The sequence below is a fragment of the Perca fluviatilis genome, chromosome 22, assembly GCF_010015445.1.
Source record: "Perca fluviatilis chromosome 22, GENO_Pfluv_1.0, whole genome shotgun sequence".
Lineage (NCBI taxonomy): Eukaryota > Metazoa > Chordata > Actinopteri > Perciformes > Percidae > Perca > Perca fluviatilis.
The window spans coordinates 17848558-17920646 of NC_053133.1; the positions used below are offsets into that span (position 1 = coordinate 17848558).

General features: G+C 39.5%; 3 protein-coding genes across 4 annotated transcripts; all 3 read left to right on the forward strand.

Annotated features, from left to right (window-relative positions):
* Nucleotides 1-6383: 6383 nt before the first annotated feature.
* LOC120552674 lies at nt 6384-9516 on the forward strand. Its single transcript, XM_039790879.1, has 8 exons — nt 6384-6456; nt 6547-6661; nt 6751-6895; nt 7208-7321; nt 7560-7704; nt 8772-8920; nt 9041-9174; nt 9294-9516. Exons 2-8 carry the CDS (start codon nt 6556-6558, stop codon nt 9440-9442), a joined length of 942 nt encoding a protein of 313 aa, XP_039646813.1. The 5' UTR covers nt 6384-6456; nt 6547-6555; the 3' UTR covers nt 9443-9516.
* A 446-nt stretch (nt 9517-9962) lies between these two features.
* On the forward strand, nt 9963-17005 carry LOC120551966. Of its 2 annotated transcripts, none has more exons than XM_039789567.1 (7): nt 9963-10111; nt 10865-11009; nt 11419-11517; nt 11624-11768; nt 11937-12085; nt 12193-12332; nt 12424-17005. In XM_039789567.1, exons 1-7 carry the CDS (start codon nt 9982-9984, stop codon nt 12603-12605), a joined length of 990 nt encoding a protein of 329 aa, XP_039645501.1. In that variant the 5' UTR covers nt 9963-9981; the 3' UTR covers nt 12606-17005. The 2 variants fall into 2 exon arrangements, with proteins under 2 accessions (XP_039645501.1, XP_039645502.1); XM_039789568.1 differs by having other exon boundaries at nt 10865-10914.
* A 10257-nt stretch (nt 17006-27262) lies between these two features.
* htr5ab (5-hydroxytryptamine (serotonin) receptor 5A, genome duplicate b) lies at nt 27263-40636 on the forward strand. Its single transcript, XM_039789588.1, has 3 exons — nt 27263-27381; nt 30807-31587; nt 38605-40636. Exons 2-3 carry the CDS (start codon nt 30880-30882, stop codon nt 38935-38937), a joined length of 1041 nt encoding a protein of 346 aa, XP_039645522.1. The 5' UTR covers nt 27263-27381; nt 30807-30879; the 3' UTR covers nt 38938-40636.
* The last annotated feature ends 31453 nt before the right edge of the window (nt 40637-72089 follow it).

A 72089-nucleotide genomic window follows, 5' to 3' on the forward strand; every position in this document is an offset into this window, starting at 1 on the left:
CTCTTTGGCTTTATGACACAATCAGTACATGAAAATACAAACATTCTCTTCAGATCATCTGATTTTCCTAATTGTAAATGATCAGCAACACTTGTAAGGAGAAATTCATCTTACTAGGGCTGCAATTATCTCCACTATACAATGATCTGTCAATTATTATTTTTTCTTCACTTAATCAGTAAATCACTTCCTGAAGCCTAAGGTAATGTCTTCAACTGGTTTGTTTGGTCAGACCAAAGATATTCAGTTTTAAGTGATAGAAAACAGAGAGAAGCAGGATATTCTCACACTTGAGAAACTGGGACCAAAAAATGTTTGGCATTATTGCTTGATAAATTACTTAAAGAATACTAAAAATTAACTGTTGTTATAGATCAATTTTCAGTTGAATGAAGCAATAGTTGAAATTTTGGGAAATACGTTAATTTGCTTTCTTGCCCAGATCTAAATGAGAAGATTGATACCACTCTTATATGAATGTGGTATCGATCTTCTCACCTAACTCTCAACAAGAAAGCAAAATGTAGGCTATGTTTCCCAAAAAGTCACACTATTTTTTATTTATTTTTTTATTTTCTTTTAATATAATAAGCTGTCATTAAGTAAAACATGTCTATTGTTTAGCAGTAAGCAACTTATAATACTATGACAGGACACACAGCTGCAGATCAACACATAGCTGCTGCACCATTTGAAGCTGTGACCCTCCAGTTAGGCTATATGGACGGTCTTACTAATAAGCAATGTGCAACCTTGACTATGCATGCTTTTTATATTCCGGCCTTTATAACACCAGAATCTTGAATGTCTGTGAGAGAAATCACGTCCCTGGGAAAGAGCCGTTTATATTGGCACTATAGCAATGTGTTGTTACTTGCCATCACTGTGTTGTCATTCTGCACTGTAGCTGCCATGTCCTTTTGGTAGAGACAGGCAGGAGCAATTCCTGCTTGAACTGTTCACTGGCAGGTAGAAGGTGCTGAGAGAACCGAACAGTGATTGCATTATCTTTGCTTCACTGCACTGCTTTTTCTTTGCTTTTCTTGCTCTTTGCCCTCTCTCTTTCTCTCTCCTTTATTTTTCTCTTACTTTCTTTTTTTCTGGACCCTTAATTCACTATGCCCCAACTGTAGTGACAGGAGTCAGAAGGGCTTCGCTCATATTCACTAAAGAGTGTCACCATGGAAGAGAGTCAACTCGTGTCATATTTATCATGACTTCTACTCTCAAAACCAGTCCAAGAAAAGGCAGAACTGGTAGTCTTTACCATTTCAATACAAGTGTAGCTGTTAAACTGTGTAGGTTTAAGAGAAATATAATAAGGTAATGAAGTGATTCAGTTACTGAAGGCTGTCACACTATTCTAGCTGCCCGCCAGTCTCAACTAATTTTATTAAAGCTGAATAAATTAAAAAGAATATATATATCTGAAAACCATTGTGTAAGAGGGAGCACTGCTTATTTCTTTACTGGCAGTGGCTTCATTATGCACTGCAGCCACATTATTACTGGAAAAAAAAATATTTTGACTATTGTCATTGTTATTGCTCTCCACAGCAACGAATTGCAACAAGTGCAGCAATATTTCTAGCGGATATCACAATTGTAATGTGGTGAATCACTAATTGTAGTATAATTAAACATGACTTATTCATTACAAAATAAAACAAATTCATTATAGAATATAAGAAGACCTGAGATTGGAATTTTCCTAAAGGTAGTTTCAGAAAAAGTGAAAAATGTCTTTGTGAGAAACAAAATCATGCAAACCTTCCCTGGAATCAAGCAATTCCACATTTGAGAAACTCTAACAATGCCTCTAAATCACCGTGTATTCTGCTGCTGGGAGTTTATAGCTCTGACACTATTGCATTCAGAGATGAAAGAGCAAGGGTGGGGGGGATATGAAAATAAATCATGAAGGTTGGAAAGAAAGAAAGCTGAGTGAATGAGAGACATGCTGCTGCGGGCAGACGTGTGCTGTTAAATGTTAGTTTGCTGAAGGAAAGCTTTGTGGCTGGATGTCATGGGAGGGGTCATTATAATCCATATCCACCACCAACAGTAACCACAGTTACAGCATGTGTACCTTAATGAGATACATCCTCTAATAATAGTAGAGGTAATCATTTCACAGACTAGAGGGGCCAAGCTACAGCAAGGCACGCCTTTTGTTTCATCTGACATCAGCTACTGCTTGTGATACGCTTGTCATATTTGTGAGGCCACCATTTTGTCTCATACATATTAAACATTCAGTTTACCTCCATTTAACTTTTTGTTTGGTTCAATTTTGCATCATTTGTATTGCAGGCTTGGTAATTTAAGAAGATACAGTTTGTGCTCCCCATACCAAGCTGAACATGATGGATGATGATGTGTGAGTTTCAAATGGACAACATGTGAGAACTAAGAGTGGAACTGCGTGACAGGAATGGAATTTTAAAATCAGCTGGGAAATCGCTATGTATGTGAACAGAAGTGCATATGACTGCATACATATAGAATGGTGACAAATTAAAGGAAAAACCAACATAAAGTGTCTAAGTAAGGTCACGGCGTCAGTGCTCCTTGGCAGAGATCTGAGTATCTATTTGAGGGATGAACACCGCAAGCATCTCATGCTTATACATCATTTAGTACATTCATGTGGATTTTTTATTTAGTATTTTTTCTTTTATTGTCCATATTATTAATGTGGATTTGTTTGTTTGTTTGTTATTTTATCATCCTGTTTATGATGTATGTGTATGTTGTGTGTGATGTCTTTAAGCTACTGGGACCTTGAATTTCCCCTTAGGGATCAATAAAGTATCTATCTATCTATCTATTACCGTTCTTCTGAAAGTTATTCCCTATTTTGGTGTGTTGATGATAGCGGTGGAGAATGCTGTCTAACAAAGCAATTCTGAAATTTCTTGGCTTGTGACCCCTAAAAGTAAAGTCTACTTGCAAGTTGCAACCCCTAACATTATAAGCAAACAAGACTTTTTAAGAGTTATTGAGAGTTAGTTTGGCTGGACCAGACTGTGCTGAGCCACACTAGTGCTATATGTTTACCATGTTCACCATTGTTTAGTACGTTTAGCATGTTAGCATGCTAACATTTGCAAACTGGCACTAAACGCACAACTGCAGGTAATGGAAATGTCATTAATTTAGCAAGTATTGAGCCGATAAAATTGTTAGAAAAATAAAACATTTGACCTAATGATGGGGCTCAATGTAAGGTCAAGGGCTCACTCAAGTGATTAAAATACATCCTGGCAGGGAAATGAATGTCTGTATCAAATTTAATGGTGATCCATCCAACAGTTGTTGAGATATTTCAGTCTGGACCAAAAGACTGACCAACATGGCTAGTAAAAAAATGTAAAGATTAGAGGAATGTCTGGAGGGGAAATAAGCGTAACTTTTTGTTTTTCTACTTCTCAGCCCCTCAAATTTATCTCATGCAATTCAAGGTCTACTTGAGAAGATGTGACTTTGGACCTCCAAATCCCCAAAATCTGATTTAGTCCAACATTACTTGGTTTGTCTGTGATCCCCCACCTCCAGCCTTCACATTCCCCTAGCAGCACCCAGGGTTTGAGTGACAGGAAAGCAGTGGCATTAAGAAAGGTTGTACAGTCTGTACACAACGTAAGTTAAAAAAAACAAAAATCTTATGTGCTGTGTCCAAACTTGATGTTCAGCGATAACACAGCACAGCAGGTAGACAGTAGTGGTTACCAGGGTCGTTTGGAGGAATAAAAATATTATTTTGACAGCCTTTTACAGACCAAAGTGGTTACATATGTGGAGATTTATCTCTTGTGATGGCTTGTCTGAGGCGAAGAGGTGGGGTTAGAAAGGAGTAAGATCGGATGTGATCCCTGTGAAACTTCCATCAAATCTGAAAATATGGTTTCTACTACTACTGCTGGTCAAAGGAGATGATTTATTTTTATTTTCTTAATAACCTGTCGTTGTAACTCGCAATTTCTGTTCAGTAATGCTTCAGGAAGAACATTTTCAGAGCTTAAATCACGTCTATAGTTTAGTTCTGGGACTCAAAGTAAGATGTGAGGCTAATCATCCACTCACCTTTGCTGTCCTTCGCCATCCTCATTTGTAATCTAGTTGGCACAGGCGCCACTATTGGTCATGGCAGTGTTATTGTGACATTAGGAGTTGGTTCAGGAGGGATCCACAAATGTCGCCCACAAATAGAGCGTGAAAGTCACATAGCCCGGGCTATGAAGAGATAAACACTCCAAATACACAGAGCTTGTTAGTCATGGTCCCTAATTACCAGACGGTTCATGTAGGAATATCCCAATTGTCCAATCTACTCTGCACAGAAACGATGCCAGGGAAGCTTCTGGCACGCAGAACAATTTGAAGATCTTTTCAAATTATATATTTTTTTTCTTCTGATCAAGATTTCAAGCCACAAACCATTTCCTGTTTATCCGGATCCCTGTCAGTTATGGTAATTGCTTTTCTTGCTGGCATCCCGTGAAAAAAGCGATGACAAAATTTCGACAATATTTAACAGTGGTTGGATATCATCGCTGTGCAATGCAGAAAGTCCATGAGAATTCACTGTCGCCAAGACCTACATGACTCATAAAGTGAATCATAATTTGTTACCAAAGTGACAGTGATCCTGTATAATACCCATTATGCACATATCTCTCATAATGTAAGTGATCAAAGATGGCGGGCGTGTAATTGGATATGATTTTAGTTATTAGATGATGAGCAGCCGACAAATTGGGCCTTGTCCTCTGCCAGCAGTACGGGTCACAGCAATCAGTCAGTGAACTTGAAAGAGTCATCTAGACACAATGTGGGATTACAACATCAGAAATAAAGCCAAATACTGTTCTGTAACTCACTGTGAAGTCAACAGCAATGTCAAGTGTTCTTTTGGTAAATTTAGCCTCACACACTAAGAGCATGTTGACTTGATGGTCACGAATAACTGTTGCTCACAAGCATCAATACAGAGCTGTTATTTTCTCCCACATGTATCAGGAGTTATGACTCAACTCGTATAAAATGTGTGTGTGTTTGTGCTTTTTGAGTGTATACCTGTGTATATGATTGCATATTTGTGTGCAAGACTCCATAAAACCTTTAATCCAGGTGATATGCATTAATTATTGCAGAGCTTTAAATACAATACACCATAAGGCAACATCTGGTGCCGGGTGAGGGAACCAGCAGGGGAGGTTTCCGGGGGTTGAGTGCTCCCTTTAGAAAGGTTGACCTTCAGCTGTGTGTCACGGCCTGCCTGACACACAAACTCAGTCCTCAGTAGCAGAATAATTGGATCATATGGATAATGGCACACATGGACACAAAATACCTGTTTTTATGTCCTACTGGAGCTGGAAAAAACTGACTGACTAAAGCAAACTGATTTCACCTTAGTTTAAATAGCTAAAATGCATGAGACTGAAGTTACACAGTGGTGAAAAATGAAATAAGATCTTTCACTTGAGTAAAAGTAGCGAAACCACAGTGTAGCAACACTCTGTTACAAGTAAAAGTCCTGCTATACTTATATACATAACTACCAAAAGTAAAAGTTGAAATTATTTACACGTAAAAAGTATAGTAAGCTGATACCATTACATTCTCACATTCCCACACTGCCACACTATCATGCAATGGTGCCCCTGTGTGGAAGAGAGCTACACACACAAGATCTGCAGTGAGTGACCCTATGTAAGTTTATTAATATACAGTAAAAGAATCAACATAAAATCATCCAGCCTTGACACTTTCACCTCACCCTATCGATATGTACATTTAATTCTGAGAGAAAATAATATTTTAGAAAAAAAGCTATAGTTATAAATTGTACTCATTACAAATTATATAACTTAATATTATTATATATTACTTATAATTTCCAGGTCAGCTAATACTTTAACTCACTCATTATTCTTGATTTGACTCATTAAACAATGGTCATATTAAATTACATTAGTAAAATAGATTTGTAAAGACTTGTGGCCTGAACTCTTGCCATCCTCACACCTAATCTTTTAGCTCCAACTAAATGCCAGCAAGGAGGGCACGTTTTCAAATGTTTTAGCTTGAAAGATTAAGTTACAGTCCAATGCATCTATATTTAAGCATTAGCTGGGACTATCCAGGCCACTCTGCTGATTTAGAAAACTTTTAGTTTTATTCTCAAATCTCTTATTATGTCTTGATTTTCTTCTCACAAGCTGGTGTTTACTCTTTACCACCCACTTTTCACAGCGGATTATTTATGACAGAGTAAATATTACAGATGATCAGAGCAGGACAATATAAAACAGATGACAAAATGTATAGTATATCATGCCAAGACAGGTTATGATACTGCCATTCCCTGTTTCAGACCTGCAGATACCGGACTACATGCTGGGGAAGAACTATAAAGACTGTACATAAGCGGATACTGTATATCAAGAGGTGGGTTTAAGTGTAGATTCAGATGTTTATATATAGATTTTTCTTTTGTCTAAAGTGTCAGTTTTATCCTCTGTGGACTTTCACCCTCAGACCATCACCATGGTAACCCACAACCCAGCCCGCATTGTGCTCATGTTTGTTGGATTGTTTGCCTTTTTAGCTGCAATTACGTTCAACTCTCTCTCAGGATTCGGAGCTAAATCAGGTGAATATTTGTCAGATAAATCAAATTAGTCGAAGGTTTCTTAAAATATGTTATTGCATAAATAATAAACTGTGTTTATCTCAATACAGGTGTTTTCAAGCACAGCACAGAGGATGTGACACTCAAGTATACAACACCCATAACTCCTGCTCAGTGGGCTCTGTTTGTTTGGGATTTCATATATTTTTGTTTTTCTGCCATGTTTATATACTTTTTAGTGGGACTCTGTAGAAGGTAGCACCATTTTTATCACATTTTCAAAATAATTAACAAAAAAGAAAATTCTTAATGGCCGCACCACAAAGCATTACTGGGCCTGTTTCTTAATACTTTCATCTCATCCTGTTGTATTATTGCATGCAGCAAATCACTCCACCTAGTCCAGAGGCAATTAGGTTTCCCCTGTGTAGTCATTTTCTCTTTTATATGTTGCAATTTGCTCTGACTATATATGAAATAGTCTGATTATTTCCCCACAGACACAGTTTGTTTGCTGTGGTGTGTTTTCTCTACCGAATTAAACAATATTATCCTTTCTCCCTGCAGGAGTGCTTATGACTGGATGTACACCACGCCTGCAGTGCTGCCCTATGGATTTCATGTCTCTATCATCATCAATATTTGCTTGAACATTGCATGGTTGTTTCTGTTTGACAGAGAGTGAGTGTGAGAGTTTAGGTTGTCCACGTAAACACGGTCCTCTATTTAAAAAACAAACAAACATGATGAACAGCTGTAATTGCTTTGCTGTCGTTTCTGACAGTTTAAACGTCTGCTTTTCTGTGTGTGTGTGTGTGTGTGTGTGTGTGTGTGTGTGTGTGTGTGTGTGTGTGTGTGTGTGTGTGTGTGTGTGTGTGTGTGTGTGTGTGTGTGTGTGTGTGTGTGTGTGTGTGCATAGGTTGTTGCTGCCTATGCTGATAGTCTCAACACTAATGATGCTCACCAATTACATGATCCTATTTTTCTCCTGTCACGGACTGAAGATCTATGGAGCCTGGTTGAACAAACATCACAACACAGACCTCTGGCTGATCAGAATATTGGTAAAATTATATAATTTTTTTCTTTGCTTGGACTTTAAAATAGATGGGTTGTTTTACAATCCCACTTGGCTTCAAAGAGAATAACATGTTAAAAAGGAAAAAAGGAAGTCTTTGGTTTACCGACACTAATAAAAAACAGTAATACATTTACACATTCATCAAACAAAGATGCCCTTTGGAGTGAAGAGCTGCGCATATGCAAAATGATGGAAATCCAAGGTGAGTTTGAGTTTAGCAAAAGCCATTTCATGTGTACACAGTATATGTTTTAGAAGTGGCCTTCATCAGGGTACATTTTAACCTTGACTATACTTGAACATGGATTGCCCTTCATTTCCCTCTTGTTGCACACTGGAACATGGTGCTATTTTTATTGCCTTGGCAACATATTTAAATCCATATTTGCAAGCATAAAATCTATGTGTGATGCATAAGCAACTTTCTGTTAAACAAACAATATATAATGTGTCAATTAGTGAGCTTTAGAGGTGCTAGTAGATGTATTTTGTTACTTCCGGACGGAGCCAGGCTAACACTTTCCCCGTTTCTAGTCTTTATGCTAAGCTAAACTGGCTCAAGATTCATATACTGTACAAACATGAAAGTGGTAAGTATTCTCTCATCTAACTCTCTGCAAAAAAAGCGAATATGCATTTTTCTCAAAATGTAAAAATATTCCTTAAAGTGACATTTTATCACTCAGTCCCACTGCACACTGCTGACACACTATAAGGTTAAAGAAGCCAGCCAAGTGCTCCATCACCCATATCTAAAGAGTGAATTCTCACCAAAATGTTGATTCCTACTTGCTGTGCAATTATAAGGTTAGAAGCAGACAAGTTAGGCCATAGCAAAAGCCTTCAGATTGGTTTCCCTCTTTGTCTTGCACTTGACATTAAAGAATAAGTAGATAAGTTCACATGACAGACCAGCATCCTATACAGTAAACTGTATTTAAAGCAGTCAGACAATCTGCCAAATACTTCAGGATTAGGATATTGCCGGCTGCCATAGAAGCTGGTCGTAGCTTTCCTAGCTTTGAAGTCTTCTTTCATTGGTTGAATCAGGTGCAAAATGGAGTAGCAGTATATACAACATGGGGGACTCTCTCCACTCTACTGAACCTGACGATATACTTGCAGCATCAAACAGAAACCTCGAAATGTGACTGTGGAATGCTGTCACTGCTGCTTCTTCTGATGGAGTTGTTAGCCTGGTGAGTCTGACTGCTTGCTACGTTCTGTCATTTAGCTGTCGGTCATTTTTTCTTTCCCTGAGAGATGACACATGAGCAAAGGAAACCAAATCTTTCGTCATTGTCTCCGTTTGCTCACAGGTTTCTGTTAGAGAACTTCTACCTTGATAAGCATGTGCGTTACATTTTGACTGTCTACCCTGTGGTAATCCTGTGGTTGACAGGCACCCTGAGCAATTCTGGCACTCCTGAATGTCACGTTAATATATTTACAGGTTTGACACTTAAATTCTGAGATATTAACACCACACACCTTTTCCAATAGACATGTTTCATTTCTCTGTGCACTGTTCATTGATTCATATTGATATTTAATCTCCTCTTCCCTCTTCAGCTTCGATCCTGGCTATTTCCTGCATCATGTTTGGGGCACGCATTGCCCTGGTCACATGGAAGCATCGCAAACGGCCGCTTTACAATGACAGTGGACCCAATATGTCACCAGTGGAAATAGCCTTGACACAAACACAACTCTTTCTCTGAATATTAGCTCAGCGTGATACAGAGCAGGTGATCTCAGTCTGTCGCTTTAAAATGTATTATGGATGTATACCAAAAAATACTACAGCTAATGTGTAAATACTGCACAAATGAAAACCTGAAAATTAAAACTAAAATACTTGTGCATTCTATACCTAACATAAAGCAATGGATCTTCAGCTTTTTTAACAAATAAATGGAAGGAAAAAGAAATTTGTTTTGTTGTTTGATTTTTTTTAAATCATATTTTTTTCACAGTAAAAAGTAATAAAGTTACTCTAAAGACACTAAGAAAGAAGAGTGATTTCAACAGTGGTAAAATAAAATAAATTGAGGCACAAGGATATCAAAACTGGGATGAATAATTGTAAAACCAAATAACAACAAAAGAGGGAAAACAGAAAAAAGATTAGAGGAGATTGGAGGTGTAATCAAGGAGATACCATAAAATGTAATCGTGGTCCAAAGTCCAAAACATTAGATTGTGTTGACAGATATTTGCCTCACAGTCTTCTGAGCTGTATTGGACATTAGGGTTCCAGATGTCTCCTCTCTCAGTGAAAAACTGTGGCCATGTAGTAATACATGCTGGGACTGTTGCCCTGGCTGTCATTGCTCAGTCCATCTCAGATATCTTCTGTTACCTGGCAAAGGACATCAACGTGCCCAATGGTGAGTGACTCCACATCTACTCTATATTAATTTGACCATACCAGAAGGTCGCATTCAGAGCTTAAAATACTTTTTATGAGTAAATTTTAAGTTTTAAGTAAGTTTTAACGGTTTTGGTTATTTCACATGAGAGATTTCTGTATTTTGTTTTCTCTGAGCTCTTCTCACTGGTTTGAAGTGTGGTGGCGTTAGTAATGTAAATGGTGATCTCATATACTTTAGTGCACCAATCACCCTGATGATGATTTCTTGTGTTTAATTCATTATAAATAATGTTGTTTTTTCAACTTTGATACATATATAGTCATGCATATTTAATGTTATCAAGAAATGCTAAGTATTCAGCGGCTTTAAGCCAGCATGTGAACTTTCCACTGAAAGGCCTTTGCCCTTACAGTCATTTCATGCAATTTTTGCAACCTATTGACCCTCATGGAGGGCAATAAACCTATCTAGAGCATATACACACACAAACACACACACACACACACACACACACACACACACACACACACACACACACACACACACACACACACACACACACACACACACACACACACACAATCTAGTCTGTAACATAAACTAGATCGTTTTTTTGACAATGCTTTTATGAGAGTGTATAACTACTGTAAGTGAGCAAATCAACACTGATCTTATTAATGCCTCAGCTACAATATGTCACAGTCTGGAAATGTCTCATATATCCCAATGAAGGATCAGTGATTTTTTTCTTTCTTTCATGTCCTTCAGCTGTGTTTCAGACCTCATCCAGGAATGTGTCTGAGACCTTCCCCCTGGAGGTGACTATGGACTGGTGGTCTGAGAGTTTCTGGATTATGGTTGACTTGTGGTCTAAAGCCTGGCTCTTGTATGCAGTGGTCAGCCTCTTTAAACGGTACCATGGATGGTGTCTTTAAAGCTTTATCTAATGCCAGAATAAAGTGCGGTTTAATAGAACTTCTGTTATAGTCCTTAAGGTTCTAGTCCTGTTTGATTTAATGACACCTGTGTGATTTAATACTACATAAATACAACAGAATGGTAAATGGTGTGTCTGTGCATATGTGTATAGGCAATTTGAATTCAAAGCAAGAATGGTGGCCTCTAATGATGAAAACTACTTTAAAGATAATTACAGAATGTAAATACCAAACACATTTGAATGGCTATTGCTGAAAAAAATGTGGACTGCAAATAGAATCAACACTGGTGTTTGATGTAATGAAAATCTCAAGCATTATAACATTAAAAAGGGATGTATGTGATCAAAGTAAAGATCACACATGTTATTGATCCATCTGCAGAAATGTCCTCGGTCCAGAAATCCACCCCCCAGTATTTTATCTGATGTGGACCATGATTAACATTGCAAGGATGTTCAGCATGACTCTGTGGGACAGACAGTAAGTAGAGCCAGTGCTCTTATACTGCGGCACACACAACTACTGCAACACTCACAAAGAAATATGTCTGTGCACAAGTAATCAATGCTGCTGTTGCTTTCTACAGCAATATACTCGGAGCTGTCCTAGTCTGGTGGAATCTCCCAGTCATCAGCTTCTACATGCTTTACATGTCCTACTCTAACCTCAACAAGCACAAAGCCTGGCTAGCCATCAACAACCCTCATGTGATCTCATGGACACGTTACCTGGTGAAGCCGCTCAATTACCAAAAGTTGTCTAATTGTAGTAAAAAAATAAAGTTGTATTCTGTAAAAAATAATTCTGAATTCTGAAAAATAAATGAATAGCCATGTTAATTTCCCGCATATTTGATTACTATCTGTACATAATTTCATATTCTTTATCATTTGTGGCAGACCCAGAATGGTTTGGCAGTGTTTGCATGGTGGTCTCTCTTGAATGCTGTTGTGGGTCTTGGCATCGTGCTCAAGTACAAACATGATGTGCCGGACCCACTGATCAGCACCATTGTCCTCACCATAGTCTCCGTGTGCACAATAATCTGGTAAGGACAAAAGTACTGGAGTTTAAAGGGATATTATATTTTGCAGTTTGTGTGTGAAGTTATGGAAAAATTTGATTTTAAAGAAATCCCTGACAATGTCTCCTCAGGTTCATTCTGCAGAGCTTCCTGTTAACAAAGTACATGCGCTACACATTCAGCGTTTATGCCATTCTCATTCTGGGCCTGGGTGCTATGTTCACCAGAAGCTATCGTGTCCATGACCTTGCTGCAAACACAGCCTATTGTGGTAAGATGTCTCTTCAGAGCACAGATGCACATTAAACCATCAAATTTGTCTATGTATTGTGGAAATTTACCCCATCTTCTCTTTTTTGTAGGGTTCCTTATGCTCCTGATGACCATCATGAGCTTGATCCATTTGATCTCTTCATGTTTGCACACAAAGAAGTCCAGCAAACCTGATCCCACGGAGCCCTACATGCCATTTGAGGGCTGTGAGACAGTGTGGCACACAAACATCAAAAGTGATGACATCAAGAAAGATTTCTGCAAAATCTGAGTTAATGTGGTAAAAGAAAACAAATGAATCAACGCATGTATCATGAAAGTGTGCACTATACATTAATCACCAAAGGGGGGCAGCACATACTCACTTCACACTGAGAATGTGCTAGGATAAATACAGCTCTGTTGTACCAGAAGATGGCACAGTGGTTCAAGCTTTTATAGGGAAAATATATATATTGAGCAAATGATTCTAATCTAAATTCCATTCACTGAAAAAAATGCAAAACATCCAAAACAAATAAAAAGAATATTACCCAGTGAGGTTTATACTATTTTGTGTTTTTGAGGCCACATTTGGTACATGTCTCTGTTTAAATCATGAACTCTTAATGCACACTTTATTTAAGCTGAAACAGGGTAATACAGCAATAATAGCTTGGGTTTTTTAATCATGATGATGATGACATTTCCCAGATTGGTGAACAAACTAAGTTAATTTAAAAACCTCTATACCCTCTCCCACTCTCCATATCTCACTGTGTCTGTGACGTGATACAGCAGAGATAATCACACACGCTCAAGTTTATAAGTGCCCTCTTTGTTGATGCTGCTTAAAGAACAGAATATCAAACATGCCCAATGGCTGTGAGCAGGACCTTTGATGAGGATGCAGAGTTGAATAGGACACAATGTCAGATGAAAGCAGCGGAGAGAAAAAGAAAGACAATAGGGATACAAAGAATGTGTCTATGGATGGACATGCTGACCGCACAGCTGAGCAAATTGGTCTCCATCTACAGCACAGTCTTGTTCACTGGGACAAAGAAATGTATTGCAACATGGTCTTTTCCCCCTTATTTCCACATATTCACATTGGTTCAGAGTAAGATACAGGCACAATATGTCCTTTTTTATCATTTGGTTTTTACAACAAACTACATAAGCCATAATGTTGATTTCCCCTGCTGTTGGTGAAGTGTTATTTTGGTGTTTACAGACAGACATTAGATAGCAAAAGTGCCTTTTCTTGTGGGTGGATGTCAGTGACCCGGATCATAAACACACATTGGCAATTTATTTGACTGCCTCTATTACCTCCAGCTTCATAATGCAAAACTGGTTCACTCTTAGGGAAGGAGTTTGCGGGAGTGGAGAATCCCTAATTACAAATCAGATCACAGTAATTTAGTTTTGTATACATTTGTGGCTAAGTAATTCTGCTTTCAGAAACATTGATTTTGAAGGAATATTGCACTCAGCAACAGTACGTTTGGAAATGCAGGAATTACAGAGCTGCCTATAGTGATGATATTGTGGCTCAATAAGGAGGATTTTCCATTTAATTTTGAGGAAATCTGTTGGAAAGTTAAGTTGAAATGAATAATTGATCAATTGATTGATTGATTGATTGATTGATTGATTGATTGATTGATTGATTGATTGATTTTAAATGTGAATATTTTCTGGTTTTAGTAAACTGAATGTGTTTGGGGTTTGGACTGTATTTTGATAATCAATTAACCATTCAAGTAATTTTTAAGCAAAATGGTAAAAGTTAACTGGTTCCAGCTTCTTAAATTAGACTATTTTCTGGTTTCCTTGGTCTTTTATGATAGTATAAAGTGAATTTCTATATTACTGTATTAAAAGGGAAGAGGGATAAATTGGAAGTGCGCACTCACACTCAAATTATTACAGTCAAACAGCTGCATTAGCCCTTTGTGGTCAAATATAATAACTTTATATAACTTTAACATTATTCAGAGTGAACTTCAGAAGGTTTTTCCTGAACTTCCAGCAGTAAGCAACTTCCAGTTGAGTCGGATAGTCTAGTATTTCCTCCCCTAACAGCATAATGCATCAGCTTAGTTGATTAAAAATAGCTATGGCTTCATACCACATTGGCTCAGTATTAATACGATACAGCAGTGAAAGATTCTTAGGCAAGAGCAGAAAATTAGATTCCCCCCATACCATTTACCACCCAGTATCAGATTAAACGGGTCCAATCAAATTTCCTTTAGAACTTAATTCCAACTATTCCATCCCTGGCAAAACAAATATAAAATTTTTTCTAAATACCATGTTCAAAGTAATTTAAAGATACCAGGTGATAGTGTGTCCTTCAGGTGTCTGCAAAGTCCATTAAATTGCTTCATGGATGTGACTCCTGCACTGTGGTGTTATCACGTTTTTCCTCCCGAGTACTGAGACCAAATCCTCCCTGGAGTAAAACACTGGGGGGAGGCGGGGGTTTACTGTCTGGCAGGCTTGGAATTGTTTCTATACTCTCCAAAGACCTTTTTCTCCATAAGAGAAATAACCTAGATATGTAAATGTGCATTCCCAATTAATTTAATTCAAATAATTACGCAGAGAAAAGAAATGGGGTTGAGAAAAAGAAGTCTTACCTTGTGCCAAGTTGTCTTCCTATTCAAGCTCTCTCACTCAGCAGTGTACAGCTACATTAGCTTGGTATATTGAAGCGTGCTCTGCTACACGGATGAGCTTTAATTATCTGTGACATTTTTGTGAGTGGTCCTAAGCCTTTTGGAATCAACAAACAGTGAGTCGGTGGAAGTAATCAATACAAGTAGAGGTTCAAATGTAGTGACTAAATGCATAAACATGACCTTATGACCCCATTTTCAGTGAATTTTAATGCTTTAATTTAAAATACAGCTTAACGCTGGCCTTTTTGTTTCAGCAGATTTCACTGTACTTGTGAAATATGGTTATGTTCGAAGTCTCTCTAAGCACAATTTATGCTTCATCAGCTGTACTAAAGTATGTTTAATTAAATGCTCACTAAAATAATTTATTGACTTACTAGAGAAGTGTTTGTTTTTAACAGCTACTCAAAAAACGAATCATTTGAATTAATGATTCTCTATTTACATATTACATGTCAAGAGTCCCATTCTGCATGATTTATAAAATGACAAAAAAGGGAAATTATTAAAAGGATCATAATATTTTGAAAATCTGAACTGCCACCTGAAATAATGAAAATTGTAACCTTTGTAATCTTTGGTTTACATGACTTGTTTCTCGTTAACTTCACTTAAGAGCGTTTCATTCTTAAACTAACTATAGTCTGAAAATGTGTGCATTAATGACAAAATATACAGCATAAAAACGGGATTTAAAACAGGGTTAAAAATGGGGTTTAATGACTCGTTAAATAACTTTAAGCAGGTCAAGCTTTAAGAGATCCAACAGTTTATTATATCTGTTATGTATAATTTATGCAAGTATTATGATTCCAGGCTGGTACGGAACCCTTTAACTGATTGTGTTTTATCTGAGATACAGCGCAGGCTGTGCCATTCCATGCTGCAAATTGGATTTGACAACTTTCATTACATTAAGTACAATATGCCTTGGACCTAAACCAAGACTGTGATGAAGGAGTTTTGAATAATTGCATTTCTATTGGTATTCAGTAAGTGTTCAACATGGTGCATTTCAAAAAAGCTGAATCGGGCATCAACAACATGCACAAGGTTGACATTGTGGCTTTCGCTGGAAGCAAACAAAGATCAACAATCCTTTTTATTACAACTGTGGCAGAGTGATGCCATCAGCTTGGTAAAACAATTAGAATATATGTAAATGCTTTGAATTAATTAATCCCATGACACAGTTACACTAATTAGGTGGTAATCCCTGACTCCTGTTGCTCCATATTTAAGACAAACCCACTCAGTCCAGATATGAGGACAGCAGACACCAAAGAATGTTAACTGTAGGACTAATTATTGCTTTAAATTGATAATTTTTTATCTGACTAATTAATGGTGATGCTTTTCTGTGAGTGGATGAGCATTGATGTAGTCTTCTAGGACACAGGCAAACCAACAAGGAACTTGTTGATGTTAATCAAAAGATTTAGACTTTAATTTACACTTGTAATTAAAGGGAGTAATAATTATAGAGAATATGGTTCTCTAGTGGTCTGTAAATTACTATAAAAGATAGGAACATAATTCAGTGACGCATGTTTAGAACAAAGAGCCGAACAGCTAACAATTGATCAAAACATAACTGTGATTTCTGCATCAATTGCATTGCTGGATCATTCTTGGAATACACTTGTAGCATGTTTATGTTAATTGGACTGGGTCAGTCTTTTCTGTATTTAATGTGACTTGTGTGCACTAAGTTTGTCAATCCTGTATTGTTTTAACTGTCTCATAATGTGTCAACAAAAATTAACGAAGCCGGTTTTCTTTTACTGCCATTGTACATGGGGAACAAAGTCTTTCTGATTTTGAAACACAGACACACACAGACACACACACACACACACACACACACACACACACACACACACACACACACGAGGGGTATGCCAACAAGATACATAAACAAAAGTGCCTGCAGAAAAGGCACTGATGATGGCTTGTGCTTGAAATGCTCCAAAATAAAATAACACACGGAGAATTCTGAGAGTGCAGCATAGTTTTATACTTTAAGTATTTGAATTATGTCAAAAACACAAGGACTCTTCATGCACAACACGAACAAGTGTTTTCACTTATTTGTGTGAGACTGTTTATAATAAACAAACAGACCTACAAATGCTGATAATGTGGAAGCTGCCATGATGATTGAATGCTAATATAGGGAAGATAATCTTAACAGCTTCTGTAACTGTTATCATACTGTATTTGTCTGGCATAAAGTTCCAAGTCTATGACCAAAATTATAGTCTGGCAACTGCACGGTGATGCCAAGCCAAGAAATAGTCCAGCAAATAACCTCCCATAAAATCACAGTTTGATATTTTTACACACAAACGAGTGTTATTGTAATAATTGTAATGTCACAATTAGTGAGCTTCGGTTGGCGGATTTATTTATTTTCTGACCAAGCTAGGCTAGCTGTTTCCCCTATTCCTAGTCTTTGTGCTATGCTAAGCTAACAATCTACTGGCCATTTAGCTTCATATTCAGCCTACAGATATGAGAGTGGCATAAGTCTTATCATCTAACTCTCAGCAAGAAGGCAAATCATTTTCCTAAAAAACTACTAATTTAGCTGTTGTCACAAACCTTTATACATATTAGCATGATAAGCAGATGACCATCAGTACGGAGAACTGGCACTTAGCATTTCAGATGTAATTTTGATATAAAGAACAGTACAGCTAGCTGCCACATAAACCCATTGCTTTGAGTTGAGGTATTTCTCAAACTGTTGGCCGAAGAACAGTTGTGTGGATAAAATGTGACTGTGATTATCTATGTCAGTGGTTCTCAAACTTTTCTCAATAATGTACCCCCCTTTGAAATATTTTTTTAGTCACGTACCCCCTGACTAGTGCAAAGCATTTTTGGTAGAAAAAAAGGCTATATAAAGAGGTACATTACAGCTCTGCACCATTAGTGTCTGATTTACTTAACAAGCTTGTAACTGAAACACACTTAAATGTTACTTCAGATGTTTAGAATCCATAACTAAATACATTTTATGAATTATGCATAACTGATAGATTTGAAATTAACATTTCTAAAAGGAATCTCACGTACCCCATGCAGTACTCCAAAGTACCCCTAGGGGTACACGGACCCCCATTTGAGAAACACTGATCTATGTGTTGCTAAGTTTCCATTAAGAAGCCATTCTTACAGGGAACTAATTATCAAAATGGGCTGTGTGAGCAACACAATCATGTTTACATCCCTCAAGCCAATATATAATATTACCCTCTAGGCAACCCCTCAAAACAGCGACAATAACCTACAGGTAAATATACCTCAAAAGTAATTCAGCCTATAACACTCACAAAACTCTAAACAGAGTATTCATATTTCACCACTTTGCAAATCAAAAGTGCAATGGCATCTTATTTCACATGCTATCAACCAAATAAAAAGAAGCTCAGCAAAAAACAAATTAACAGCAGAATAAAGGAAGATTTTAGAGAAGAATTAGCAGCCAGCAGTATCAACATTGTTTCCCACAACTTCCCGCACCTTGTTTCCAGCTTTAGCAAAAACACACTGATATACCCACTGTATGATACCTGCCCAGCACCAAATGGGATGCAAAGCTTGCAAATAGCTGGTTAATATAATAGAGGATTTAGCAGCTAAAGAGACTGATATTTTCCTCAGGAGTTGGTGTAGACCAAAACAGAACTAAAAAGAGAGTGAATTGTTACATTCCCAAGATGGGCAAAAAGATGACTCTAAATGAATGCTAATGTTGCTTTGTGTCTGGTAGATGTGTAAATAAGCAACTTTTTGCTGACATGTTCGCCATGTCCACTTTATAAACTGATAATGTGTCATTGTTGTTTATATCTGCTGCCCTGAAATGGCCCAGAAATAAGATAATAATGACAGCAACTCAAGTTGTTTGTCTAAACTTACTCACAGAAATGTACCTGACATTGATGTTTTCACAAGTGTTCCTACTCTTACAGTACGTCTCATACATACTGTTTGATGTTTATATCAACAGCTTTATGCTCTTTCCCACTGAGAGTTTTTGTTTGTTAAATGCTGGTTTCTGATTGGGCAGGAAAACGTCTTTGACAAGGCCAAAGTTAACTTTATTTATTAAATCATGATGAGAATATTTCTGACTGAACTGAATCTGTTTTTTCAACTCTAAGTAAAATGCATTTCCACTAAATGCTTAATTTGTTTTTACATATTAAAAAATGAATTTGAATGTCAGGGGGAAAATGACTACAGCTGGAGGAAGTGAAATCTGTTGAGTATGGCTAATATAGTAGTATGAGCAAATGTTATTTTCGTAATAGTGCTGCAAGCTGTGTCAGTGTGGCATGGCGTTTCATTTAAAATTCAATATAGTTAGATCAAATGAGGATCACAATAAAATGACTGGGGTGATCAAACTATTGACATCCAGTAATTTCCAGGATCAAAACCTCAGCTCCAGTTAGACTGAGGAAGAAGACACTTTACTAAATTAGATGTGTCAATATGCAAGAAACATCCCCTGGATGCACTGGGACACATTCTCAGTGATGTGACATGGGGTCATCAGGTGTTTCGGGTCTTGCAACATCAGACACCCTCTCCCATGCGACATAGGACAGTCTATCCTCATTGTTTGGTGTCTAGCAGTAGATCAATTGCAAGTATCTGACTCATTGTACCCAAAAGGTCCAGGGTCTCTGATTGCGGAAAATTACAGATTAAAGTGCCCTTCATACTGTTACACGAGTGCTCCCGACACGACTGGTGTCTGAGATGAAATGTGATTCACGAGTATGGGGTGTGGTGTGTGTTAGAATGTGTGTGTTGTCAGTGGGCAGCAGCCTCCCCGCACTATTTATTTTTAACTGAGTGAGGTGAGAGGAGGATTGGAGCAAAACGGCAAAGGCGACAGACACATGACAAGGGAGGAAATGAACATGCCCTGAAAGCAAATGTATGTACATGCATGTGTCTTTGCTACTGAACGCAGATGTTATGAAACGATGATACAACCTCATGGTGTGAATTCAAAAGGGCTTCCTGGCTGCAGCAGAGCATAATTAGATGAATTATTGTAATTCTAAATCACACTTCCTATTGTTGCACTTGAAAATGTTAATGCCAATTTAAAGAAATATGAAGCCTTGACCTATTTTACCTTGGCTGGTCCCTAGGAGCAGTAGATGGATGGATCCTCTCAGAGTTTCCCGGCACATGACCTTGAGTGCTTCATTAATTACCTTATTTTTTTAGGGCAACACCTCAGGCTATTCACCTAAAAGACGAGTCAGGGGATCACTTGAGGCGTAAGATCTGAAATTAGACAATTTCGAGTCAAAAAGACTTCAAGAGTTCATTAACTGTTTCAATTAAAAATTCTTGTTGGAGAATATTTAAATCAAAATTATTAAATTAGCTTTTTGTTTCATGTGTAAGCTACTCTTTTCAATTATTCAAAGGATAGTAGTTATATAAAGCCCATGTTGCAAGTTAACCACCACTGTTGATTAATAGGTACATATAGCACTCAATATATGTATATCATTGTTAAAAATGTCTCCAAATAGTGTTAAAGGCCAGTTTTTGTCAGGTTTTTGTCGTTTTTGGTATTAGTGTTTTTTTTCCCGCAATTCAGTGATGACGTCACGTTGGGGAGACGTGTATCAGCCTAGTACTAGAACTATGGTGACTGACTGGGATGAGGAAGAGGGTTTTTTTACTGTCCGTGAATAGCACCAAGTGAAAGTCAACGTTTTATTTATATCTAGTGACAGTGATCATGTCGTTAGTTCAGATAAGTACCGGTAAACTTATCTAGATCTAGAAAATACAAGGCATCATGCTAGCTATGTGCTAACTTGCCAGTCCCACCTGTGAAATCCCCCGATGGTTGTAAACACATAGCTAGATATGATTGATATCATGATTAGATAGCTCACGTTTTGATGGTAGCCTACTAGCTCCAGTAACAACATATTTGCCTGGTGTTTATTTATTACTTGGACGGGGATGCTGTTCAGCTTTTCACAAGTTTAGACAGCTAGCTAACGCTACGCACGCGGGCTAACGCTTAACCAGCATTAGCCTAGCCGGCTTAGGTAAATATTACAACTGCCTTCGAGAGTTTCTAATCTGCTTCCACGTTGTCAACATAAGACTTGTGGCGTTAGTGCTCCTTTTGTACCATAACTTTATTGAATGAAACGTTAAACTTCGCTCCTACGAGATGGTTTTTGTTAGTTAGTTAGTTACACACAAAGCTAACTGGCTATAGTTAGCCTGTACGTATGCTAGCGGACATTAGCTAACGTTGCATAGCCAGCAAGCTGCTTCGGCGAGCTAACCTCGACAGCTAACACATCCATGTGTCTCCATTTCAAAACATCACTGCAGATTGACTGCTTTTAACAGCAGAGGTTGATTGTGGGCAACATACTGTCGCGGTTAGCTCACGAACTACCGTCACGTCGAAGTTGCTGGCTGGCTACGCAACGTTAGCTAATCCCGCTAGCATACGTACAGGCTAACTATAGCCAGTTAGCTATGTGTGTAATGTTACAAAAAAAACACCTATTTCGTAAGAGCGAAGCTTAATATTTCATTCAATAAAAGTATGATACAAAAGGAGCACTTACGCCACATGTCTTGTATTGACAACGTGGACGCAGCTCCGAAGGCAGTTGTAATACCGGTATTTAACTAGCAGTCTAAGCTAACGCTGTTGCGCTAACGTTAGCAAACGTCGGCGTAGCGTTAGCTAGCTGTTTAAACTTGTGATAAGCCGAATAGCATCCCCGTCCAAGCTGCCTTTCACTTCCCCAATATTATTATTCACATAATAAAGACACATTGACTCGGTCGAGACCAAAAGCCATATTTTGCCAGACCAGTGGCAGAAACCGTGACGGGACAGTGAACCGAGACGGGCTTTCGCTGGTCGTCTCCCTAACGTACGTCCATGCAATGCATTGTGGGGGAAAGACAAACCGCTGTAAAATAGTACCTACTTTTTCGTGTTATATTCTGTTTTGTGATACCTAACAACATCAAATACATGAATACCAGTTTAAATGTTTATTACCAACAAGCAATTACCACAAATTCGTTGGAAAATTTAACTTGCAACATGGGCTTTAAGGTATTTAGTGACTGGAGTCTTGTTAAAGTGATGGTTCGGAGTAATTCACCCTAGGGTCCTTTGCACCATGACCTCGAGCCAAACACCCCCCCAGAAGCTTTTTTCACCTGGGTCGAACATTGGGAGAGTTAGCTAGAGTAGCGTTATCAGCTGAATAGCTTAGCGCAGGGGCTAACGGACCCACGTTTGTATCTTGTAAGTTACCCCACTAATAATGCCCGAAATGATACCAAACGTCTACAAGTAGTACAAATCCAAGGAAGTGAGCCATACGTGGTGGTGAACACATCCAAACATGTGTCTGACCGTCAGCATGTGGGATGGGTGCCTCATAATGTTCATAATTGAATTGAGACAGGTCGAGAAGGGTTCCAGTCTGCCCGTCTTTCCGGTGTGAGAAGTAACGGGAACAGAAACCGTCGAAAAAAAGCATACTTGCCGGCAGCTCTGCCAGCTCTGACGTCAGAGGAGCTATCTCCCCTGAGATGACACGGCTATTTCCAACACACCATTGAAAAGGAGGAGGAGGCTGGTAAACTGGGGTGGCTTGACAGCCAGGCATTCCTGGGTGGCAAGCTTTCCCACACTGCGCCCCACTCTGAGCGCACACATCCATGTGCTGTCTGTTGCCATAGCATGCCCGCTATGCTGTGTATTCAGAGAACGCATGGCGGGGCAGTCAACGAGTCAGACAGCCGGGGGAGGAGTGATCGTGTACCACGCACATACTGAGTCGGCGCTCGCTCCCGTTGTTTACACAGTGTGGGAGTGACCGGGCTCCGCCTACGGCACCACAGGTGTGCAAGGCGTCAGAGCCGTTATCTGAACTCGAGATAGCATTATAGCTTTCACCACGCCGGTAAGAGCCGGGGAAAAGCTGGCATGTTGAGGCGTATAGCCATGTGTTGATTGCTGCCATAGCAACAGAGAGCACTGAGCTTTCCCGTGCTGCCCGCCGAGCCTCATGACAGCGCTGCCGTAGGTGGAGCTGGAGCCTGGGCTTGCAGAGGCGCAGACCGCAGCCTGCGAGGCGCCGTCTCCTTGAGCCGACACATCGGTGCCGCTGTTGTGGCCTAAGCGCCACTCTCTAGGAGGTGTGTTACCGCATTCCCTCCACAACCTACAGCCCGTGGCTGCCCCAGCCTCAGCGGGGAACAGCCAAGCTTAGCGGTCATGGCGGATACAGAAGAGCTAGCGGTCATGCTAGAAAAAAACGGTATTGTTCAGCGCCGTGGCCACCTAGGCGGTACACTGGTACGTGCGATCAGTGAGCGAGCATGGACCTGGTTTCGGGGAGACGGCGGTGTGGGCTTCCGTTGGCTGAAAAAGGGGGCCGTCGGAAGCGGGATAGAGGCAAGGCTCTGCCGCCGTGACGTGGTCCTCCTCTCCTGGGACGGAGACAGTCGCCGTAACGGGACTCGTAGTCCTCCGCCGTTACGAGTCCTCCCAACGGGGAAGAGGGAGAGCCAGCAAGGGAACCGTCTTTGGGGGATCAAGGATGTAGCCGGTCGGTGGTCGGTACACGCCGGACACCACTGTTCTTCGAAGTCTTCAAAACTGCTTGTCGCTGAAGAAAAAATGGGAGCAGATCTCTGGTCGCGCCACTGTAATATACAGTATCTGCGGACGTAAGAGAGGCCCATGCGGGGCACAGGGCGCGAAAGAAAATCTTCACGACTGCGCATGCGCGAAGGGATAAACCCAATAGCGATAGCTCTTAGAGGGTGAAGCCTATACGAAATAGAACAACCCCATTACGCTCTACAATAAGCCAAAGACTTGCTGCAATCTTTGGCATGCACACTGTACCTGAGGTCATTGTCACTTTGAGTCAACCTTGACAAATGTTTTTTGAGCATATAGTACAAGTTGTGAGCATCGTTCATGTGCAGGAAATTCTGCTATCTCTTTACTCTGCCAACAGACCATCAAAGAGGACCTTCACTGCTCCATCTTCACAATTTATTGAATCTTTCCTTTTCCTTCATCTGCTGGGCCAGTGCTGCTTGCCTCAGCACATCACAGCCTAACACCTTGCCTGTCTGAACCTACTCCTGCCTCACCAGCTACTGACACACACTGATGCTCTAATTAGGTGTGGGTGGTACAGTGCAGACAGATATTAACTGTCAGGGACGCATAACAGTAAGGACATTATCAACCTTGTCGGCAGAATTTATTGTCATGGGATTGTATGGGATATCCTCCTGCAGCAAATACTTTTAAAATGTGAAATTAAAAAATGTGAAAGTGTGTAACGAACTCTCCAAATGACCCAATCAATCATGACACTGCTTCAACAGGGCAGCTTAGGTTTTAGCATGTACAACATGTTCGCATAGAGCAAACAGAGGGTACTCTAATATGAAGTCCCATGATTCTCTGCGCTTAACATTTAATCACTCATTGCACAAATACTGCAGGTCAGACACACCGCTAATTTATGTGGCAGGTTGACCAGCAAAGTCCATGATCCAAGACCACATCACATTCTTCTCTCTGGTCTTTTTCCAGGACCTGGGACATGAAGTTGTAGTTGCTGACAGTGTTAAATCCTGGTAGTAACAGAAATAATTGATGACTATTTATGGGGATGAGACCAGCCTGGCGGGACAAGGTCAGAGATGTGATTTACAGCAATGTTCCAAGAAAAAATGAGAATAAAAAGACCCCTTTTCCTCAGACAAGGGAACAGAGCAGTTTGTTGAGTAAGGTGAGTCACAGCTGCTCCAAACAGGACACAGTGTGACACAGAGGTAAATGTTAAGCTTGATTGGTGCTCACACATTTTGTTTTGTAAAAATTTCATGATCCCTTACCGTGTTTTCATCTAAGCCTTTATTGCAGTAGCCTGACGTCGTCATACTCAGATTCTAGTCAGAATATAAGTCTGATACTGCTCCGTTGGGCTGTGATTATGTTGCATGTTTCAACCGAACCAGGAAAGAAAATGCCTCTTGGATAGACCTACAACCAATCAGAGCAACGGAGTATGTGACGTATGTCGTACGAAGGATGGCAAAAAAATCTTTCCAATCGACAAATGCCTTGATTGCGGTTCTCTGTTCCTCTTTTAAAATGAATGCACTGTCGATATCTTCTATAACAGACGCGATGGCGGAATCTACACATCTCAATTCTCCAGCGGCAGCTGTCTTTGTTGTAAACGAATTCAACCCAAGCGCTCTTTGGTGACGTGGTTGATTACGTTACTGTTGATAATCTGTCCATCATCGCATAAAGCTTGCACTGACAATTTGATTGGTCCAAACAGCTCTGGTTTGAGCATAGTTGCTCCACAACAGATCAAGTCCAGACCGAATTTCCCGACATCAAATGTTGTGGGCGGGGCTAAGTTCGGCGGGCATTCAGGCTAATACTGCAATACTATGTATTTTCATCAAATCTGCAGAACAGCTAAACAGCTCGAAGCACAAGTGTCATCTGTTTTAACAAGGAGCACTTTGCACTGACACTTTAAGTGGGTTGCACTAATGCCTTCATAGCCCTATAATTAGTAAGACACCATTTCTCAAAGCAAGCTTTACAGCAGCAACTGCACGAGCAACTGCAAACTGCAAACTGATTTGATTTTGTGCATCAGCCTCACCTGTTAAAGGGGGGAGGAGGGATAGCAGTGGGAGGGGTCCTACGGCTACTCACATTTTTCCCTTGAACAGGGGATTATGTGATAAACGACAATTGTGCCTGTACTTGTGTGCAGCTGCATATTTCATGGTTAGTTACCGAGGCAAACTCGTCCTCTTTCAGCAGGTGTTTCGAACAAATCCCATGGATTTCAGTGTTAGCACAAGCAACAATTGAATAAACACATATCGTACTCTCCAAAGTTGCTGGAGTTAAGGACAAGGAAGGTGTGATGTAACATTTACACTGCAGTAGCATCTACAAAGCCAAGTACATGCAGTGATTTAACTTGGGACTTATAGGTTATTTTGGCACAAGCAGGCTTTTTTTTCTACGGAGGTAATAAACAAGCCTCCCATGGTGCTGGCTAAGGTCTGAAACCACAACTTTTACTTGAGTTCTCATTCATCATCAGTTACTATAGGGTCCATGGTGTGTCTGTGATACTTAACAGTGAATTTATATTCAGGGCATTGCTCCGTACTGTGGCTGTATTAGATTAAAGAACAGTTGGAAATCAGTTACCTTAACAGTCACTGGTGCACTGGGGGAAACACTGCAAAAGTGTCCTCTTGGATGCCCCTATGGTAGATAAAAAAGTATGCCCTCTATGGTAGCGCAATGAGCATGAAAACATCACAAAGTGCTATCCAGGGTGCCCTTCCAGTAGAAAAAATGCAATGAAGTGCCCTATAGTGCCTTTCTACTGGAAAAGGCCTGATGCAGTGCCATATAGGCTGCCCTACATGCTATAAAAAAAGTAGTAGTATTTGATGATTATATTTTAATCTTAACATGGGTTTGGAACTGTTTCACCATAAATGCATCACATCTTTCTGCACTCTGTTGCCCTTGTCCGTCAGACAGCCTGAGTCTGCCACTGCCACAGCAATAGCCTGACATAAAGTCTGTAGACTATAATGATTTAATTAAATGAATCATCCTGGGTCGTGTCCAACTGGGAATTCCAAATAAATCCCAATTGGGAGAAACTTGATTACAAGTTGTAGCCTACAGAGTCGCGCGCTCCTGCCAACATATGCGACTTGAATCACTTTGTGCGAAATACGCATTATTCTGCGGGATATGGGAGAAATGTCAGGGGAGTTGGTCGCGTGGAAGTATCATCCATCATAAATCAGCAGGATCCGTGTCTCCTCCAGTAACCTCTGATCACTGCAGAATGAGACTAATTAGAACAGAGGGAATGTTTTCCGAGAAGCACGAACAGTCCGAAAACACACGAGGCATCGTCTTCCTCCACAGCGCATATCTATGTAAAGACAGCTGTTAACTCGCGCGAAGTGCACACAAAAAAACACACGAACACACAAATCCATCACATGCCAAGAAAACGCAGTGTTTATCATGTGGATTGGACTCAGTTCCCCCTTCCGACCACTGTGTGGTTCATTCCAGCGGCTTTGTATCTTTAGTGCGAGGTGCGTTTCTGCTGCCATCAACACACTGAGCCAGGCGGTTCGATCACTCCGCTGACACGCCAGCGAAGTGAATTTCGATGGAGAGGTTAAGACCGAGCAGAGATATTCTCGTGCAGGACTGTTTTATGCCGAACTGTTAATGGGGTGAGTTATTTCCGTTTATAAATCGTTACCGCCGAGTTTCATTTTCTAACAATTGGAATAGCTTTTTTTTTTTCTAGAATATGAATCAAAAGTGAGGTTGTGTTGTTGAGATTTTGTGTAACAAATGTTTCGGTTGATAATCATCTGTAACCAGAGTCAAGTGCAGACAGGAAACACCATGGGACACGTTAGCTCCACAGGGATTAATATTGATATGGTAAAGTTATTATTCTGAAGAGCAAGTCTCTCAGAAACTGTGGATTTCAATGAATAATGCACATTTGACTGTTTCTTTTTTCTAACTAGTAAGAAGAGCATGCTTTAAATATCGTACATTACATTGTTTTGAAAAATGTTCCATCAAATCAAAGATAAAGTGCTGAATAGTCTACACAACAGGAATACACATAAGTTAAAGGTTAGCCTTACGGCTGCCTTATTATTTAAGTAAATAATAAATAGCAGTAAGTAAAAGCCTATGACACATCTATATACATTCCCTTCCTTTCTACTGTAAATGTCAGCCCTCTGACGCCTCAGACGCCACAGAGGGCTAATCGTGTGATAAATGAGCGTACAACCGTTTCAGAATGGAGAGCTATACACAAAGAGAATGCACTTCACACTCTGGCAGTTTCAATCATGAGGTTGTGACAGTGTGTTTGGACACAAGGATGAAATTAAATTGAGATGTCAAAGTACTTTTTACCTGAATCTGCAGCTGGCTGCCTTCAACGTTTTGTTAGAAATTGTTTTTTTTATCAGCAGGCTGATTGCATAGAAGGGGCAAACAAAAATAATCATGGATTAGGAACAGAAACTAATGTTGAATGTGTGTACAATTTGCAAATTGCCATTCTTTTGCTGATAAAATTACACTTACATTTTCTATGGTGGCCTTGTGAAGCTCAGAAAGAATTTAAGTTACTGATTTGCTCATTATTAAATAATAATGAAATATATATCTCCCTGCTGCAGCTCAGTAAGCAACATGAAAATTATTCTCTGGTATAACTATCATTTTCCCCTCTCTCCTCCTAAAGATAAAAGATATGACCTTAGGTAATGAGATGTTAATCGCCCTCTGTCTCTGTTTAATTTCTCACAGTTAACTAAAATCCCCACAAGGCTCTCGAGCAAATATGTCCAGTGAACCAGCTGTCATTTGCAAGTCTCAAGACAGACAGTGACTGACCTGAATTGACACTTTACCCACACAGCTGTCTAAAAAACACCCTAAAGTATAGCCTTAAATGTGTTCAGGTATTATGCTTTGACGTCAGTGAACATGATTCCTGTCTTCCTGTCTGTCAGTGTCTCCCCCCTTACTCCTCTCACATATGCATATATACATTTGCATGCGTCTTTCTGCCTTGTGTGCCAGTCTTTCACAGAGTGTGTGACAGCTGCTGTTTGAGGGAGGGAACACACATGTTTGATTGCCTGTTCCCTTCATAACAGTTGTCCAATTTCATGGCTATTAGGGTTGTTAACAGGCACGGGGAGAAGACAGAGCAGAGGGCCTATCGGTGCACTTGGTTGGACCCTTTGATTAGAGGGCATGGTTTGTGATGCTAGAGACAGTGTCACATGTCACATAAATATAGGACAGGGACCTAGCTGGTATTGTTATTACCCATCAGGTCTTATTGATGAGCCTCAGTAACTGATAACAAGCAGATCACACTGCGACAACCCACTGGGTGTAAAAACATATCATAAAGCATTTCATGAGGAACTGTTGTATTTTCTTCTGTTGATTTTCTTGCAGAAAAATCAACACATATTCAAGAAAACGTTTGATTGATTTATTCATCAGAATAATGCTTCAGTAATAGAGCCAAAAGTAATGTTATTAGAGGGCAAACAGCCACACATATATGATTGTATTGATTAAATCCTGCAATTTGAATCAAATTCAATTAGGGACAATTATTTCAAAGTGCATTATATGCTTTAGCCCCACTCATTATGGACACTTGCAAAAACCTGAGCAAGTCATCCAGATCCCCTCATTACAATGTCACAAGGAGGAGACATGCAACATGAATGATTATATTTAATATTCAGGGTTGTGGGGAAAAAAGCCACTTTAAAGACGAAAGTCTGTGTGGTAAAACACTGGGTCAAGGTTAGAAACTGTGATCTGTATTTTTAAAAAGCCTGGGAGGATTGTTAGAAGCAAGAGCAGATTGTAGGAATAACTTAAGGAGGACGAGTATTTCAAACTGATCTATGAATAAGAAATTGTAATTTATAATTCTAATTAATATCTTATGAGATTGTGAAATCAGGCACATCTGAATATGTTTCGCAAAATATGATTCATGGAATCGTTATCGAAATTATGCTTCTGTGAGTCAGATGTGTCTCAGTTATCACGACAATGTATTCTGGACAGAAATTATGGATTTCTAATGTTTGACAAATACTTCTGTGTAGTTTTCATTTAAAGTTTGTAGTTAAAATAGTCACTCAAATCATATAACGGAAACTGGAAACAGAATTGCCCTTTTGGGATAAATAAAGTTGTTTGAATTGAATTTTGAATTGAGTAATAGTTGATTTATGTAGTTGTGCCACTGGTGATTAAGTTGGTCTACTCATTTAAACTGTATATAGCAGTTTTAAGTTGTAAAAATCAATACCAAACTTTACAACATCCAGCTGATAGACAGTGTACATGGTTGGTGATTTGAGATTCATTGTTAATGCACTATTGAACCTTTTGTAGTGTAGACTTTGCATCTTGCTGAGCCTGTGAATGTATTGAGAGAACTGGCATGTAAAATATTTTCTTCTTGAAAATCTGAAACAAAAACAATCCTATGTTAATACAGTGTGTGTCTCCAACAGACTCTCCTATATAAAGTGTAAAAAGATGCTACTCTTAACCACTTAAAACATACACCTCCACAACAGTTGAACAGAGGGATCTCTGTATTGGATACAAAAGGGAGATATTCCCAAATGAGTGTACAATAAAGACCCCACTTAAAACTCATCCTTGCAACAGAGGTCTGACTTTGATGCAAATCAAAGGACAGCAGTGGGATAATGAAACTGAATATGTATGGTCTTTTCCAGACCTTGACATGTCCCAGAGTACTTTTGAGCCTTATCAACAGCAGATGAAATTGCACTTGAAAGTTGTAGGCAGGTTGCTTGACAGCTGTTAGAGACTCAAGTGCTTTTTACTATTGTGAGCAAATCACTTAAGTACCTCTCTTGTGATTGACACAATGATGTACACTAGTGCATTTACAAAATGGTGCTAAGCTAGCCGTAAAAGAGTATTGCATCTTCAAACTTTAACATATATTGTTGAATTTCATAGAATGTTCGTTGATACAACAGGTTTTCGGATGTGGGAGATTTGTACATATAAAAATCACATTAAAAAAAATTCTCTCTCACAACTGCAGAATGCATCGACTTACTGCAGAAACGGTCTCTGAATTGCCTTGGCCCTTGGCTGCGGGGCTGTGAGCAGTTACCATGACGTATCCCAACACCAGCATACTGACAGCCAACTTCAGTGAAGCTTTGGACGCCCATGACTCCGGGGGAAACATCTACAGGCCTTTTTCTGTTTTCAGCGTGCTCACTCTTACGTTACTGGCAATGCTGGTGGTGGCCACCTTTGTGTGGAACTTGCTGGTGCTGGTGACCATCCTGAGGGTGAGGACATTTCACCGGGTGCCCCACAACCTTGTGGCTTCCATGGCCATCTCCGACGTGATGGTGGCTGCCCTGGTCATGCCGCTCAGCCTTGTCCATGAGCTGAACGGCAGGCTGTGGAAACTGGGCCGCGTGCTGTGCCAGGTGTGGATCTCCTTCGACGTGCTCTGCTGCACAGCCAGCATCTGGAACGTAACGGCCATCGCGCTGGACCGCTACTGGTCCATCACCAGGCACCTAGAGTACACGCTCAAGACGCGCAAAAAGATCTCAAATGTGATGATCGCACTCACGTGGCTGCTGTCGTCCATCATTTCCCTGTCGCCGCTTTTCGGCTGGGGGGAGACCTACACAGAGGGGATGAAGTGCCAGGTGAGCCAGGAGCCATCCTACACAATCTTCTCCACCTTCGGAGCATTTTACCTGCCACTTTGTGTGGTGCTGTTTGTTTATTGGAAGATCTACAAGGCTGCCAAGTTTCGGATTGGCTCCCGCAAGACCAACACAATAACGCCCATGGCTGAGGTGATTATTCATTTTCTTTTTTTTTAAATCAGTTTTCTTAAAATAACCCTTCAATCTTTATAAGTCATATTATCCGTATCCTCTCCCTTGTCAAGGTAATGGGTAATACATGTTAAAACCAGTCAGAGAGTTAGAATAAGCTGTACGTGAGTCAGTAAGTTTGGTTGACAGCACTTTGTAACGCTCATTTTGAGATGCTGTTATGGAGGTAATATGCCACGGCCAGCAGTTCACTTGACATGGTGTCACACAAACGTTCTGAGAGAGACATGGAGATAGAGATTCACCTTGTACAGGTCAGCTGTAAAGTTGGGAATAAAAGGCGTCAAGATCCAGGTTAGCACACTTATTTACACAATGGGCTACCAAAATAATTTCAAGACATGTCTTCGAAGACTACAGCTCATGTCCAACCTTACATTGGAAACTGCCGTGTAGATGGTACTACATATGACGTAGCAACAGGCAGCATTCAGAGTGCAGGAGGTGGGAGACAGCCAGCCAATGAGAGAAGTGATGGAGAGCAGGAGTGTTGACAATGCGGGAATGAGAAGCATAATGCCCCAAGCAAATGCCCAGCATCAGAAACTGTGAAGAGTGTAGCGAATGTGGAGAAAAAAGGGCCACTGGGGGAGAAGTTAGTAATCGAAGTCACTTCTACTAAGGAGATTGAGGAAAACCTAGCAGTAGGTAAAGGAAACCAGGGCAATGCAGAGCACTGGACAGAATAAATAAATATAGGGCACACTCCAGTTAGGTTCAGAAACCTTGTCACTCTAGGCTGTTGCATTGTAATTTCTCAGTCAACGAGACAGGAAATATCAGAGCACTTACATGACGGACACCAAAACCTGTCAAAAAGCAGAGACAGGCAAAGCAAACTGTGTAGTGGCCTAAACTATCTGCAGATATTAATCGCTTAGTGGAAACTTGCTAGCCTAGAAATCTAGACGCACCCTAGTTGCAGCAAATCTATTTTGCAGCTGAGGTCAGTCTAGGCACTCTCCGTTGACTTGTGAGCTGGAAAAAACTAATTATGGTCAGGCCAATCACATCGTGTATAGTCGGTGGGCGGGCTTATGGTTGCTGCTGCTGGGAACAAGGGGGTAAGCTTCGCTTCAGAACTCAAACCTCCGATGGCGCCATTTTGTTGCTACATAGGTATCACCTCCTGTTAGCATTCCACTGACCGCCATTTGTTTTTACGTCACTTGACTGCGAATAACTTTACATCTGAAGCGTTTAAAGACTTCATTTGTCCATTGTTCAGTTCTACAGAAACACGACAATGTATAAAAGGCTCCATTACCTTGTACCTCACGTTATGGCTCCGTAGCAGACGTTTTTGTAAAAATAGGCTAACGATTGTGTCATAACCAAGTGACTTACTGTCACACAGTAGAGGAATTACCGCATAGTACAGGAGAAGCTCGCAGGCAGTTTCGACTTACATTAGCTGTTTAGGTTTAATTACTAATGTTAACTAGCATGTTAGTTAGCAATAATTAGCCTGTGCTTATGTTATCTCCTTACATATACCTACGCTCTCCGTCTCTGTAAGATTGGGAATGATTGAGATTTCTCTTGGCACAGCTACCAGAAGACTTACAACTTTCAGACACGTTGCTCACGTCACATTTACGTTGTCTCTCTCAGTAGGAGGCTGCGCAGTAAAGCAAGAGATCACCGGAAAAGTGCTTCTAATAGCCTTCACTGGTCTCCGTCCAGAGCAACGGGGTCTATTGGTCCATTATATAAATGTCAATGCTAGAATCTGAGTATGACCAATGGCTGGGAACAGCGGTCTTCTGGAAGACTTGGAGTTAAGCTTTTATTTGAGAAAAGAACAAAGAACGGCACAGAAATCATTCTTAAAAAAGGAAGATGTGTTCAGAGTTTTGCCGACCGGATACGGCAAAAGTTTAATCTATCAACAAGCTTCGCAAACCTTCTTTGTTGCTCTGCCTGGTTCTAGCGCTATCCTATTACGTGCAGAGGGAATTTGAAAGACAACCGTTTATCCCGCCCCTCGGATTGAGCCCTGTCAATGGTGAGTTCCCAGACCCAACATCTTGATGTGGGTCTGGCTTGTCAGGCTAGAAACTTTCCACTTCTGCCAGGTAAACAAGCGTACACAGCTGAAAGAGCCACGACAACCTACACCTCTGTCAGAACGACCGTGGTAACAGATAGACACACAGACATACACTCACCTAAAGGATTATTAGGAACACCTGTTAAATTTCTTGTTTATGCAATTATCTAATCAACCAATCACATGGCAGCTGCATCAATGCATTTAGCGATGTGGTCCTGGTCCAGACAATCTCCTGAACTCCAAACTGAATGTCAGAATGGGAAAGAAAGATGATCTAAGCAACTTTGAGCGTGACATGGTTGTTGGTGCCAGACAGGCTGGTCTGAGGATTTCACAATCTGCTCAGTTACTGGGATTGTCATGCACAACCATTTCTAGGGTTTACAAAGAATGGTCTGGAAGAGGAAAAACATCCAGTATGCTGCAGTCCTGGGGGGGGGGCGAAAATGCCTTGTTGATGCTAGAGGTCAGAGGAGAATGGGCCAAGTGATTCAAGCTGATAGAAGATACATTTTGACTCAAATAACCACTCGTTACAACCAAGGTATGCAGCAAAGCATTTGTGAAGCCACAACACGCACAACCTTGAGGCGGATTGGCTACACCAGCAAAAGACCCCACCGGGTACCACTCATCTCCACTAAAAATAGGAAAATGAGGCTACAATTTGCACGAGCTCACCAAAATTGGGCAGTTGAAGACTGGAAACATGTTACCTGGTCTGATGAGTCTCGATTTCTGTTGAGACATTCAGATGGTAGAGTCAGAATTTGACGTAAACAGAATGAGAACATGGATCCGTCATGCCTTGTTACCACTGTGCATGCTGGTGGTGGTGTAATGGTGTGGGGGATCCCTTTCGCCTTCAGAACTGCCTTAATTCTTTGTGACATTGATTCAATAAGGTGCTGGAAGCATTCTTTAGAAATGTTGGCCCATATTGATAGGATAGGGTCAAACATGGTGTTAGTATGGTGTTCCTAATAGTCCTTTAGGTGAGTGTATGTAAGTAAGAGGCAATCACTACATTGTGACATCAGGCTATTACTCATGTAACCTGGACATCTTGCACCTGCCTACTACCACAACAGACTAGGTTGTGGGGTCACTAAAATAAAACAAAATACACAAGTGAGACCTGGAATTACTTTTGCAGGCTTTTAGGGTTGGTCCCATGGGTTAGGGGTTAGGGTTAAGGGTTAAGATTGATTTTGCCAGTGCAACTGCAGGTTTTTCCCAAAATCATCAGTTTGGATAGCTGTAATTGCATATTGCCTCTGGACAGCACACACCCGAGAGAGAGAAAGACAAAGAGAGGGAGAGAAAGAGTGAGTGTGTGTGTGTGTGTGTGTGAGAGAGAGAGAGAGCTACTGGTACAAACGCACTATGGAACACAGTTTCTGGTGAAAACAATGTCACGATTGATAAGGTGATAGACTTTCTTTTATTCTTAATGGTGGTGGATAAAGCTCCCGTAGCGGGTTTTGTGGCCATATGATTTCCGTTTCAGTTTCAGTTTGGATGACTTGCGCAGCCTGCATCCGCAGTCCGAGTGCTCAGTCATGGCGCGCAGCAGAGAGGAAAGACAGATGGGCCAATATTGACGAGCAGCAAGAGTTCACTGGGAGGAAGATACTGGAAAATTAATTAATTCATATCAATTTTGATTTTGAATGCGTAATTTTAATAAACAACATGTTCCGAATACATATAAACTGTCGGCCAGCAGTTTATTTGACACCCCTCCTATATCTATGATGACTATTTCTCCTTACTCTCCTTCTCAACTGGCTGCTGCCCTGCACTGACCCGCAAATATTAGTTTATGTGCAATTATTTATCATTCTGGCTGATGAGCTATTCAACAGCTATCAGGGAAACATAAGTATGGGATATATGAGCATACGTACAAATGATTGCAGCAATCCTGCTCATCACCACCAGCTTCTTAATGTGCGTAGGCAGAAGGTAGAAGGCTATAAATACCACCTCCAGCATCTTAATGGGCCACTGTGCCTTCCTGGCTGTGGCATTTCTCTAATCAGCAGACGCAAAGGGCTAGATCTATTCCGCAAGCAATCTATTAAATCAAGCAATTTTTCCCGTGAAAATTGAATCTAAACCCACTTTTCACCTGCCCTTATGGTGGGTACTGCAATATGTAAAGCCCCCAAAACACCTCAGAGATAGAGATTATGCCACTTTTAAACATTTCAGTGCAGATGCCTCTTTCTTTCACATATACAAAAGCTTCTTATAAAAATCACTCAGCATCTGAACATTCTGAGAACTTGGCAAACATCCACAGAATGTAGAGATGTTCCAAAGGAAATACACAGTGAAGGCTTTTTTTTCATTTATGTGATGAATGTACTTTGAAATTCCCCCCAAATCCTCAAGATACCCCTTAGTTATGCAAGTGTGACATCAGTTGGCCGAAATTCGAGGAGGAACAATCGTTGAATAAATGAGCCCGCTCTTTAATTGCTTAAGTAGACCAAGTTTATGTCAAGTTTCATTACACAGGCAATCACTCTTGTAGCTATAGCAATTTAATGGAATATGTTTTATTAGTCATTTTGCTTTCCACAGACATACCCGCAGCTTATGGTTGTATTATACGTGTTTCATTACCCAGCCAAAGTTTATTCTCATCATTTCCCAGCGTACACTGAGTTGAGGCACAGAGCCCGGCAAAGTGTCTGCATGGAGTTGTGATGTGAGCGATTACATCCACATCCAAGCTAATAAACCTGCACTCATCCATCAACAACACCCACTCAAAGACATTAAGACATACACACACATACGTACACATGACACCAGAAATAGAGTAGTAAGATGCACAGATTCTTGGCCCAGATGCACAAATAACTCAAAACCGCAGTACCCAAAGCCATAAAATGCAGCCTATAGTTTAAGAAAACAGTTAATGTCACTGTAAATAGGAAAAGTCACTGATGCTAAAACACTGATAAATTAAAATCTATCTCTATAATAACTTCAACACTGTCTAGCTTCTTGACTAAATTACCTGAGAGAGTACTGAGAGTACTGATTGTACACTTAAACATAATAAAGAAGTGAAACATTCTTAACAAGATTAAAAAAAAGATCCATATCTGCAGGTAGGTCGCTGTCCTCATCAGAGAAAAGTCAATCACAAAGTATGTGTACGCTGTCACGTAAATTCAGCACAAATTGATGCGTACACAGCAAGAATGACAAATAGTGGTTTACCGGGACTTACATGCTGTAACTATTTCTTTTCTGGGCCAGTAACCTCCTGGAGTCTCCGCAAACGAAATGTAACTTTAGGGAACTTTTGTGGCTTAGGACAGATCTAGAGCCACGCATAAAGACTGCTTCCAGTCTTTATGCTGAGCTAAGCTAACCATCTCCTCTATTTAGCTTCATATTTGGGTTTGTTAACACTAGGAGGAGAGTAGGATGATCGCTTCATAAAAACTTAGCTCTCAGGTTGCTGAGAAGGATAAGTTCTTCATATAACCTATTTAATGATTGGAAACAAGTTTTCAGTGAGTCATTTAAAGGGAGTATCACCTTCTTAGTGTGAAGGTACATCATAACTTCATTACTGATCCACTGTTTAAAAGGAGGATATTCAGTTAAGTGCCCATTTTAGCAACTGCACAAACTAATGTTGGTGTCTTAAACCATCCACTGAATTTGAAACCGATCCTTTCCAACAGTACTATGCTTTTAACCTCTGGCTTCTGCTGTAAATGGACTTGCTTAATTCATTTTATCAGTTATAGGCATAGACTGTTAATATTAATGGACAACGCATCCAGTTCGGGGAAGTGCTGCAAATGCGGAAGTGCCTTAAACCTGCATTCTATCTGAATTCCAGCATGGGGCGACACGTGCGGTTGCAAAAGTAGGTCGGTTTCTGTAGAAGTCACTTGATTTATTACCTCAGTAAACATTTTCATAATGAGTTTATGGTCTCAATCGCTAGTTTTAAGTCTTCTGCAATACAGAATAATTTTTTGGAATTATGGTCTCGTTGATTTAAAAATCAGCGATAAAGCACGGTGTGTTTTAGGGCGTGGCTATGATGTGATTACCAGTGAAAGTGTGTAACTTAACGTAGAGTGTAAGCAGCTCCTCCCTCTCGTCTAAAATCGTCACATCTGCAACCAGGATTGTTGCGCCCATAACGGCAAATTTGACGACGGATAGGTCTCCACAAACCGATGGGGGACGTCACACATGCACTGTCCATTAATATGCAGTCTATGGTTATAGGCCCCGCTGACCCGTATTGATTCAACTAAAATTTACTCCAGAGTTCTCCATCCTGGTGCAGGTTCTTGTTTAAATGTTGAACAGAACACAACCGTTTAGAGTTTAGAGTGTGCTTTACTTCTGACACATTCAGAAGGATGGTTTGTCTTTTATAAATGCTGTTAGGCTGCTGAACCACATAGGCAACTTCACCTGATAAGCAAGAACAAGTCAGCCTTGAGCTGTGCTAGGCAACAATAAAGAGAAGTCAGCAGATTAATGTTGACATTTTCTTTGTCCTTTTCCCAGCTGTGCATGTTTGTGAAATGGCACAAAATGGGCTGCTGGAAAATGAAGATTAAGACACTGCTCTGGCTTTATGCTGCGTGTGTGTGTGTGTGTGTGTGTGTGTGTGTGTGTGTGTGTGTGTGTGTGTGTGTGTGTGTGTGTGTGTGTGTGTGTGTGTGTTTTCGGTGTGTATACTGAAATAAGCTTTGGCTTGTTGATCCACCTGTTGATTCACACATGTATAATGCATCTATTGTTGAGCAGACAAAATGGACTTTATTGTTGAAGATATTGCTTTTCCAATTCTAATGCTAAGGTTTATCTGATGAATTAATGAATCAGTGGAGAAACTGAGTATTCTCTGATCGGCTCCCTCCCAGGTAAAGGACGAAACACATCAGCCGCAGATGGTGTTTACTGTGCGCCACGCCACCGTGACCTTCCAGACAGACGGTGACACATGGCGCGAGCAGAAGGAGAAAAAGGCAGCGCTGATGGTAGGCATTTTGATCGGCGTGTTTGTACTTTGCTGGATCCCCTTCTTCATCACCGAGCTCATCGTCCCACTGTGCTCCTGTGACATCCCGCCCATCTGGAAGAGCATCTTCCTGTGGCTGGGATACTCCAACTCCTTCTTTAATCCGCTCATATACACCGCCTTTAATAAGAACTACAACAATGCCCTGAGGAACCTCTTCTCCCGGCAGCGCTGAGCCACTCAGCACCCTCGGCAGACACACTATACCAGCATGCACTCCACTGTGTTACTCCTCCAGAAAGAGAAGGACTAAACTGTCTATATCCATCACTCAGTCATCCTTCAGATGGATGATAACCAGAGACAATGTCTGAAAAAACTGTCTTTATGAATTTGTTTTTTATTTTCATGTTTTGTTTTGTCTATTACCATGCTGAGGTTACCTCACAGCTGGACTGAGATAAGTCACTGAGCTACTGTATCAACAGAGAGAAATCCATTGGTTGTGTCGTGGCAGTACTGGATACAGTGCTGTCTACATGTTGGTTTCCTTCTGCCGTTTCAGGTTTGTTAGGGAGGAAGCCATGTTAACTCCCTCGTAAACAGTTTCAGCATCATATGTGAAGCTGCTGGGAATAATTTAAAACAAAGCTGGAAGAAATTCTTCAAAAGAATATTTTAGAATGGTACACAAGTAACTTCATAAATAATAAACCAAGAACAAACTGGATTCTTTTCTAAACTACACAACAAAATCATCATAATCGAAGGGGACATTTCAAACAAAAAAATGGATTTGATTATAGAAAACAAGGATTAGCTGACCTGAAATCCCACCTGTAAAGATACCTCCACCTAATAGCTAGGTAGACATTCCCTAGCTAGACAACTCTCTGGCTTCACATGCAATTTATTCATACACACTTCAAGATAAATGTACAATCTCTCCTCTGATGCCGACTATCTATAGACTGCACCAATATTTTTTGCACATACACCTACACACTCCCATGCCTTTTTTAAAGCAGTGAAATGTCAGAACAAGTTAGTATTTCCATCATCTTTGCATAGATGCATTGTTGAGGAACTGCAGCCATGAATTATTATATCTCACTCCAGATAAATAAAGTAGATACACAAGATGTATGGACTTGTATAAAGCTATTCAAAGTATTATCTCAACAATAGATTCTGTAGCCTGAGAGGTCATTAAATGTGAAAATAAAAAATAGTATTGCTTCATTGTAGAGAGAAGCTAAAGTGCTGAGACAATGATGTTTTAAAGTATAATTTCCGGCTATATTAGTTATATATTAGAAGGGGGAGTTATGGGAGTAAGAGAAGCTAATGCTAACCAATACAAATATTACTAATGGGCTCAGCGCACAAAACCTATGCTTCAGTTGGTCTAATGATGTTTTTTATATGACTCCCCTGTTTCCTGCACACATTGCCACGTTCTATTGAAAGTGTTCAGTAAGTGAACCTTTATTTTAGTGTGTAATATACTGTTATGTGAGGAATCAAGCATGAGAAATTGATCCCCAGCAAATAGTTGTGCTATATGTAAGTGTGAGCTCCTGCTGGAGAGCAACATCAAAGTATCACAAATCTAATAAGATGTTAATTTTTTTAACAAGTGCATCTAATGTTGCCAGTCCAGTGAAAACTATGTATCTCCAAATTTGGTGGTTTTGAATTCTTATGAAAAATGAATGATTACATGTTAAGAAAATTCTCAAATTTTTGAGCTAAATAAACCTTTTACATTCATAGTCTACCTATTAACTTTAGCATGCATAAAATGACAATGCTAACATGTTAATGTTTAGGACCAAAGCGCTAGACTGATCAACTGACGACCGACTGATGCTAATGTTAAAAACTTACAGATCTCAAATGACAGTTTATGAGTAAGAGTAGTTTATCATTTCATATTAACTATATATATATATATATATATATATATATATATATATATATATATATATATATATATATATATATATATATGCCTATAAGAAATAGCCTCTATAGTAAAAAAAATAAAAAAATAGGCTATACTACATTATCAAGTTGAATAGTAGTAGTAATATATCATGATGAAGAAACATAAATATATGTGAAAATAAAATTAGCCCACTAATTGCAATGATGGTTCTAATAGTACAATATTCTGTGGTAAATAATAAAATGCATTGACTATAGACAGAAACAGAAATCCATTTAAACATGGTAAACTAAAAGTCTTTTTGTCTGCACTTCTTTCACCACATGACTTGCTGGTTGACTTGAGTCAATGCAGGGTTCTCTTATTCAAATGACTTCTCACTACTCTCCAGATTGCCCTAGGATGGTTTCTTATTCACCCTTTGCCCCTCTTTGGTCTTGGTCTGTGTGGTGACCCAGCTCAGGTAATGCAAAGTGTTGCAGAAATATGTTGTTTACCATCAATCTCCATCGTTTCCATTTTTATGTTCAAAAGAGGTAAAAAAAAAATCATAATAATGTGAACAATTGCCTTCTTCAGAAGTCCATACTTGTGTTCATACCTAAAAAAACAACAGACATAAAAGTAGTGACATTTTGAATGGTCCATCATGTGTAATGTGTCAGTGTTTTTTTGATGTTTTCTTCCACAAAAGCCAAACTTGACAAAAAGCTTGGCACTTTGACAAGAAAGAAAATGAAAGTAAGAGCTTTTCAGGTTGAGCCACGAGGCATATCGCTAGATATTTGGTAACAGTTGGCTAGAGAGAGAGAGAGAGAGAGAAAGAGAGACACAGACAGACAGACAGACACACACACACACACACACACACACACACACACACACAAAATAATGAATGAAAGGGAGAAAGAATTGTGTTTGAGTTTTGATAATAATTTGTATGATCATTATTTCCTGATTACTGGAGGTCATTTTATAAACAGGCATTGGCGTTTACTCTTTCCCTATGGTGCCACTGCCAACACGCACATTTCAGAGCCAAGAGTGAGCCTGCTCTTGTTCAAAGGAGCACATCCATCCATGTTTTCAGGAAAGACAGCATGGAAATGCTGCTTGGCTACACTGACTTAGGCTCAGAACCAGATGCTTCTGAGCTACTGAGTATTACAGAAATAGCTGCAACAAGCAGCCTCGTGACACATGTACAGTGATAGAATATACTCTGTCACCACACTACACATAAAAATATGACAACAAATAGAATATGTGGCAAAATACAGACACTTGTGAGGGTTTTATTAATGTAAAAATGTTATTACATGTTTTAACACTTCAAACAGCACCTATTGTATGCATATCTGCAATCTTTCTGTATTTGGATTTCTGTAAACCACATATGTTCTGTAATATCCCGGCCAGTTTACATGTAAACAAAGATATCCCTAGTTTGCCAACATTAGCCTCTGGTAACAATAAAACAGACTTTACGTAATAGGTGAAGTGCATGTGGTGGAGACATGTAGAATGATGAAACAGGACCAGGTGTCCCACACTGCCTCGTCTCTCTTATCTTCACAACAAAGTGGGCTCAGTCTCTTCCTGTATGAGGCGTCGCCGACTGTGTGACTCTGTTGTTGTTCCACTTGTTATTCTGTGACAGCTCAGTTTTATCCAAATAGAAACTGTGCAGCAGAACTGTGGAGAAGGGGAGCCTGGCGAACATAAGTACATGTGATCTAAATGAGCACATCACATTCTCACCCTCCGCTTGTTCGTTTTTAATTCAGGTTCTCGGGGCAAAACAGAGGTGATTGTAGGAGAATGGAAAATTTGAAATGCTAAAATACTCCAGAGGAGATACAAGCTGATAAACCTTTCTTTGCCTCAGGACAGAACTGGGATGGACAATGCTTACTTGATTTTTACTGGATTCTTTCATATTTTAATTCATGAGCTCTGCTCTCAAGTGCTGGGTTGAAGCTAAAGCTGAAAAGTATAACTTTGAGGAATGTTTTCTGTTCTGTTTTTTACTGTATAAGCTATCCAAAACTGTACTCAAAACATTGCATTGAAAGACCCGAATTATTTTGAATTTGCTGCTTTTATGTATTCAACAGCAGTCTCACAAGATTAAACAAAATCTTCCTGTGAAAGCACAAAAGCAGCAAAAAATACAAAACATGACAATGTGCAAAAGTAGAAACAAGACTAAGAGTCTGTAGCCTGCTGACATTGCCATGTCTAGAACCATGCTAGTGTGGCTTAAAAAACGGTCCAATCAGATATAGATGAAATAAGCTAAGTTTAAATCTTTGCTGAATGAGTAAAGAGGGATTATACATAAAAACCACAAATACCAAAAAAAATTCAGCTATCATAAACTGTATTTTCCACCATGTTTCCAGAGATATAAAAAAATATAACGTACCCATAACTTCAAACAAACAGCTGTACAGTCCATAATAAAACTTTATGAGTCAGGGTCTTAATCTTGAAGCGTGTGAATATAAAATACTACTTTAATAAAGTTTCCTTTTAGCCTCAAAGGGAAAAACAAGAGAGGATTTGAAACCTCAGGAAAACACTGTCATCAAAATTCTTAAGCAGCACTAAGGGTCATCAGTCTTTCGTTGGAGTTTGTAAGCATTAATGTTATCTGTTTGCTCTGAACTACATTATGATCCATTGCTAATGTTCTGCTATTGTTTCTGCTTCCTCTCTCTTCTGACCCCTTCACTGTCAGTCACTGTAATAACTCACTCTGCCAGGCTATGAATAGTTAATAAAATGTAGGTGGGAAGAATCTCAAACAGATTCGGCAGAGGCTGCTGTGCCATAGTCCCACTGATGAATTAGGATAAGCCTGTGACATTTTCAATGGAAGTGCTCCATCAGCCTCTAAAGCCTTTCTAAGTAGTAATGCATCCTGTTGTGATAACAGTGGTGTGCTACAGTATGTCTGCACAATTTATTTCAAAAGAGCCTGTCCATGCATCTTCACAACAAAAATATGATTTTTTTATTGGGTTATGATGGATTTTTGACTGTCTGCAATTTCATTTTACAGCCCAGTGGGCATGGTTAAACCTATGCAGAAATGAAGAGAGAACAGAGAGACCGTCGAGAGAAGTTTTTTAAAAGCACAATCAGATGAGTCCAAATACTGTTAGGAGAGGGCTGGCCCCTGGTGAGATTAGGCAGGTGGTGTTTTAATTTCGAGATTGCAGGAAATAACGAGCAAAATTCTGGAGGTGGTTGCTCAGAGTGGGCTAATGGTAAGCTGTGGGAAGTGGCCCCATGTGTTCATCAAGGAGCCAAGACAGACACTAGCATACAAACCCAGATAAGATACATGCACAGTCATAAAGAAACACAAAGACAAAGAGGCTACAGTGTTAGTATTGAGTCATTCCATTTCAGGGGAGTCAAAGCACAAACAGGTGATTCCCGTTTCCTCAGTAGTGTAATGATAAACCAACACAGCCTCATGCTCTGTTGCTATGGTACCAAGACAGTGAAAGAAAGCTCTGTACATGTCTGTGAAGAGTCTCAGTCACCTGGGTTCTATACAATGTCTATGAGTGTTAAGTAAAAGGCAAAGGAAGGCAAGTGGAGATGTTATTTGTTCTTTCTCTGAGACTGCAAGTCCTGAAACATTTTCCCTTTGACTTACCACTTGTATCCATTCAGAAAAAATGCTAAGAGAAAGAGAAAGAAAAGTACTCCCTATTCAAAACTGGCATCATGTCAAGACCTGTGCATACCTCATTGTTTTTGGGCCCTATACTCAGATTTATATCAGGATTGAAATGCTTGACTAATTTAGCATACAAGCGTCAAAGCAGCAAAGTTCACAGAAACTGCAACGTTACAGTAAGCCTGAGTAAAGGAACTTCTCTTGGCAAGAGAGCCAGCCTGAGAGTAGGATTGAGAAGGGGGTTGATGTCATGCCTGGCAAAACTGTATGGTACTTTGGTCAGCAACAGCATATGTATTGTCATTCTTATGTTCATTTGTATTCAGCTGATTTAGTCCACGGCGATGCTCTCCACTTCAATCAGCTCAGAGGATGTTCACACGTGCCACTTTGATGTCTGACGATGTGCATGTCGGCACCGTTTTATCACTGCTCACATTGTGCACCCCCAATGTGGGAGCTTCTTGTTTAAATTCCCATGAAGAAACATTACAATATGAATGATTTATATTCCACGGGAACAGAATGTGGTTGATTACCCAGCCTGATGATCAGAACGACGGCAAAAAAACAGCATGACCATGAGCTGTAGGATTTTATAGTAAAAAAAAAACCCAAAAACTGGGTTGTGTTCCCTAACAAGGATTTAGAGCTGCCTTAGAAGCCATGTTGATCCAACCTCTGCAACTAGAACAAGAGTCTGCATTTAAGCCCATATGTTAGCACTGCAACAGCAAGGCCCAGGGGGAAAAACGGGCTTTGTTTTGCATTTCATTGTTACAGTTCATTCATATTCAGGAGATGAATTGGCAGGCACCAAACCAACTACATAGCCCTAAACACCCTATTACTTCATTTTCAGAGAGTGAAAACATGACTTTTGTGGTGAGCATCATTTGGAAAACTGCAACAGTTTGTCCAGCTTGTTGCTATGGTATTCTGTGGAAGTAATACAGGCTTAACTGGTGCCTTTTCTATTATGAAAGCTGTATCAATATCAGTAAATCTTTCTTTGAGATCAAGTCTAAATATGATATCATCTGGCTTTATTTTTTCAATTAGATAAAAGAAAGTATTATTTCCATTTGTTTCAAGTATCCACAAGATGCAAAAAACATCTCTTTGTGCCACTGTAGCATTTTCATTAGGGTCTTTGACAAATTGCACATTGCTGAAATGCCTGCAGTGGTAACCTTTATTGGCCAGCTGATTGCCTGTTAGTTTCCACCTTTGTTCGCTGTTTTTGAGAGATTCAAACTGCATGAGGAAATTAACTGAATTAGCATATCATTGCTGTCTGGTAAGAAGCACATAACCAAAAAGTGAAGTCTCAGTTAATGTAGATGAATGACAGATCAGTACATGCTCGATGAAATCTGTTAACCCTGGACTTGTATGGGATCAGGATCTTTACTTAGTAGGGAGTAGGTAATGTCTAGCATCATAAACAAAAAAAATCTTATTGTAATGTGTGCATCATGTTTAATTGATTGTCTTTGATTATCAATCATTCAGAGAAATAATGCAGAACAGTTGTTTGGAAATGTTTGCTGGCAAACTACAAGGCGGTTTGTATTTAGCACAATTGTCTACCCCTGCCTTGGGTTTTTTTATAGCCACAGTTGGTCCATGCCAACTCCACTCCACACAGCCCACTTATCACTTAAAATGTCCTCTTGGGCTGCAGCAATGAGCAACATGTTCTCTCTGCCAGCACAGGAAGGCTTAATACCACCTAAATCATGGACAAGAGCTGAACTTAAAAGTCAAATTAATGCACTGTTCTGTTATGTCTTATAGACAGAGAACATTTCTCCTTAAAAGGTTTAATCATTTTAGACCCAGAGGGTTGACAGAGCTGTCAACTCGTTATACTCCGTTTCCATCTTCAGTCTGACATTGCCTCCGCTCTAACTGATTTTGTGTCATGATGCCCGGCAAATCAGTCAGGTTGACAGAGCAGATTCAAAGATCTGAATCTAGGCAATCCAGAGCGCTTACAATTTTAATAATTCACTTTAAAAATGGAAATAAAACTGAGATAACAAAAGAGAAAATGATTGGGACTGAATGACTCCCTAAGGGACCATAACCAAGAAAAGAGTATTATCATATTATGATATAGTTAGGGTGTGTGAACAGCAATGGTTGGTCAATCACCATCCATAGATCTCTTTGTATCAACTCATATATTGTTTCAGCAGTTTCTAAATGCAGCCTGCAATGTTCATTTGATTACTGATTATCAATTAGGCAGATTGCAATGTGCTGGGTGGGCAGATTCAAGATATAACTGTACACTAATGCATTTTTGGCAGAAGTCTCTCACTCTTAGTCAAACTTTCCTTTTGTCCATAGCATATATGCAATCTACAATGATAGCGGTGCCTGATATGTCACTCAAAAAATTCTCAGTAATGTTTAATAATGGCTACACAAATTTACACAGAGGCAGACAATAGCAGGCTTCCCAATTTTGAGCTGCAACAGGTTTTATCAGTTGTAGCTAGCTAACTAATTCTTGAGAATCCTGTAAAAAGGTTCTTAAATACGTACCTAACAGCACATACTTGATATAATACTTAAAGGCTAAGGCTAAGCTGTCCCCAGCAAGTCAAACTGAAAGATCAGACTATAATTTCAAACATAACCCTGTTTGGCTGCTTAGCTTAAATACTTGTCTGAATTTTTAAACCGTATGTTTACACATAGCATTAGTCTACTAGAGAAAAGGCTTTCGGATGAGGACTAACCAATGTGTTTGGCAAACATAATGCAATCTTGGGTAACATTAGCATGTTTGCTGGAATGTATACTTTCCCAAATCAAATAAAGAGCAGGACCAAGCTGCTAACATTAGCCTAACCTCTGATAGCATCCAGGATAGGCTTCCACACAATGCTTGTCATGAAAGCATTTTTTATTTTTTTTATTTTTTTATTTTTTAAAAAGGGTGTAGGATTCACATAGGGTACAGATTTGATCATTGGCAAATTATCAAATATGTTTTATCAATATTAATAAAGTTATGAATATGGTTATTAATAACTTTATCAAATCGACAAACAATCAAAACGGGGCACCACCCTGCTTGTCAGGGACCAATAATCAACCAGCAACTGCTAATTAAGTATAATCGAATTTATTAACGTCACAATTATCAGTAGCCAATCAATAATCCTCCAATAATAAAACGTATATACATTTTACAATATCACAACCAAACAAAGCAAAAACAAAAGCAGCATGTCTTGTGGACACGTCTGTGTCTGTGTGTGTGTGTGTGTGTGTGTGTGTGTGTGTGTGTATGTGTGTGTGTGTGAGAGAGAGTAGGTGAAGGGGAGGGTTGGAAAAATGAAATGTAGTTCTAAATACAAAAAATTAACTTCAAAATAAAACGTCTACTCTGTGAGCGGTACAAAACCATTTAGCCTCAAAGAGGGCGGTAGTGATGCTGGTGACGGAGAGCGCAAAGAAGCCGAGGTGGGGGTTGCTAGGCAACGCACACGTTTATACCATATGCTAAATCACCTATTAGCTCTATACAAACCCCGCGTGGTTAAGTTAGCAGCGTTAGCTCGGGAGCTACGTGGCTAGCTTATATGTCCATGTGTGGGTTAGTAAAAGGAACAGAATAAAGGAGGAAAAGAAAAGAAACACTCTGATCTTAGTTATCGATAACGGCCAGCTCAGTGGCTAACAGCTAATTTCCGCGATTGTCTCGCAGACAGTAACTAAAACTCCGTCAAAGGAGTGGTTTAGCAGGTAGCGCTTACAGTTTTAACCCAGCTACTTAACACAACAAAATCAAACCGTATAGTGATCAATTTATACATTCACAGAAACAGATTAGTAACCAGATATGGCCAATACATGATTACAATCAGATCACATTAATGGCAAGCGGTAGCGAACCCTTTGCTCATTAATAACAAACCAAAACGCACTAGTTCTAACATCTGCCCAGAACTGTGTAAAGCCTTACGGTGTGCGTTGTTTGTCAGTTAAATCTCTCGCCAGAGTTTAACGATCCGTCTCGTCCGGAGCAGGAGACGATACGTGATCCAGGTCGACAAGCAAGAAACAGAACGCCGTCCTTTTCTTGAATCCAGGCTGATTAAACCCGCTGCAGATAGAGGGAATACTCGGCCAGTATTTCCTCGGATCCCCTTTGTATATCAGACCGATATAAAATTGTCCCAGCTCAAACTCGACCAGCGAGGTGATGCTGGCTAGCTAGTCCGGACTAGTGCTTCCTGTCAGTAACCCGGGGTCACCGTGAAAGCGAAGAAACACACGGTACCGACAGCTTTTATCCTATCTCCACCTCCTAGTGGCGGGGTGGTGCGTTCAAAGGCCCGACGGCCAATGGGAAAGCTGCAACTTTGTCACAGGTGTGAAGCAGTTCTTTGTCTCACCACCAGTCTGCCATCCTGGCATGTGGTGAAGGTAGAATCTCCATCTTGGCAACTCTGCCTGTAGGAGTTTGGTGAAACTGGCTTTGGGATTCACATGTAGGCCAAGATCCTTTGTCTTGCCTTCAGCTCAGTCTGAGCCAAATCACTGTTTAACCAGCTTCTTGGTCCCCAACAAGGGGCTGTACTTGACATCCAGAACAATAATATAGAAGCAAACAAATACTTGCTATACAATAATATAGTGGAGTAATGGTGTCCTGAGCAGAGAATGAAGTCACACTCCCTCTGTTTTTTTTTTTTTTTTAGTATTTCAAGTACAGCCCCTACCCACAACCTAATTTACTGCTATAGGTAGGAAGCTAGTTAAACAGATGTGCTAACAATTGCAGCTTAAGTTAGAGCAGACAAACACTGTTAAATCCATTCCTTACACATTTGCTCTTGTATTTTTGGGTTTTGCAAAGGCAAAAAAATGGCAACCCTCTTCAAACTCTTTTCATGCAGAGTATCACTCTTACTGAGGCCCATGCACACTGCCTTAACATGCGGAGAAACCCAGAGTTTAGGCCGATCTTACTTAGTTACAGTTAATGTGCTGTGACAATAGCTGTTCAGGGGAGGGGTTAAGTGAACAGTCAGTTACATAAAAATCAAACATATTGAAAAAGGAGTTACTCTAGATGCACAATAGAGAGTGTGCTGGCATATAGCGGTACAGTGAGGTTCTCCAGCTGCACCACTGAGGAGAGAAAAGACCTGCAGTGGGTAATTAAAACAGCCCAGAGAATCATTGGTGCCCCTCTCCCAAGCCTTGAGGACATATACTCCAGTAGGCTGCAGAGAAGAGCAGCAAGCATCAGAGCGGACCCTACACACCCTGGCCATATCCTTTTTTGACACCCTACCCTCAGGCAGGCTTAGGGTCATGAGGGTGCGGACAAACCGCATGAGAAATAGCTTTGTTCCCAGGGCCATAAATGAGCTGCTGAAAGGAAAGGATAAGCTAAGCTGGAATTGAACCATACTGTGTTGATAATGCACTGGTTTTCTTATTCTGGTTTTAAAGCGTAACTCTCGCCAAAATGCAACCTAGGGTCTTTTTGTGAATGTACCCGAGTCAAACTTTCGTTTAAAAGCATATTTAGGACGGAATCGCCATTTTTAAGATTTACCGTATTTTTGTTTTTCGGTCAAATGGCCTTTTGAATGGGAGTGATAGGGGCACTTTTATGCTAGCCTCAAAATAGCTATTTTTAAAACACTAAGAAGGCTCGACACAACATGAAACTTTGCTCTAAGTATCACCAGGGGCCAAACAACAAGAGCTACGGTGAGTTGTTCAAAACCTTTCTTTTTAGTAAACTCTGGATACACAAACAATGTTGTTAATGCTTTTATTAAGGTATAGAGCCCCTGGTGATACTTTGAGTAAAGTTTAATGTTGTGTCGAGCCTTCTTAGTGTTTTAAAAATAGCTATTTTGAGGCTAGCATAAAAGTGCCCCTAGCACTCCCATTCAAAAGGCCATTTGAACGAAAAAAAGAAAATACGGTAAATCTTAAAAGTGGCAATTCCGTCCTAAATATGCTTTTGCTATTTATTGTTGCTGACACTGTCACTTTTTATCTTTATGCTGCTAAGTGAGTGATTGATGTCATCTTAATTTCGTTGTGTAGTGATATGCAATGACAATAAACTATATATAACTATAACTATATATACTATCTAACAAAAAGGAAGCAAAGCTTGATCATAATCCCTGTGTTGTGTGTTGTGTGTGTGTGTGTGTGTGTGTGTGTGTGTGTGTGTGTGTGTGTGTGTGTGTGTGTGTGCGTGCGTGCGTGTGTGCGTGCGTGCGTGCATGTGTGTGAGTCATTTGTCATCATCAAGACAGGAAGGACCTGCCAGACCGAGGTAAATCCAACCTTCATCACAGGCCTCTGATTCACAGGATATATGCACGAGGCAACAAAGCATGGACGAGCACACGGTAATCTTCAAAGCAGAGTGATTGTCATCGGTCTACTTGTTGTGTGTTACCAACAGTGGGTGAAACCAGTTCAAGCCACATGCAGGGACTCCAAAGAGATATAACCAGCATGCACTATCGCTTTAGCACTGTATTAGCCTCTGGTACTTCTGAATATGAGATAAACCCCATTAATGAAATGTACGCTCATTATTTTTGGAAATGTATTACCATGACTAGCCTCGAATATTACTTCTCTCATACATAGTACTAAATGGATATCAATAAGCTATATTAGGATGCAGTCTTCAACACTACAAGCCTTATTACTAAACAATGCTCGCACAGATCTTGTTTTCCTTCTGTGCATTTTCACTTCTGAGTCCTATTTGATGGCAGTTCCCACTGAGAGTGTTGGTGGTAAAAAATAACCAGAGAAGCCACATCCTCCATGTCTTTTTTTTCTTTTCCCCCTTAATTAAAAACCTTGTCAGCATTTGAAAGGAATTCCCAGAAATGTCCAAACTTCATGTGCATTATAGATAATGCAGCTGCTCCAATGAGAACAACATAAAAGCAAGAATCCTCAAATGCTCCTTTCCCCAACATGCTATCATGCACAATAACCACTGGGAAAGAATCCACCTCAACGATTGATTGCTGTTAAAGGGATAGTTCGGCTTTTTTTGATGTGGGGTTGTATGAGGTACTTATCCATAGTCAGTGTATTACAGTGTGGATGGCGAACACACACAGCAAAACGTATTTTAGCCAACTTCAAAGTCCCACCTAAAAAGAAAAATCTATTTCAGTTTTAGTGTATCAGTAGTAGTAGTCAGACAGCCCTTTCCTTTCCCTTAATCGTTTGGCCATTCAAATATTCTAGATATAGAGTACACTAAAACTGATATTGAGTTTTTTAGATGGCTCTTTTTTTTAGGTGGCTAAAACACGTTTTGCTTCTGCCCCACAGCAGCTTCAATGTTGGGACTTCTGCCACTTCACCAAACTGGTGGCATGCTAACCTTCATCTGCTGTAAAAAATAAATAAATACATTGAGTATCGATAAGTACTTCATACAACCCCACTTCCAAAAAGCCGAACTATCCCTTTAATGTATCACTGCAAAAGTATAGATTTCTCAGGTTTCAGTCATCTGCCAATGTGAATCCCAGAAAATTTCAAATAAGTGCAACATGGTGTGCTGCATGACGAAAACACCCCAGCTGTGTAGCTTAATTGAGATTCACAATGTAATTTAGAGCACCATATGTGGATTCATGTGTTTGTCTCTTCCCCGCTGAGCACTGTGATGTTAAAAATGTAGAGAGCAGGTGGTATAAGGTGAAGACAAGCAGCCTTTTATAGAATTGATGCAGATAGATAGATAGATAGATAGATAGATAGATAGATAGATAGATAGATAGATAGATAGATAGATAGATAGATAGATAGACTTAATTTACAAATGTTTCCCACATTGCAGCCATCTCTGTAGCCAGCAATCTTAATTAGCATTTGAGTGCTCCATTTTCCCGCCAGTAAATCCCATTTAAATCCAGTGCTCCGTTTTATGCTATGTCAGAGGTTCAGTGCATGACTGCAGTGAAATGCTTTCAGTTTAAATACGGCACTGGCTTGTTTAGAGCAGTGATTTATTGGATTGAAGATAAATCTACAACAGTGCTATTTATTGTGTGAGCTATGAGCTTAAGGGTTTGAAGAAGACAATAATTGCAATATTACTTAACGCTGAACTATCAATTTCTTATATGTGCAGGATGTGAAGTCAGTCTACCACTTTGGTACGGACTGAAATTTCTCAACATCTTCTCATTGGACTGACACAAGATTTTGTACATATTCAGGGTGTGATTTGCCAGGGGGGATGCGTGGAATTTCCCCCTTTCTGGTCTACATATCCCTGCCTCTGCTCAATTATTTTTTTATCTCGCTGGGGGCAAAATGTTTTTTTCACAAATCGCACCCTGAATACATTTATGGTTCCAGGACCAGGTATTCTAATGACTTTTGGTCACCACAGTAGTCGTGTCTCTATTCAACTGTCAAGTGAATTTTAAGCGAACTTTTAAAATATCGCAAAAAAGAAACGCGAACTAGGCTTGTTTCTTTTAACTTTTAGCTTTTGGAGCGAATAAACCAGGCTACAGTGTACTACTCAGAAGTTGGCTCTAGGCTACACATACTGCAATCCACCAGTGAACAGAGTAGAAGTAGAGGTTGCTAACCAGAAACAAAACAAGTCACCTTAAATAAAAAATGGAGAGAGATCTTCAAGAATTTGGTTCAATTGGGAAGTTAATGTCAGCTAATATTGGTCATGTTTCATGCTGTCTGGAGACAAAGACACATGGGAATATCTGAGAAAACGCTAAACGCAGAAACAGCTGATCAGTACTACGAGTTAAATGTTCACGACATCAGAACTTATTCGGCAAAGGCATTTCTGTATTCCATTGAGCGTATTAACCCTTTTTTGACAAAGATACACAAAAAAACTCAAGCAAGCGTAAAAACCTTTTTGCGCAATTGAGGAAAATTTTCACATTTTGCCATTTCCATACAGCGTTTCTAATGCATTACTTCAAAAATGTTTTTTTTTTTTTTAAAAAATAGCGGGGGTTTTTTTTTTTTTTTTAATTGGTTTTTTTTTCATCTTGCGCTATGCAAGATGAAAAGTTGAGGGATAACCACAGTCATCCGGACATCAGGTCAAAAATGTTATTTGTCCAATACTTTGATTTATGACCAAATACCAGCAAGTCTAACTCCAATTCTCCATTGGGCACGTCTGCGGTGCGTTTGGCTGCGCCACTGTTTTCTTCTTTCCTCCGCCATACCACACCGGGAGCGTCTCAGAAGCGGAGCATCTTGCCGCCCGACACACAGATTATATTGACTCTACAAGTACAGTACAGAACAATCACGTGTTTATTAGTATCTACCTTCCACTCTAAGCACTCCTGCAATTAAACTCCATACTTTCTCTTTTCTGGTGTTGTCTTTATAAACTAAGATGGAGAACATGGTAAACATTGTACCTGCTTATCCTTAATATTTGTCATTGTTAGCATGTTAGCATAATGTTGCTAGTATTTACCTCAAAGCAGCTTATTCTCTGTCAATAAAAGTATAAAAAAAAGTGTCCCTTAAGTGATCATGTATGATAGTTAAGTGGTTTGTTTAAATAAGAGTGGAGTGAAGAAAGAAACTGTTTTGCCCCAAACAAAGGAACACATTAGAGCGAGTACATTCAACTGATGGAGGATGCAATTCAGAAAGTAGGGGGGGACATACAGTAATTTTAAGTGATGAGATTCATATTTTAAAAGACTCATCCTTTGTACAGAGTCCAAAAAAGCTCTCTCTGTGAAGAAATTGACTTTAACTTTCTGCTCATTCATTTTTATATATATATATATATATATATATATATATAAATAAATGAATATATATATAAACTACTAAATATTTGATGACACAATCTGAAATACTATCACGGTACTCTGGTTAACATCTCGCATTGTCTGGCCATTTCATATTGGAATTTGTTCAAAAATATAAAAATCATAGACCCTGAACGTGGCAGAATTTCTTCAACATAAAGATGAATGCAGACAGGATTCATAGTAAGTGTTTTGTGCTTCTGTTTACAAAAAAAGTCTTTCATTTTGCTTGTCAAAGAAGCTTTATGCCTCGCTGCAAATGGCCTAAGCATGCACAGTGAGCAGAGCAACATAAGAAAAGATGAAACATTGGAAGATGAAAAGACAGGATACTTCTAACAACTTCCTACTGACTCTATTAGATGGTTAAAAATAAACACTTTCACTGTCAGTTTTACAACTCACAGATCAGATATGACCAAAATAAGAAATTTTTCTGAAACCTATACACACAAAAAAATACAGACAAAAATATATATTATATTATATCGCAGAATATGAAAAAATTGTTGTTGGTGCATTTCCTTGGCACCTAAAAATACAGGATAGAGACTGAATATGCAAAGAGATTTACTCCAGAGCAAAACCAGTATCAGTGCCAGCACTAATGAGGCTGTTTGATGGGATTAACTGCAGGGCAATTATTGATCTTTACCAGAAGCTTAAAATAATAATGATATGGCAGACTTGCATCTATGATGAAGTGCTGGTTATAATTTGGATTTTATTCCTTCTTAGTATATTTTCACAAAAGCTTTTTGAGTTATTTTCTTGGCTGTACAAGTGAAAGCACAGTAAATAAATATAGTCTACAATCTGGTTTGTGTGTTGTCATAAAATACATTATCACAGAGGAAAATAATATGCTAAAGCTTTAACTTTGCTGACGATGTAACTCAGGATGTGAACAGGATGTGTTCTACATTGTTATTCAGCATTAAGTGTTGTACTTGTAGGTGGTATGTGTGTAAACTCTGGAGGCACTGAGGATATAAATCCCATCTGTATGGCGGTTCGACTTTTGTGCTTTCTGACTCAGGGGCAAAACAACACACACACACACACACACACACACACACACACACACACACACACACACACACACACACACACACACACACACACACACACACACACACACACACACACACACACAGCAAGACCAGCTCAATGTCTCCTCTGCGGGTCTGGTTGTCCTTCACATCTCCAAATGGTTACCACAAACAAAAGAATTCTGCAGTCTTCATTAACTCGCCTATTCTATGGTACAGGAAGATCAGTCAATTTCTTATGATGTTTTGCAAACAAATACAGTATGTGACTATAATTGTTACATGAATTTGAAGTCTACGTATGCAGAACAGTTACTATAAGAGATCCTGAATGGCTTACAGTGTCACCTCCTCTTATTTAAAGGTTTTAAATGGAGCCAAAAATATGCAGTTGTTCAGTTGTGAAGAGGAGGTTGACTACAATTGGATGTTTGTAGTTACATTTTTTCACTCGAATACAACACTGGTCACAAGTGAGTACAGGAATGGTTATATTTACTTCCTACAAATATATTACTTAGAATGAAAAAGTGTAGTTGTACTCTTCTTTAACATTGGCATGCTGTGCCTGTCAGCTCTCCACCACAACCATCTGAAAACACAAGAAAAACCAGGCAATAGATGGACTAAAATGGATGGATTCCACAGTGCAGCAGCAAATGAATCAAAGGCAGTGAGCTTGAGATAATCATAGCAAAGCACTATGTGGAGAGATCAAAAGTAGAACATTTCTGCACCTGCCAGAGTCTGGGCAGTGGGTTTCAGGGTTGGCTGACTCACCAAGGGAAACGACTACATCTCCTATTCAGAAGGGACCATAACACGCCAATACTCATTTCTCAGGCCTTATTTGTAAGCATCTTGTTTTCAAGGTTATGGGCGATACGAGATGCAGAGGGCAACATATGGGAAAGAAAACTCTTATTATTTGCTGAGGTGATGTGTTGAAGTGTTTCATCCGAGGAGTGTGATGTCTTACATCTCGATCACACAATCATGCAAGTGCAAATTATGAGATGAGATGTCCTTTCGAATGAACTCTGACATCTTAACCTGATTTTGCTATTTGAGTTTTTGACACAAATGCCAAATCAATGATGCCTAATGTTTGCGTATGAGAAAGTATTGACATATCTCTGGATTGCTTTCTTTTTCTAAACATCTTTCTTTTTCTCTTTAGTATTGCTTCTGTTGTACTCTGTGTGGGCCAGTTGTTCAAAGGTAATCTGATTGGATTTTGGTTATCGGATTGGATCAAATCTTGAAAATGGGTTGTTCAAAAGGGAAAGAAGGATTCTGAAATCCGATTAGATTACGGAATCCAATCCTAGTTTTAATCTGGATCAAACCTTCAGTTTGTGTTGTTCAAAACTTGTCAGTAGGATTTGGATAACTTTGATCCAAAAAAACAGGATTATTCTGATCCCAACAGGGGGTAGGATTTCAAGGTGGATTCCAGGAAGAAAATGTAGTAAAACTTTCAAATTTGTCAAATAATACATTTGTATCATGTAGTGTATATACTTTTATTTATATTTTGCACTTGACTTGTGTAACCATTGTAACAGTGATAAAGTAGATGAAGTAGACATAGGCTACCAATTAAGCTATTCAGTATAGTAAAGTAAAAATAAAATAAAAATAGAAATGATCTTGTCCCCATGTCTAAACGAGAAAGTGAAAGAGCAGAAGCAAATCAAGCTGACCAAACTGCAGCAAACCAAAGCCAAACTTCAGATCCGCCTCCTAAAAGCAGGGCTTGGAAATGCTGCTCTCTCCTCCTCAGATGAAGAAGAACCCTGAACATTCTTTATTTTGTTAACTATTGGACATTTAGCCTTTTGTTTTGTTTTTAAGACATTTTCAAAATATCCACAATATATTTGTTAATGTATATTTGTTTTTATTTGTTGTAACTCAGATGAGGGGTCATAAAAGAAATTATGAATGCAAGTGTATGGTTATGTTATTTTTGTGTTTTGTCTCAAAATAAGAAACACTTACAGTGACCCCATGTTGGCTCTCCTACCTGTGCTTTACATAGCTGGTAGCCCACATTGTGATATGTTGTCCCATTTAGAGCAATGGTAATCCGGATTTGGTAATCTTGAAAACTGTCTATCTGGATAAGGGTGATCCAATCCAATGTTGCTTTGAAAAACCAGCATAAAAGTAAGACGGATTACCTGATCCTGGATAGCAAAAAATAGAATTTCCAAATCCGGATAATTTTGATCCAGATTAAATGTTTTGAACAACTGGCCCAGTACGATTCCTTTTTTTAGCTTATCCTCAAGTAAGAACACTAAGGGCCCTTTCACACCTACCTCATTTGGTCCAGACATTCAGACTTTTCAGCTTGATCCAAACTAAAATTATAGGGGTGATACCCACTATCTGGACCAAACAGCCAAACCTTGGTCTAAAGAAAAGAGGTGGTCTGAATCAAATTGAACCATGGTTCGGTCCGTTTCTAGTGTGAACATTTCTTTTTGCATGCACAACACAAATTATCACAAATGAAATGAGCTATTTAATCAATCTGTCCCTCACAACAAACAAGGTGAGGAAAGAACTCAGGATGATCAAGGAAAGAAAAGCCTGCGGGTCCAGATGTCATCAGCTCAAGGCTTCTCAAGCCCTGTACAGACCAGCTGTGAGGGATAGTCAAGCATATTTTCAACATGAGCCTGAAGCTGGGGAGAGTGCCACAGCTGTGGAAAACATCCTGCGTGGTAGCAGTGCCAAAGAATCTGCACCCCAAGGACCTCGACATCTACAGGCCAGTGGCACTGTCATCGCACCTAATGAAGACACTGGAGCTAGAGAGGCTGGACCTTGTCCATCTCCGCCCCCTGGTTAGCCCATCAATGGACCCGCTACAGTTCGTCTAGCAACCTGGCATTGGGGTGGATAACGCTGTCATTTACCTCCTACATAGATCCCCTTTCACCTGAAAAAGGCTGGGAGAAATGTGAGGATCATTTCTCCAGTGCTTCCAATACCATACAGCCCATGCTTCAGAGACACAAGTTGGAGTGCCAAGGAGTGGACCACCACCTTACAGAATGGATCCTGGACTACCTCACCAACCGACCGGTGTGTGAGGATACGGGACTCTGAGACGGACATGGCTGTCTGCAGCACGGGGGCCCCGCAGGGAACAGTTCTGACTCCTTTCCTCTTCACCCTCTACACTGCAGCTTCACACACAACTCTGCTTCCACCTGCGAAAGTTATCTGACGACTCTGCAATCGTCGGCCTTATCACAGACAGGTACGACAGGGAGTACAGAGAATTGACCCAGGGCTTTGTGGGTTGATGCCAGCAGAACCGCCTCCAGATCAATGTAGGTAAAACCAAAGAGCTGCTGGTTGACTTCCACAGGAGCAAACACTCACCTCCCTCACCAGCAGATATCCAGGGAATGGACATTGAGAAGGTGAACTCCTACAAGTATCTGGGTGTTCACCTGAACAACAAACCATGCACCCCATGCAGGACACTCACATGTGTGTGAAGGAGAGATACCACAGGTCCGTCCTTCCTGCTGCTGTCAGACTTTACAATCAATACTGCTCCAAGTAGACTGCACGGAACAAAACTGACAACCCACTCATGTGCAATATCACTGTTCACTTAACTGTACAATATCAATATTTCCTTTGTGCAATACTATGTATACTGTGTATTCAACCTTCCAGTCCATTTACGTGTTATATTTTGCCTTTACTGTTTACTGCTTTTTACTGTTAAGTGCTTTTTTATTGTTTACATATTTATTATTATATCTTGTATTTTTGTCTACTGATGCCTCTAATTGAACATTGAACATTGCTGCTGTAATACTGCAAATCTCCCCGCTGTGGACCTAATAAAGGATTATCTTAAATCAAAGGCTCTACACGCCTTTGTCCACCCACACAGGTGTTTTCACTTCAGCCTGATTCCACGTCTTCTCAGAACTCTGTGGCCTTGGTGGTACAGACGGGCTTGATTGACATCTCCCATTACACCTTGAGGTGTTGTGGTAAACTTTTGATTTCATCATTTAATTTCACAGCTTTTAAGTGTTGTGTACACAATATAATTAAGTACACCTGTGTTCTTCCTGCAGTAACAACTCAAAATGTCTGCTGGGCTTATCAGCCAGAATACATACATGTACACATTCATGCTGTGTCAAAATCCAAAGTAAGAGATCAAACACATATGGATTATCATCACTTCATGTAATTACTGACAGGTGGGTGTAGCATCATAAGGATGTAATTAGCCCATCAATAAAATGCACAATATTGCATTGTGGGAGTGTTGACAGAAAGTAGACCCTACATTATTAGTTCCATTGTTGGAATTTTTCCAGGACACTCGGATAAAAATGGTTTATAGGATGCAAATTGTAAAATGCTGTCAACCAACCACAGGCAGAATGGAAGCAAAGCCACCATGGCAGTGAAAAAAAAAATATATATATATCAGGTATCAAGATGTGTTTAGCCAATTTAAAAAAGGAGCTACAGTATGCACAAGTTTACTTGTTTTTGGCTTAACTTGTGAACAAACCACTCAAAAAACACACCACCTTTTAAAGTTGCTAATTCTGGCTATTTAAATCATGTCACTGTAAACTAGCAGTTTGTACATGTGTACAATGTACACAATAACCGGAAGGTTTTCCTGTTCTTCCCATTCTGGTGCCATTGCATGAATGCAGCATTATTCTGGCTGATTAGACCTCCGCTATGCTGGGAGTTACGTGTTGCCACCAAACTATATAAGATAACAATGATCACAGTGTAAAATGTCCCACTCTAACCATTGCAACAAAAGAGGAAAGTGAGGGAGCTGTACCTGCACACACAATCTTGAGAAGAGCATTTCATTCAGGTGATTCAACTCCAAGGCCGCAGGGCCTTTCCCAATTCCAAAATTTGTACCTCCTCAATCCTCCAACTTGTGACCCGGAAATCATTCTCAGTGCGACATGTTGAAGGACGTCCCAATTCCTAAAATGCACATCGAAGAGGATCGAGGAGCAAGGAGGCTCCCCGGAGGAGCTATAATCGAGGATACACCGATGTATCCTCTGCGGAAGTCTTTTCCCCCGTGGCATGTAAACAAAGAGGTGTGATAGAGCGAAAGGAGGTGAGAGAGAGGAAAAAGAGGGGAGAGAGAGGGAGAGAGAGAGAGATAATAGGCCCCATGGTAATCTACGGATCGGGCTGGTCGGATCATACAAATTAACATTCAAATTAATAGAGAGTGGGTGAAATAATACACAACTGATAAGGAAAATATTATTAACTTTCTCTAAAATATGAACATAGCAGCTGCTGTCGGACAGACAGCTTAATTTGTAAGTGCGTCCCCAAAGAGACGCTCGAGAAACAGCAGCTTAATTTCATTAGGATTTTTTTAGAAGCTAATGCTGTTTCCTCTGTCAAGTTTATAACTACAGCTAGTTTTGCTGCTTAAATGTCCAATGATATCAGCTAGAGTGACATTACTGCGCGCATGGAAACAGGCAGCCTCTCTACTCATTAAAGTAAATCGTTATAGAAAACACTCATACATTCATACAATACATAATTTAAAAAGCAAAGTAGCCTACAGGGACTATAGAGGGGCAGTGAAATGTCCATGTGGGTCTCTAAATTAGACAAAATAATTAATTCAGGTGGGTGGAGAGTGGATGATTTTAAGCCTACACGCTGATTTGGATAAAGAGCCGATCCACGCATTAATAATAGTGTGTTTGTATAATAATATACTATATATATTTGTATAGTTCTTTTCATATATTTGTAGTGCAGAACACTGCAATTTTATCGAAATCACAATATGAACTAGTGCAATATCCAAATCGCAGGGTGGGCGCAATATTTGTTAAAGAAAAAATATGTTTCAAACCATTCTGAATGAAGTAGTGTGGTGCTGCACAGATGTCCCAGCCTACAAATCGTATTCTACAGACTACAGAAAACATCTTTGTTTGGTACAGATCCTTGCAAAAATCACACTATAAGCAATTACATCTTTTACATTTTTAATATTTGAAAATGGTTTTAAATTACATCTCTGCTGTGCAAATGACCTGGTCAATTACAACATAAAGACATGTTCTTTGAAAAGCATATGAATACCAACAGCAAGGCCCCTTAGTTCAGTGCAAGTTTTCATAAAACTTTACACAGGATGTCTGTTTACATCCTACTAGAGCTGACCTCCTTGGCAACTCTCAAAACAGCACCAGGCTTGCTTTGAGGCCACAATTGAAATGTGGAAAGAAATATTTGGGCAATCTGCAAAGTATTATTGTCAAACCTCCGACTGTAAGCCCCCAAATTGAATTAAAAGAGCATGAGAATCCTGCAGGACTTTATATTACATTGTTCAATGACTGTTCTTTAACACATATCATTTAAATAGCATTAACATTGTATTCCTCTATAATCTATTAAACTTTCTTCTCAAGGACCTTGCTAATATGTGCTCCCATATGTGATGACATTTCTCAGCTTGTTTTTCTTTCCGTTTGCTCAGGATGATTAATGACAGACTGTCAACACACATAATGTAACTACACTTTGAGCCTAGGCTGGTACATTTCTCCTTATGTACATTCAGATGCTTTAAGTGAGCGTCAGATTTAACACACCTGAGACTCTATTTGACTTGCTGGATTCAGTTCCACCTTCAGGGCTTTACTAACCACAAGAGATTCTTCTCAGCTCAACTCACAAGCACTCAGCCAGGCGTTGATGAAAGTCATGCTCCTTTCAGATTCTTGCTGCAATGTGGTACGGTGTGGCTGAACTGACTTATCCATAAAACATAAAGAAATATTTGACTCTCTCTGTTTTGAAATGTTTTGCCCAGCGTGAAAAAGGAAATAAGCTTCTATAGATGTTATTTGAGGAGTTATGTAAGAGCTGATGGAAAAGTACAAAAATACCTTACATTTTAGATGCTAACAAGTGATATTCAGCTGGCCAATATTACAGTCTGGTCATGTTGAGAACTGGGGATATTATTATATTAAGTGCGGTGACGTCAAGCAGACCCACTTGACAGTCAGAGTAGGGTTTTTGATATGTATATTAACTGAAATTATCATCCTTGTTTCACTATCATGATTTTATTATCTCCAATTAGATGAAAAGAGAACTTTTGCAATAATTGCCTGCAATTATTGGATAGCCGGCGCCTATTAGCATTTTGCTTGTTTCATGATTTAAAAGTGCCCTGTAAACCGCCAACTGTAATAGATCTACGAGGAACAATTACCTTTAAAGGGATGATAATTACAGACTAAGTAGAAACAACTTACCTGCTTCTGTCACAACAGCACAGTTGCTGCATAGCTTCAAGAGGAAAAAAGGACACATCTTATTTTCCAATGTGGTACATTGTGCAAATAATACAGGATTCGTGTGACTGAACACAAACATGTATCGACTAAAACAATATACAAGAAAAAGGTTAGACTTTCAGACTATAGGAGTGTGCCTCTAACACATGGTATCCCTGTCAAGGGAAATTCATTCACAGGTAATCTACACTCTGGAATGGAGAGACACTTTTGTCTGACCCCTCTGGCCACCAGGCGAGCCGTTATCGAAAAATACGTCTGTCGCCTCAGTGGACCCTGCTGGAATCTTTAAAATGAGCTCAGGGAGATCTCAAAATTGAAAATGTCTGCTTCCACTTACACTGCCAAAATACAACTTTTGGACAATGAATGTCCCTGATTGACCTTCTTTGTCTCCCCAATTTCCAATTATGGTACAGCAGAGAGCATACTAACGTTTAATTAGCTTGTGTATTAGATGTCTCGGAAAGTTCACAGTGGGGTATCAAATTCAAATTACTGTCAAAATTTACATTTTTCTTAAATGACTGAAAGCTGAAGGACATGTGTTTTTTTTCTGGTGCCATAGCAACGCAGTCGCATTGTGGAAATGATGAGAAGGAAGTATGTCACCTGACTTAATTATCCAGTGAGACTACCAACTAAAATGGTAAAGAAGACGATGTGTTTTCTCTCCTCATCCCCGGCCTGAAACAGGTGTAAACATGTGATCTTACAGCCTAAAACTTGATCATATGGTAAATGGAAAAATACTGAAAGCGATCATAGTCCTGTATTGACTGTTACATGGGTGCCATCTGCTGGTGAGTCTTGTACAAAAACCTATGTTGTGCTTTACTCGATTCTACCACTAGGAGGACACTGCACTACTGCATGTACTCAGTCAATCACATAGATATCTATGGTCAATCAGAAGAGATTGGGTGCCTTCAAACAATTCCTATGATTGAAAATACCATTACTTGATTGAGATAAAATGCCGTATATGTCCTGCAATGTTTATAGCCATGTTTTCCAGATGAAGTTGTGTGTTTTTCCTTTTAGCTCACAGATAAAGCCACACATGCTCCAGCACTATAATTATCACAGAATATAGATCAGCCAAACAGGCTGCCTGCCTCTGTCCTATAGTGACACAGCAATATCTGCAGCGCTATCAGTGATAACAAGTACAATAACAACATGTTGTATGGATAAGAACACTGAAGGAAGTGATAATATAAGTAGTTAAAATGTAATGAAAGGTTCCTCTAAATGGGTTAAGCATTAAATAATACCTATAAATGTAATAAATTCATACATCATACATCATATCATGACCCCATAAGGGGAAGATTAAGTGTTTTTAAATGAATATGCTCTAATAATACTGGTTAATAAAAAAAGTAACTCTGAAGAATTAAAAGTTGCAATAGCTCAAGCTAGTACCCAGTCATCATCATAGTGATGATATAATGATATCGTGTCATATTATCCAGCAGCTTATTACTTTAATAGCTTTTATTACAAATTAAACCCCTTAAGGGCATTGTTTGACACAAGTTTATTCTGTGTGTTAATAATATACTGTGTTTATGTTTAATTATAAGCTATCTTGAAAAACATTAAAACCAATTTATTTTATTTCATTAATGTGTTGTATTTTATGGAGGACAGTCAGTTAAGTGTGATTCCTTTCAGATAAGATTCTTCTCTATAAATGAGTATAACTCAACTCATTAAACACCATCTTTGTGCACATCTATTCACTCATTCAACCCTTTCTGTCCAGACAAAATGCCCATCCACAAACCAAAACTGAGTATTACATTATATTTTTAGTTATTTTTCATTTGAAATCAATAAAAAAACACACATATACATACACACATATATATATATATATATATATATATATATATATATATATATATATATATATATATAATTATTATTATTAGCTTTATTTCAGACACGTAAAAAATGGTCCATACTACAAAGAAGATAAAACACATAAAAAACAGTACATTTATCTCCTGGATAGGCTCATAAGCCAGTGAGTCCAAATACCAGAGGAGTATCGCACAGAGCTTAGTCCAGGATTTGTCAGTGCAATGATGATACTATTCGCCGAGCTCGAAAGCCTGCACATACACCTGTACATAAGATTACGTAGTACAGCAGGGCAATTTGGCAAACCCACGTTTACAAACATTTGGCTTGCACTACTCCATCGTGGGACCCTCAGGCATCATTATACGCTACCGTTAACTTTTGCATACTACTCTTTCTGTAGCGTCTCCACAGGTGTGCAGTATACATGGTAGTGCAGTACACCTTGAAGAGTCTGATTTTAACAGGTATTGAGCACATTCCAAACCTGCGGATCAGCATGTTAGCCTGTCCATAAAGCATGCCACACTGTCTGTAAATGTCTCTGTCATCAGACAAGTCTGCATTCACATAGTGTCCCAAATATTTACATTCATTAGTAACCTTAAAGGAACACGCCGACTTATTGGGAATTTAGCTTATTCACCGTAACCCCCAGAGTAAGACAAGTCGATACATACCCTTCTCATCTCCGTGCGTGCTGTAACGCTGTCTGACGGCTCCAGCATTAGTTTAGCCCAGCACAGATCCTGCAGGTAACTGGTTCCAACTAGCCTACTGCTCCGAATTGTGACAAAAGTGACAAAATAATGCCAACATGTTCCTGTTTACATGTTGTGATTTGTAGAGTCACATTGTGTACAAAAAACAACGTAACATGAGACACAGCCATCTTCTATCCGTAAACAAACCGGGAACTATATTCTTAGACAGGCTTGCTGCGAGCATATCACTCCGCCCAAGTACTATATTCTTCCGCCTAAGAATATAGTTCCCGGTTTGTTTACGGTTAGAAGATGGCTGTGTCTGTTATGTTTTTTTGTACACGCTAGTATTCTACAAATCACAACATGTAAATAGGAACATGTTAGCGTTTGTCACTTATTCGAGCAGTAGGATTACTGGAACCATTCGCACGCCTGTTCTGTGATAGGCTGATGCCGCTGGAGCCGTCAGACAGCGTTACAGCACGCACGGAGATGAGAAGGGTATGTATCGACTTGTCTAACTCTGGGGGTTACGGTGAATAAGCTAAATTCCCAATAAGTCGGCGTGTTCCTTTAAGTCTATTGCCTGACAAAAAGAAATCAGGGAATGTCAATTTGGAGTCGTCTCTGCTTCGAGCTATCATAATAATACTTTTCTTTGAGTTGTATCTTATATCAAAGTCTGTTCCATACTGTGAGCACACATGTAACAGCTCTTGTAACCCGGCGCTGTATTGACAAAAAATAACAAGGTCATCCGCATACATTAGGTGGTTAATGGTACTGTTGCCAACCCTACAGCCCATTCCACAATCATTTAAAAATCTTGAAAGTTCGTCCATATAAACATTAAATAAAAATGGAGACAAAATGCTGCCCTGTCTTACTCCATTTTACACACAAAAAGATGCAGATAAACAATTTCCCCATTTTACAGACATTAACTGATGGCTGTACCAAAAAAACAGAATTCTCACAAGACATTTTGGAGCACCTTTCTTACACAACTTGGAGAATAATTTTTCATGGTTTACATAGTCAAAGGCCTTTGAGGCGTCAATAAAACACATAAGAATTGTTGTATTATGTCTATTGTACAGATCCAAGATTTCTTTCAAAGCAAAAATGCACATATCTGTTCCATGTTTGGGTTTAAAGCCAAACTGGTTATCAGAAGTCAGAAAAAACTCTTCCATCTTATTCAGAATGGACCTTTCCAGTACCTTAGACAAAGTGCTGGCCAGAGCTAATAGATCTGTAATTGTCTTTACTGTTAATTTTTCCAGTTTTATCTTTTACAATTGGAACCAAAATGACATGATATATATATATACATACATATATATATATTATTTACCCACGATGTCCTTCTGAAAATACAGTTTGTCATAGGACACAAATAGAAAATGCTTTGTGAAAAACTTAAAATATGGTCATGCTCCCCAGTGTGGACTTACTTGAAAAGCAGTGCAGTGATGCAAGGCTGAAGACACAATTTAAAACAAAAGAAAATCACATGCTTACAATACATCAAGGCGTCATCTGTGTCAAGTGTGGGCCAGGCCAACAAGGACAAAGGAAGGACAGTTGTAGGGGACACAATGTTCAAATCTCCAGCCAATGCTGTGACTTTGATAATCTCATGATGTCAGTTAGTTTTTGGCTGTCATAATCCAACAGTGAAATCAAGGCTTTTGGACTGTGAAACAGCAGGAGACAATCTGCTTGAATTCATTTTCTCATGTGAACTTTACTCTGTTGACTTACACTTCAACTTAAAAAAGGAAAAAGTTCAGAAATCACCTCTCTGTTTAACTATTTTATATCTACTGTGCACATTATACATGTTTGATTTGGTTACACTTTAAGTAGAATACTAAATGGCAAAATGTATTTCCATCAAAACCCCAACATACTTTCCTAAATTATGTCACAGTTTCTCCAAACAATGTAGGAATGATGTTGGTTTCTCTGTAAATAACAGGGTCAAGTGGAAATCGCCTGAGAACAGTAAATAAAGCAAGTTTACTTTTTAACCTGTTGCATATTTTTTCCCACACTAACCTCTTTGGCAACAGGGTGTTCAGCACTTCCCCTGATGTGAGGCCACTATGTTAACCATTAAGCTACAGTACAGCCAGAGACAGTTCAGGTAGAGGTTAAGAACATGGTTATAAACATGCCATGCTCATGGCCGGGTTGGGTCAGTGGGTAGAGCAGGCACACATATACTGAGAGGTTTATGCCTCGACGCAGAGGTCCAGGGTTTGAATCCAACTTGTGACGATTTCCTGCTTGTCTTCCCCCTCTCTCTCCCCTTTCTCACCTAGCTGTCCTATCAATTAAAAGGTGGAAAAGCCCAAAAAAGAATCTTAAAAAAAACAAAAAAAACATGCTATGCTCATTCAATATAACTTGCCTCACAGCTTCAACACACTGTCATTGACTATCATTACATATTTTCATAAAGGGGAAACTAAGCTTTAAATGGAATTACCATTATGCTGTTGCATTCATTTTGGACAGTTGAAGGAATAGTAGCCTATAGTTTTGTTTATTCATTTTCTGGCAGAGAATTATATGAGAGGATCAATACCACTCTGATATTTGTCCATTAAATGTGAAGCTACGGCCAGAAGCGTAGCTTAGCTTAGCTCAAACACTGGAAACTAGGGGTTAACAGCTAGCCAGTTCAAAAACCACCAAGTAACCAACGTTACTGATCAAACAAACTAAATATAACAGTTGAAACAGGAAAGAGTACTAGCACTCAAGTAAAAGTACTGTTACATTAAATTAATTGTACTAAAGGAAAAGTACTGGTGTAAAAATGTACTTTAAGGGTAACTAGTGTTTTTTTCAACCTATTTTCCTATGTTTTTGTGTCTAAGTGACTGATGGGAACACCAATCTTTGAAATTGGTCCAGTATTAAGCGAGATCGCTGCAGTCAGCAGCTGCGGAACAAGCTACAATGTAAGTTAATAGGGCAATTGTCCAGCTTGTATTTACCTTCACAAAAGAGCTTGTTTTGCCGCTGACAGGCTCAGATTAATATTCTAAGTGTGTGATAGCATTATGGAAAGGATCCCATCAGAGATAGACCTTTAAAACCTCTGAGACCTTTCTGCTTAACCAGAAACAGCTCTGAAGTCGCTAGCGCTAAACCCACCAGACTCCATTTAAAAAAATCAATACTTTTAGAGTGTATAGAGCCAACATATTTTCACATGCAAATCGGTAAACTATGTGTTTATTTCAACCACAACTAGAGTTGTGATGGTTGGAAAAGTGGAAAGACGACCCAAAACGGCTTTTCATAGTTTTATTTTGTTTCTGTCGACTTTGAATGAAGTGTATTTTACGATGCTAAAATTACTGTTTATTTACATGGAGTCTGGTGGGTTTAGGGAACGCAATTTCGCGGATGTTTTTATGTTTAAAAAAAGGATCTTACTCTTTAACAGAAAGGTCAACCTCCATAGAAATCCTTTCTATAATGTTGTCAGACACTTCGAATATTAATCTGAGCCTGTCAGTGGCAAAAGGAGCACTTTTGTAATAGGCTACAAGCTGGACAATTTCCCTATTAACTTACATTGTAGCTTGTTTCGCAGCTGCCGACTGCAGCGATCTCGCTTAATACTGGACCATTGTCAAAGATTGTTGTTCCCATCAGTCAATTAGACACAAAAACATAGGAAAATAGGGTCCAGGTTGGAAAAAACTCTAGTTACCCTTTAAATAAAAGTAAAGTTATGTCAGTTATAATGTAGGCCTACTCAAATTGAAGGTTACTGCTATATTTTTTTAAAGGGAAAGGGGGGGGGAGTGTATGACATAAGATACTACTGTTAAATTAAAGAACATCATAGGCTAAAGCATTTTAGCATTTAGCCAGACCCAGCATGCACACGTTGTACAAGGTCGTTCCCCTCATGGTGAATGTGTTTGATGTGGGTCAATAAACGCATGCCCCAGGTGATTCATTTGTGGATTAATTGAGGTAGATGCAACCTTTTTTGGGTACAATAATGCAAACCATAACTCATGAGCAGGGCTGGGTACCGAATTTGATACTTTTAGGCACCGAACGAATTGCCTTAAAGTATCGAGTATCGACAAATGCCTTATCATTCAATACCCAATTTCAATACTTAAAGGAGTAAATCTAATCAGCATCAGTGAGCCAATAGGCACGCAGCATGCTTCTACCAAGATCTTATAATGCTGCTGATTGGCTGTCTAACGCTACACGTCATAGAGACAGGCAGGGAGACGGGGCTCACATAGTAGGAGCTAAAAATAAATAAATAAAAATATTTTTTGCCTAATGTGTAATGTTGTAATTTAATTTAGTTTTATAAAATTGGTATCGAAAAAAGTATTGTTAAGGAACCAGTATCAAAGTCACGGTATCGGTATCGGTAGTGACAGAGCTAGTCCAGCTGTTTCCCCATTTCCAGTCTTTATGCTAAGCTAAGCTTACCTGCTGCTGGCAGTAGCTTCATATTTACCCTACAGATTTGAGAGTAGTATTAATTAATTATCTCATCTAACTCTCGGCAAGAAAGCAAATAAGCATATTTCCCAAAATGTTGAACTAACATTAGGCTAAATTTAATGTATTTGAATTATGCAATGATAAAGATTTTGTTTGAAGGCATTTCAACCTAGAGTTATGAGTCATGTGCCATAGTGAGTTGTCCTATTAGTCACTGTCTGTGGAGCAACTCCAGGATCTGTCTTACCATTAAAAAAACACTGTTGAAGAAGTCCTTGTTCAAATTAACCCAATGAAAAAACTTTGTACAATACTGCACATAAATCATGTGAGGTGTATTTTAGGAGCATTGTCCAACTTTAAACAAACTCTCTCTACTGCTCTTACTATCTCTTTCTGTCACACACACACACACACACACACACACACACACACACACACACACACACACACACACACACACACACACCCACTGAGGGAGCAGCTGCAATTGGTCGAGAATGACACCTGAGCAGACAGACGGGAATTATTTAGGATGCTGATTGGCTGTTGGACCTGTGCTGTTCATGGCCACTTCTAGTGTAGCTGACTTGAATAGAGGTTTTGTGTAAATATGCCACATAGGGGGGAACAGAATCACGTACACCCATGATGTAATCCAAAGCAGTCCAATACAATAGCCCTGAAATGAAATAGTACCTTTGTGGAGCTTAATGTTCAGTATTTGTGAGATTGTCCAAAAAGTGTTAATCCAACATTGTAGTTTTGAGTTTTGAGTCTGTGGTGTTGAGTCATCTGTTTACCAGGTTGCATAAAACCATAAAGTAATTTAAATTACAGTCAGCAGCCCCGCTGTAGATAAGAGTATTTATCACTTGCAATTTCCTTGGAAGCAAGATAACAAACTCAAGTGTTTTCCTTTAAAGTGAAATAGCTATTAAAAAGGTCAATGGCAGCAATAAGCTTAGTACTGGGAAGCTCACAGATAATAAGAGCAGCAGGCAGTTTATCGTAACAGACATGAAGGCTATAGTAGGACTACTTTGACAATTTGCAAAATGTGTTATGTATACTTCATGTACGTTATGTGCTTTTTTGCAGAGATATAGATGAGAAGACTGATACCACTCTCACACCTGTCCATTTTATATGATGATACAGCCAGCAGCCGGTTAGCTTAGTTTAACATAACGACTGGACACAGCTAGCCTGGCTTTGTCCAAAGGTAACAAAATCCACCTACTGAAGTGTACAGATTTTAATAAGGTAATGTATTGGCTTTAGAGGTGCTGGTATGGATTTTGTTCCTGTTGGACAGAGCCAGGCTAACTGCAGCTACATATTTACCGTACAAAGTAGAGAGCGGTATCAATCTTCTCATTTAACTCTTGGCAAGAAAAGTAAGGTAGACCGGGTATGGTTGGCACACTTTTTCCCATGTGTGAATTGCTCATCATTACAACATCTTGCAATAGTCATTCCTACATTAATGACTATTGTAATTGCCTTAAAATTGGTATTGGATTAATTTTCACAACTTATTTTAACAAGAAATAATTAACCATCAAAGACACACTGACACATTGTGACAATCAACCCCCATCGGGGGTGTAATAGAAATTACAAAATATCTCCTCACATTAATGTTTTGTGTGCGGTCCACAAAATGACCAGGATGACAGGACAACTGTTTAATATCAAATAAATTGTCGCAGTGGCCTCTAGTGTAGCTGTAATAAGCAGTGTGACAACCAACCCGTGTGATTATCAACCGCGTTCTTCCCTAAATAAGCACACTTTCCAATGTTTCCTTTAAACAACCACACTAAATGCAAGTCACTGCCTGTGAGATGACAACTTCTTTTTCACTGAATACTGAGTTTGTTTAGCTTGTACCACTGATTCAGGATGTGTTTATCACCCCTTAAAACCCAACATATTCTTTCTGCTTTGGAGTAATACACCCATAATGCTGTGCATGTATAAGTGTAGGATCTGGCAACGAAAAAAAAAAAGGTGAGCTGCTCTGAAACAATTCTGGAGCTGAATGCTAAAGAACAAAGGGGCTGGGAGATTCCTTCCTGGTGCCACACCCTCAGGCTGTAGAGTCAAGGCCTTTATAGCACCCTTTGTTAAGCTGCTTGATACACTCAATACCCAAGAATCCTCTTTCATCTTTCATGGCACAGAGAGAGAGAGAGATACTGAAAAGGTTGTGTGTATCCAAAGTACCCAGAATGCATTGAAGCAGCGGTATTGGAGAAAGGAAGAACATTGCGAATTTTGAGCGAACTGTGGATTATTAACCTAGTGATAAAAAGGGATGGATGCTGCAAAACCCTCTATTAATGGGTTAAACAATTTCAAAGGCTCTC

Coding starts and splice junctions, on each gene's coding strand:
- LOC120552674 (XM_039790879.1), top strand. CDS start 6,556: ATGGTAACCCACAACCCAGCCCGCATTGTGCTCATGTTTGTTGGATTG. Junction 7,705..8,771: donor TCTGGCTGATCAGAATATTG/GTAAAATTATAT, acceptor TGGTTGAATCAG/GTGCAAAATGGAGTAGCAGT. Junction 9,175..9,293: donor TCACGTTAATATATTTACAG/GTTTGACACTTA, acceptor TTCCCTCTTCAG/CTTCGATCCTGGCTATTTCC.
- LOC120551966 (XM_039789567.1), top strand. CDS start 9,982: ATGTCTCCTCTCTCAGTGAAAAACTGTGGCCATGTAGTAATACATGCT. Junction 11,769..11,936: donor TCTCATGGACACGTTACCTG/GTGAAGCCGCTC, acceptor CATTTGTGGCAG/ACCCAGAATGGTTTGGCAGT. Junction 12,086..12,192: donor TCCGTGTGCACAATAATCTG/GTAAGGACAAAA, acceptor ATGTCTCCTCAG/GTTCATTCTGCAGAGCTTCC.
- htr5ab (XM_039789588.1), top strand. CDS start 30,880: ATGACGTATCCCAACACCAGCATACTGACAGCCAACTTCAGTGAAGCT. Junction 31,588..38,604: donor CAATAACGCCCATGGCTGAG/GTGATTATTCAT, acceptor GCTCCCTCCCAG/GTAAAGGACGAAACACATCA.